Raw genomic sequence first — 72,089 nt, forward strand, 5'->3', positions numbered from 1 at the left:
CACTTCGAGGTTCGAGCTTGTCGTGAGTATCTTGTCTTACGAAAGCCTCGCAAACCCAAACCTTGATATGTGCCAACGAGGGAGCTTTCCCTGTCCACATCTCGTGACGTGTTTTGGCAACCTTCTTAGTAGGGACTCGGTTAAGGATATGGGCGGCAGTCTCGAAGGCATACCCCCAAAAAGAGATAGGTAGTGAAGCACGACTCATCATAGAGCGAACCATATCCAATAAGGTTCGATTACGCCTTTCTGCCACACCATTCAACTGCGGTGTCCTAGGAGGCATCAATTGCGAAACTATTCCACACTCCTTGAGATAATCGTGGAATTCAAGACTTAGGTACTCTCCTCCTCGATCGGATCGAAGCATCTTGATTTTCCTACCTAATTGATTCTCCACTTCATTCTTGAACTCTTTGAACTTTTCAAAGTTTTCTGACTTTTGCTTGATTAAATAGATATACCCATATCTACTATAATCATCGATAAAAGTCACGTTGAAGCGGTTCCCATCCTTCGTGGTTGATCTAAACGGTCCACATACATCGGTATGTACTAAGTCCAATAGACCCTCACCCCTTTCACACGTACTTGTGAAGGGTGACTTAGTCATCTTTCCATGTAAACAAGACTCGCATGTGTCATCTTACCTAAGGTCGAATGACTCCAACACTCCATCCTTTTGGAGTTGGGCTATGCGTTTCTTGTTGACATGTCCAAGATGACAATGCCACAAGGATGCTTTATCCATACTAGTGGAAGAATCTACGTTCAAAACATCATTTCCTAAGTTATCAACAATCATGACAGTTTCATAAATTCCATTACATGGTATAGCTTCAAAGTAAAAGACACCATTTAGATAAGCCAAAATAGAACCATTCTCATTATTAAAAGAAAATCTAAAACCTTGTCTATATAAACCATGAAATGAAATGATGTTTCTAGCCATTTCTGGCGAATAGCAACAATTGTTCAAATCTAAACATAAATTATTCCTAAGCACTAAAGAATACACTCCAATCTTGGTCACAGGCGACGATCTTCTGTTCCCCATGATTAGATTGATCCTTCCTTGCTCCACATCCCTACTTCTTCTTAGTCCCTGCACATTAGAACAAATGTGGTAACCACAACCGGTATCAAGAACCCAAGAAATAGCATGATTAGAATCGTTAGATTTAATTGTGTATATACCTGCGAAAGATGGCTTGATCTTTCCTTCCTTGATGGCTTGCAGGTACTCTGGGCAGCTTCTCTTCCAATGTCCTATCTTGTGGCAGTGGTGGCATTCTGCCTCCTTCGGGTTAGGGCAGGGCTTAGCGGGATCAACTTTGGTCCCACTAGAAGAGGCACCATCTTGGGCTTTAACCTTGCGATCGTTCTTAGACGAAGCCTTCCTCTTCTTTCCCTTTCCTTGACCAATAGCCATGACAGGAGCAGCGGGTGGATTGGGAGTTGGTGCAACAGACTTGTCTTTGAAGTTGCTCTCAGCGACCCTCAAGAGACCTTGGAGTTTGCTTAGGGTGACATCCTCTTTGTTCATGTGGTAGGTCATCCTAAATTGATTGTACATTGGAGGCAAAGAGTGAAGCACCATGTTGATCGCCAAGTCTTCCCCAAAATCAACATTTAACTTGCGAAGGCGGTCGACATACCTTTGCATCTTTTGCAGGTGCAGGGTAAGAGATTCTCCATGACCCATCTTAGCGGAAATCATGTTAGTGAAAATCTCATAACGCTCTTGTCTCGCGTTCTGATGGTATCTCTCCAATAAGTCTTGATGCATCTCGTATGGGTACATGTCCTCGTAGGACATTTGGAATTCGGAGTTCATGGTGGTTATCATGATGCAATGTACCTTCATTGCATCTCGCTCATGAGTTTCAAAAGCGGTAATTTCAGTCGGAGTAGCGATTTCAGGTTTGATCTTCTCGAGCTTCTCATCGAGGACATACTCCTTATCCTCATAGCGAGCAATGGTGCGAATGTATCTTATCCATTCGCTAAAGTTCGTTCCATCGAAGGTGACCTTTTGGCAAAGGCTCATCAACGTGAAAGAACTAGCAGCAACGTTGTTTGCGTTCGACATCTACATAAGGAAAAAGGACAAAGATACATTAGAATAAGAATCCCTAATTATCACCCAATAAGAAAATTAGGGCTAGGATCCAATAACAACATTTACATATTAGAAAAGGGATGCCGTAATCTAACATGCAAATAAATTGAAGGTAAGTGAATGACGATTCACTAATTCTCCACCATAAAAACTAACTATAAGTCCTAAATGTAATGAGAATTCCTAGGTTCGGATGAGATTCATTGAAACTATTCAATGGCATGTTTAAATCTCGATATGCCCCTCTTGTTTGTCACTGGGATACCGAGGATCACAAAGCGGGTGTGAATTACCATGCAAATTCACATGGTGCCTTCATTGTAACGATCACCTATTCGATGTGCCGGTAAACCACACACGCTCCATCGAACTATGATAAACAATGAATCACCCTTTGCCACCTTTTCTGAGAACCAATTAGTGTGCCGGTAAACCACACACGCTCCACTAACTTCTTAGCAAGGGTGCAAAGTGTAATTTCATGGGATTGCATCAATTCACTTTTCCTAAAGTAACTAAGATTGGGAAATTTAAAAAAATGTGTAGTTACTTTGTATTACTTATTATACTTTTAATGAGAGGATGAGGTTTCCCTATCCTACCCGTTCGGCTAACGACCCTCTACCGATCAAGCAAGCGGTGGGTGTGAGTGTACACCCATTAAGCGCCATTTTATAGGCCGCAACCTTATACCCACCTTATAGATCGACTTCGTGAATGAGGTCTACTAACGGTAAGACTAGCATTTTAGTTATACATATATATATATATATATATATATATATATATATATATATATATATAATTCTTGTAATATTATACTAGTATAGGGTTGTATTTTAAACCTTTTAAAATCTAGGGTTTGAAATTTAAGTTGTCTAAATTAAAACTTTTAATCACAAAATATAAATTTCAAAACTTGAGGACAAGTTTTAAACATTTAAAACATGGAGGATCAAATAACAAATAATTTTAATTAACAATTAATTTCCTAATTATCTATATTTGATTTATTCAAGATTTCTTTAAGATAATTACCAAAATAATCAAAATAATTAATTAATTATCATATAAGGAAATTAAATATTTTATTAGTTGATAAATATCATTAATTAGATCAAGATTATAGTCATATATATCAAAAAATCGGATTAGGGTTGATCTAATATCATTAAGGTAAGTTTCCATAATATAAATATCAAGAAATCCCGATTTTTGCCCTTCCTGACACTAGAACTCATAGAGTTCCCAACTGGACTCGTCGAGTCAGGCCAACTCGTCGAGTCCACCATGGGACTCGTCGAGTTCAAGACACAGAAACACAAAATCAAATTTTGCAGTTTAGTTTCAAACAAACAAGCAACAATTTAATGAAAACCAAGCTAGGCTCTGATACCACTGATGGGTTTTAGCCATAAGAACTATCCTATGTGCGCATGCAAAGCCCTAATGCTTGGATCTAGGATTTCTAATTAAACATGCTTTGAATCCAAGACTTCTAATGACTATTTAGGAGAAATAACAACATTGAAACAGATCTAGAATCATACCTTTGAATTCCTTGTTGATCTTGTTGTCTTGGAGCTTCTAGAGTCACAATTATCACTCCTCTGTTGACTTACAAACACCAAATAGCAAGGAGGATGATTTGGGAGAGAGGAGAGGGGAGGAATTCGGCCAGGGCTTCTCTACTTTAGGTGAAGTACCGATTTCCTTATGCCATAGGGTCTATTTATACTTGTAGACTCCTTAAGGGTTACAACCTAAACCCTAATTGGATAATCTTCTCTTAAAGCTATCCAAATCCATTCCTTAGATAACCCCTTGGACGATTTGAAGCAATCCCTAGCTTCTAGAATCCGTCCCATGCATATCTATATGGATTTACAGTCTAAAGTTTAACTATCAAACAATTGACAGTTTATACCCTTTTATTTAATTAATCTCTTTAAGTCACCAAATTAATTCCAATTAATTCTATGACTTATATTAATCAAACAACAATATATTATTCATTATATTATTCTCATTATATACTAATAATATTTACTCTCTCTTAATAAATCATCCTATCAAGTTGCTATGGTGAAGGCAACCCAAAAGGACCATGCACAACCGGGTCAAATACTTGCCTAATATAGTTGTAGCCTTAGACACTATTCCAACAAGAAGGTCGTCAGTTGAGTAAGTTGTGTTTCCAGGATGGTCAGGGTTAGGGTAAACCCGAGAATATTATCTGCAAGGATTAAAGATAGTCGGAATAATCGGGCGAAAGGCCAACGAAGGTAGTAAGCAAGTGTTAGGTTTTCCCAAGCAGAGTGTTGAAGGCAGATTGTAGGGCGGTTGGCCGCAGAGAAACTTCGAGGACGAAGTTTAGTTTAAGTGGGGGAGAGTTGTAACACCTAGAATCAGAAAGGCTAAGAAAGGAAAGGAAACCTTAAGTCTAGGAGGGGTCAAATCGTTGAGTCCATAGGTGAACTCGACGAGTCGAAGCGAGATCTTGATCGGAGAGTAAGTGACCGAATCGACGAGTCGGAGAGTGGACTCGGCGAGTCCGGTCTGGGTTGGGAAACCCTAAATTCAAGACTTGGTGCCCTATTTAAACGTCTCATTCTCCTCCCTAGGGTTCCTTTACAGTCTCTCTCACCCAGAATATCGAACCCTAGCCACCATATCCATTTTTGAGCAAGATCTAGCCTTGGTGAAGTGATTGGAAGCTTGGAAGAAAAGGAGGTTCATAGTGGTGCAAGAGGAAGCCTTGGATACACAGTTGGTGTGGCTTTTCAGATCCTTTGAGGTAATAAGCTGACCCTATTGCATTTAGATCTATCTTATGGTTGAGTTTTGGGCATTTTGAGTATGGAGGAGGTTTATTCTGTGTTTGGAGTAGATCTGAGGTTGCTACTTCAGATCAAGGCTATTAAGGATCCAGAAAGCCATAAAGTTTATGCCAATAAGTTGTTGGTGAAGCCCTTGGTCACAAAACCTAGTCCTAGAGTGTTTTAAGCCCATATCTCTTTGGTTTCATGTAAAGTTTGCAACTTTACATGGGGAATAGACTTGGGAAGAGTGGATCTATGAGTTGGAGCCCCTGCATGGCTCGAAAAGCCACTGTATGGATTAAGGACTGAAGCGACTCGGCGAGTCACATGGGTGGACTCGACGAGTTGGATAAAGATGGGCATGGACTCGACGAGTGGGAAGAACAACTCGATGAGTCTGTTGAAGATTGTCATGGACTCGACGAGTCTGTTCTTGGACTCGGCGAGTCAGGTCGCGAAGCACTAACCTTTCAAGGTTAAGACTTAGATTGGTGAGTTGAGTGGGGGCTCAGTGAGTTGGTCAGGATAGGACTCGGAAATCGGGGAACTCGATGAGTCGTCGGGGTGACTCGACGAGTTGAGGCATATTGGGTGAGTTCCTGAGTATAAGGACTCGACGAGTCAACAGGCTGACTCGGCGAGTAGGGTCAGTCAGGAAGGTTGACTTTGACCAGGAATTTGACTTTGTCAAGAATGGACTTAGTTGACTTCTAGGGTTCTTTTTGGATCTAAGTGTTATATGTATTGATATTGGTAGCTCGGGGAGCTAGTGGAACAGCGGTTCAGAGAATTGTCGGTCAGCAGCAAGAGGGTTATCAGCAAGTTCAGCAGTGCATGTGAGTTTCCCTTTGTGTGGATGGATCTAAGGCCACAATGCCGGCCCATGTAGTTACGAGTAGAAAGACTCGGGGGTTAGCCCTAGGCACTGTATGCTAGTATGTTATTTGGGACCAAGGTCCATTGATAGTGGGCGGGTGCGCAGGAATGGTTTGCATGATAGAGTATACTTGTTGTTTGTGTGATACTTGTATGATCCTGGTAGGGAGGTGAGTACGAGCGAGGTCCCGTATCTCATCAACATCAGAGTTTGGACGGGGTTCCATATCTCATTAGTAGCAGAGCAGGGGCGAGGCCCAAGTTAGGAAAAGAGTGAGTGTGGGCCGGGCCCGTATTTCACTATCAGTAGGATCGTGGACGAGGTTCCATGACTCATCAGTAGTAGGACAGGGGCGAGGCCCAAGATAGGCGAGGCCTTAGAGCAGGATTCAGTAGTGTTGTTTAGCTTATGTGTTGTGATAAGTTTATGTGTTAGTATAAGTTAGCGTGGGAGGCCCACTGACAGGCGAGGCCTAAGTGAACAGATTTGTATCCGAGCGGGGCTCGAAGCCATGCGGGGCCGTTGTAGCGGGCGAGGCCCAGAGTAGCGGGCGTGGCCCAACATGTGCAATATGTGTTTATGCAGGGTATGTGGTAGGTTGGGGGAACTCACTAAGCTTCATGCTTACGGTTTTCAGTTTTGGGTTTCAGGTACTTCCGGTAGCGGAGGGAAGAGCTCGGGGTGATCGCATGACACACACCATTGGCTAGTCAGCCTGGGATGTTTTAATCTGATAATGAAAATATGTTTTGGAAATGATACTCTGAATTCATGTTATGACTTATAATATGTTTTATGAATATGGCTTTTGTGATGATTTAAAGAAAAATTTTGGTACAGATTTTATGGATGTTACAGAACTGGGGAGTCTCCTCGTTGTTGTGATTCAGACTCACTTTCAGAGTCTGAAAGGAAAAAGAGAGTGGTTTTGAATGGATGTTCAGCCATCGCAAGGTCTACCGGAGCTTGTAGAGAGGCTGAGGTATCGGTCCGGTCATGCATTTGGCTAGTAAGATCAGTTTTTCGTTTCTTGAGGATAGATATGGGTTGGTTATCCTCTTCAGAATCACTGCTGGAGTCATGATGACTTGGTTCAACAGTTGTGATTACGGGTGGTGTTTTTCTTTTCTTTGAGGGTTTGGAAGATTTAGGAGCATCCTTTTTAGGAGTTCCAGATTTCTTTGAGTTGCGGGGGCCATGAAGGGCAGGAACCTTGATTTTTCGTCTTTGGGAGTGAGAGACATTTGAGAGAGTTGTAGAAGAAGGGACTGCGGTACCTTCAGGGTTTATAACTGCAGATGAAAGAGGCGGGGTAGGAAGGTATGGGTTTATACCTTCCGTAGCCTCAATGTGGTCTGAGACAGCAGCAGTCTCAAGACCAAGAGTAGAAAGAATATAGGTAGGGAGTCTGCGGATTGGACCAAAGATTGTTTAGTCAGAGGAAGGGTTGTACCTTTTTAGATCCTTGGTTGCAAAGAAGTTGACAAAGAAACACAACTTTGTTTTCTTGGGGACCAGCTGAAGAGTCTACCTCCCAAAAATTGACATCCACCAGATGTACTTTTTCGATCAAGTTTGCATCCGGCATGATCCGCATCGGTAAAAGCTTGCAGACTGAAATCATTTCCTGCGGGGTACCAAAGACCAAGATTTTTGCTTCCTTTTAGGTATCGGAGAATTTTTTTGGTTGCGGTCATGTGTGACACTTTTGGGTCTGCCTGATACCTTGCACATACACCAGTAGCAAATACAATGTCTGGTCGGCTTTGCGGTGAGGTACATAAAAGAGCCTATGATACCTCTATAAGTCATATGATCCGCTGATTCGCCATAGTGATCAGCAGAGATCATATATCCGAAGGCCATAGGGACCTTAGCCGATGAGCAGTTGTCCATAGAGTATTTCTTTAATAGTTCAGTGGTGTACTTCTCTTAATGAATGAATATCCCTTGCTGATTTTGTTTGACTTGAAGACCTATAAAGAAATTAATTTCTCTATTCATTCTCATTTGAAATTTGTTTGTCATGAGCTTAGCAAAATCATCCACCATTTCTTGACCAGTCGATCCGAAGATGATATCATCCACGTATATTTGTACAAGCATAAGGTGGTCACCGTTTACTTTTTTAAACAACATGGGATCAATCACTCCTCTTTTGTAGCCTGAAGAGACTAGAAATTCAGAAAGATTCTCGTACCAAGCTCTTGGTGCTTGCTTTAGACCGTAGACTGCCTTTTGAAGCTTGTAGCAATAGTCAGGGAACTCAATATTTTCAAAACCGGGAGGTTGTTGCAAATAAACCTCTTCTTTCAATTCCCCATTGAGAAAAGCACTCTTAACATCCATTTGGTGTACCTTGATGTTTTTGTGGGCAACATATGCTAAAAAGATCCGAATTGTTTCCATTCTTGCCACCGGAGCATATGTTCCGTCGTAGTCAACACCTTCCAGTTGATTGTACCCTTTTGCAACTAGTCTTGCCTTATTTCTGATAACCGCACCAGATTCATCTAACTTGTTCTTGAACACCCATCTTGTTCCAACAATAGTATGGCCTTGCGGTATGGGAACAAGTTGCCACACTTTGTTTCTTTCGAATTCTTCCAGTTCTTCTTGCATTGCAGAAATCCAATCAGGTTCCAATAATGCTTCTTTGATCGATCGTGACTCGACTGCGGACATGAATGCTGCGTAGTGAAAATGGTCAGATAAGTCCTTGGCAGATCGAGTCTGGATACCTGCAGATGGATTGCCAATGATTTGACCTGGTGGGTGGTCCTTCGTCCATACGTGTAGACGAGGCATCAAATGGTCAGTGGCTGCAGTAGACGAAATGTCTTCAATATCAGAGGTTTCTTCAGATGAGGATGGCAGTTCCCCTGGATTTGAGAACATCCTGAAGAGTTATCTTGGCTTGTTGGAGCGAGAATGAAATTTTCTTGAGTAGCTTAGAGAGGTTCCCCCTGGATTGCTGATGGGAGTTCCTCTGGAACCTGAGAAGGTTCCCCCTGGACTGCTGATGGGAGAGTAATGATTCTTGAATTGGTTCGAGTATCAATGGTCTCTATGATTTCATCATCCGAATCTAAAGATATGTTTGATGGTAGTGATCTTTTGAGAAGAGGAGCTTGAGCATCATCAAGTACTGGAACCTCGATGGTTGTTGCTTGATCCAGAGTAGAGCTTTCCCCCTCAACCGGAGAGGTGAAAGTATTGAGAGATGCTACTTCGGATAGAGATGGACCAGAAACATCAACGTGTTGTTGTTGAGCAGTTGGTGACACAAGATTCAAACGTACAATTTCAGTTTCATTAAATAATTTTCTGATTAAAAGATTCAAACGTACAATTTCAGTTTGTGCTAAATCTCTCTGATTCAAAGCTATCTCTAATTGGGTTTCACTCAACATTCTTTCATCTTTTTCTAACTCTAAATCTCTTTCTAACATAGCCATTTTGAGTCTTTTGTTATCCAGTCGTCCTCACACATGGAACATCTCCTGGGACGAAATGTTCTTCTCATCTAAGGGTTTGTTATAGTCTGTAAGGACGGCAACACATGTGTCTTTAAGATTATCTATGTAAGGTTGACAATCATGCATGCTATAATTTAGAGTTTGGATCATGAGTTTTACCTGTTCAACGATGCTTAGAGTTCCATCCTTTTCCATGTAGCAGTAGTTTTTGTTCATCTTTATAGACCCATCATCATCTGCAGTTGCCAACATGCAGATCATTCCTTTGCCATTAACACTGCTGATGGCTTCATCTTCATCTTCGGATGACCAGACTTGATGGTCTCTTTTGACATGGGCTACGTATGCCCTTGCTTTCCTTTTCTTCCAGCTCTTGAGCCATTCTAAGGTAGAATGCTCTGTCTTTAACTACATTGGCCTTACAATCTCTTGCAAAGTGATTCTCTTTGTTGCATTTGTGACAAACGACAACTTCAGTCTTGTCTTCTGAGGGAGTACCGGAGTTAGAGGTTTGAGTAGGCTGTGGTGCTTCCTTAGCTTGAGTATTGTGAGATTGCGGTGGTGGATGAGAACTTTGAAGATAATGTGAGTGATTTGTTTATGGGTTGAAGTTACGATTGAAGGGTGGTTTGTTGAATTGTTGATTTTTGCGAAAGGAGTGAGGTGGTAGTCGATTGAATTGTTTGCTGACAAGAGCGATTTCCTATTGAAATTCTTCTTCATCATCATACTCTGTATTAGCTTCATAAGATTGTGGTGAAGTATCATACGAGAGTGTGTAAGATTGGTTTTGTGCTATAAGAGCCAGAGGTCGTCCGAAGTCAGCACAATCTTTGAGTACGGTGGATTCCTGTGCTTGGAATTCCCCATAGAGTTTGTAGAGTGATAAGGAATGAATCTTTCTATCACCTTGGACTATCATTTTGGCCATAGTCCAATGTCTTCCCAAGCCATTAAGGAATTGAAGGTTTGTTTCATGGTTACTGCGGATGGTGCCCACATTGGATAATTTGGTGACAATCAGGTTGAATCTTTTGAAGGAGTCTTCCAAACTTTTGCCAGTGTGAGCTTTGAAGTTGTTGAACTCATTGAGTGCAGTTGTGAGCTTTTTGTCTTGAGCTTGCTCTGAGCCTTCGTACAAATTCTTGAGAACATCCCAGATCTCTTTTGCTGATTTGCAATTTATGATAATATCGAAGTTGTCAGAAGCAACTCCATAGGAAATTTCATAAAAAGCAACATCATCATTTTCCATTTTATCAAGATCATCCTTGGTGGGACGACTCATAGCTGGTTGACCTCCCCCTAGTCTTGTTGTAGCTTCGTCAGTTTGGACTGGTGTAAGGACTGGAACATGTGGTCCTTCTTCTATGGATCGCCATTGTAACATCTGGATTCCCAGGTATAATATTTTATTCTTTTATTTTTTGGAAGTTGTGAGGAGATTCGACGAGTTGGTGTTTAAACTCGTTAAGTATGGTCGCGGATTCGTATCCGGGTTCACAGTCGGACTCGGCGAGTTCATGAGTGGACTCGGCGAGTCCACACTGTTTAATGAAACCCTAATTTCCAGGGTTTGGGACCTATTTAAAGGCCCTTAAGGGTGTCATTTGCGGCTTCCAAACCCCAGAGAGAAACCCTAAGAGATCTAGAGCGCTTGTGAGGAAAGAGAGGCCATTCTTGACCTTTTTGTGGGTGTTTTTGCAAGAAGGAGGTGACCAAGGCAAGAGGAGGCTGAAGGGGGTGCGATTGTGGTGACTTCAGAGTTCATAAAGTCCATATTGAGGTATTTATTCGGACCTTCTTCAGTTTTGGTGTTGATTCTTATAGATAGGGTTTTCTAACCTCCTTTAGAGGATGGATAAGTGGAGCAATTGGTCCCTTCTCGAGTCTATGCTTTGGATCTGGACCCAAAAAGGTCCAAAGACCTTAACCCTTGGAGCTTTATGAGTTGTTTTGGGAGCCATGAGCTTAGGATGTCATTTTTGGGGCTAAATCACCAAGTTAGACCATTTAGGTGATATGTGAGTGTCAAGGTCTGAACTTTACATGATTATCATGCTTGGGAAGGCCAGATCTATGAATTAAAGGAACAGATCTGACCTCAGGAGGTCTATGGAGTTTGTGCATGGCATGAACTCGCCGAGTCCGAAGATCAGACTCGACGAGTAGGATCAGGGTTTCGCGTAAATCACTCAGTGAGTAGACTTGTCGAGTTGGGGAAATAACTCGGTGAGTCAGGAAGAGTTAAGGACTAGAGTTCAAGGCGGAACTCGTCGAGTTGTTCTTGAGACTCGGCGAGTTGAGTCGGGGTAGCCCCGCGATTCATGCCAGGTGTGACTCGTCGAGTAAGGGGAAAGACTCGACGTGCCAAGAGGGACTAAGAGAGTCAGTGGACACGTGTAGAGTCGCCGAGTTGCCCAAGTGCACTCGATGAGTCGGGTCAAAGTTTGACCGTTGACTTTTAGGGTTTTGTCAACAGTGAGGCCTTTAAGCCAAGAGAGGGGTAAAATGGTCTTTTACCCTTCTGAGGCTTTTAAGAAAGGTTTGAGTATAGTTATATTTATGAGAGTATTTACTTTATGTGATTAGGCGGATGCTAAATCACATTTCTACCGAGTCAGAGACTTACCAAGACACCTGAGGTGAGTCTTCTCACTATACATTACCTTGAGTGGTATTATGTGTTGACTAGAGGGTCTTATGTGTTATGTGTGAGATTATGTGCTATGTGATCTATGTATGTTGTATGATGTTATAGACCGGACCGGAGGGTCCAACGAGCTATGACTGGACCAGAGGGTCCAACGAGCTACGGGACTGGAGGGTCCCACTAAGACACATCGACCAGAGGTTCGTATTATAGCCTTGAGTGGCATATGTGTTTTATGCGGTATTTTGGGGAACTCACTAAGCATTTATGCTTACAGTTGTTGTGTTATGTGTTTCAGGTAGTAGCGAGGACCGTGGGAAGGCGCCGGCGTGACTCGTACACACTAGAGAGAGAGTTTGATATTATGATCTTGGGATATGTTATGTTTCAAAAACTAAAATTGGATATATTTGAGAATGTTTTATATGAACTTGGTGGATGAAAAATGAATTTTTTTTTGACATTTACGTTGTTACAACCATACATCTCTACCAAGAGAGGGGTAAAATGGTCTTTTACCCTTCTGAGGGTGTTAAGAAAGGTTTGACTATAGTTATATTTATGAGAGTATTTACTTTATGTGATTAGGCGGAGGCTAGATCACATTTCTACCGAATCAGAGACTTACCGAGACACCTGAGGTGAGTCTTCTCACTATACGTTACCTAGAGTGGTATTATGTGTTGACCAGAGGGTCTTATGTGTTACGTGTGAGATTATGTGCTATGTGATATATGTATGTTGTATGATGTTATAGACCGGACCGGAGGATCCAACGAGCTATGACCGGACCAGAGGGTCCAACGAGCTACGGGACTGGAGGGTCCCACTGAGACACATCGACCGGAGGGTCGTATTATAGCCTTGAGTGGCATATGTGTTGTATGCGGTATTTTGGGGAACTCACTAAGCATTTATGCTTACAGTTGTTGTGTTATGTGTTTCAGGTAATAGCGAGGACCGTGGGAAGGCGTCGGCGTGACTCGTACACACTAGAGAGAGAGTTTGATTTTATGATCTTGGGATATGTTGTTTCAAAAACTAAAATTGGAAATATTTGAGAATGTTTTATATGAACTTGGTGGATGAAAAATGAAAAATTTGTTTTGAAATTTAAGTTGTTACAAGTTGGTATAAGAGCCTTGGTTTGAGGGATTCGGATGCATCTTCGGGCGTATCTGAACTCAAACTGAGGATTTGAGGAAAAATTTTTGATAATGAAGATTTTTTTTTTGAAAAGAGTAAAAAGAGTTTTGAGACAAACAGAGCAGAGTCGTGTGTACGATCAGCCAGCGCCCGAACGGTGAATCCCCAAAAGTACCCTTACATTATGTGTTATGAAATACGCTATGTTACATTATGCATGCTAGAGTAGGCTAGGTATTCATATTAGGTATAGAGTGGCTTGATTTATGATGCCTTAGCCTAGGAGATTTCTGCTGCTGAGATGCTTTGAGAGCGAGTAGGTAGTAGTTAGGAGCTCATGAGAGGAATATCGGAGGGTAGCCAATGCATAATGAGAGTAGAGTACTTGTAATCTAGGATCCAAGGAGGAGGACTTGGAGTGAATGCTGATGCGGTGTGGTCAATAGTATTGGGCCCGTACTACTGAAGACACCGGATCAGTGGGCATTCCAAGTAAGAATCTTTTGGACAGCGGAGGACGAGTAGGGTTGCGTCATCGAGTATGAGTATGCTCGATCGAGTATCTGATATTTATTGTTGTATTTCAGAGGCATCATGGTTGGGACTCAACACACACCTGAGAGCAGTGGTGTCAGCGACGAGGAGATCCGTCGACTGATTCATGAAGAGGTGGCTGCTGCCATCCGGGCTGAGATTCCTGAGATGTTTGGGGATATCAAGACCACATTGATCGAGACCTTTGATGAGTGGTATGCAGCACTGAATGAGACTGCGACAGCTGCAGCTACTGTTTCTGTTGCTGCTGTCAGACCTCAGGGAGGTGACTCGTTGTTATTTCGGGAGTTCAGCAACACGAAGCCACCAGAGTTCGATGGGACGAAGGACCCGATTGTTGCGATGAGATCGATCTCTGACATCGAGGGATGTTTCTATTCGTGTTCTTGTCCAGAGCACTTGGGGGTACGGTTCGCTCTGAACCAGCTCCGCTTGGGAGCGAAGGATTGGTGGAAGTTCGTGACGGCGAACTTCACTTTGGCAGAGATTTCTAAGGTGACCTGGGAGAGGTTCACCGCTATGTTCAGAGACGAGTATGTTCCCCTGGTGGAGAGGGAACAGTTGATTCATGAGTTCTTGACTCTCAAGCAGGGTACTGATTATGTGGCAGTGATCACTAGGATGTTTCATGAGAGGGCGATGTTTTGCCCTGAGCAGGTGTCCTCTAAGCAGGCTCGTATGAGCCGTTATTTGAGTGTTCTAAGGAGAGATATTCGGTTTTTTGTGGCGAACTCGACTTACCGGACATTTGTTGAGCTCCAGGCAAATGCCCGAAAGAGGGAGATTGAGTTGGAGACTCAGGCCAGGGAGGAGGCCGAGTCACAGAGGGCGGATCGGCGACCGGCTCAGTCTCAGCCGGCAGCCAAGCGGGCTAGACCCGCTGATTCGAGATCTGGAGGCGTGAAGGGTTGCGCTTGTGAGAAGTGTGGAAAGAGTCACGAGGGGTTGTACAGGGCTGGAGTATGTTACAAGTGCGGGAAGGAGAGGCATATCGCGAGGGATTGCCCCAAGAGATTTTCGGTTTGCTTTCATTGGAACCAGACCGGCCATCGGAAGGCCGAGTGCCCTCAGCTACTTCAAGGATCAGTGCAGGGATCTGCACCTGTTGCTAGGGCTACCGAGGTTTGGCCGGTGAAGGCCGAGGCACCAAAGGCTCATGGGAGAGCTTTCCAGTTGACTGCGGGGGAGGTCCGCGCGACGCTCGATGTTGTGGCTGGTATGTATTCTATATTCATCTTTTATTTGAGTTGAGTTATTATGCTTATATGATGATGCGAGTAGGTACTTTTCTTGTGAATTATGTGCCTGCTTTGGTATTATTTGACTCGGGTGCGAGTCGGTCGTTTGTTTCCGTAGCATTTAGTCAGCACATTAGTATCCGGCGAGAGGTGTTGGATCGACCTCTGCGGGTTTCCATAGCTGATGAGCGAGCAATGTATGCTTCATATGTGATTCGAGGATGCGTCCTTGAGATCTCCGGTGTGGAGTTTCCGATAAATCTGGTCCCGATTGCGATGGGGGATGTGTGTGTTATAGTGGGTATGGATTGGTTGAGCCGATATGGAGCGGTGATAGACTGCTTAGTCAATTGGTGACGATTCGAGACCCTAGTGGGGGAGTTCTTACGGTCTACGGCGAGGGTACACGTGCTGGGTCAGCATTTTGTTCGGCCGCCAGAGTGAGACAGAGTCTAAAGCAGGGATGTAAGGGATTTGTGGCATATGTGATGGATGCGAGGGTTGATTCAGAGAGACCGAAGTCGGTTGATGAGGCCCCGATAGTGCGTGAGTTTCAGGATGTGTTTCCAGAGGAGTTGCCGGGTGTGCCTCCGGAGAGGCAGGTAGAGTTCAGTATCGATTTGGTTCCGGGAGCTGCGCCTATCGCCAAGCCGCCTTATCGCCTTGCACCTCCAGAGATACATGAGTTATCCTCGCAGCTCCAGGAGCTGTTGGGGAAGGGGTTTATTCGGCCGAGCAGTTCGCCCCTTGGGGCACCTATCCTTTTTGTCAAGATGAAGGATGGTTCACACCGGATGTGCATTGATTACTAGGAGTTGAACAAGCTAACGGTCAAGAACCATTACCCCTTGCCGAGGATCAACGATTTGTTTGATCAGTTGCAGGGAGCATCTTGGTTCTCCAAGATCGATTTGAGGTCTGGGTATCATCAGGTGAGGGTGCGAGATGAGAATGTCCAGAAGACAGCATTCCAGACTTGTTATGGGCATTACGAGTTCGTGGTGATGCCTTTCGGACTCACCAACGCACTGGTGGTGTTCATGGATCTCATGAATAGAGTGTGCAGACCAATGTTGGATCGCTCGGTGATCGTGTTCATTGACGACATATTGGTGTATTCGAGATCTAGAGATCAGCATGTGGAGCATTTGAGGGAGATCCTCGGAGTTCTGAGATCGGAGAGGCTTTATGCCATGTTCTCCAAATGTGAGTTCTGTTTACATGAGGTTTAGTTTTTGGGGCATCTCGTCAACCAGAATGGGATATTGGTTGATCCGGCCATGATTGAGGCGGTCATGAGGTGGGAGGTCCCGAGATCACCCACCGAGATCAGGAGCTTTCTAGGTTTGGCCGGCTATTATCGGAGATTTATTAAGGATTTCTCCAAGATCGCCGTGCCACTCACCAAGTTGACCTGGAAGGGTGCTGTATTTTCTTGGGGTTCGGAGCAGCAGACCTCGTTCGAGACACTTTGCCAGAAATTATGCGAAGCCCCAGTATTGGCCCTTCCGGAAGGGATGGAGAATTTTGTGGTATATTATGATGCATCGATATCCGGATTGGGAGCGGTGCTTAGGCAGAGGGGGCATGTGATAGCATATGCATCAAGGCAGCTTAAGCCTCATGAGTCGAGGTATCCCACTCATGATCTGGAATTGGGAGCGGTAGTGTTCTCCCTCAAGATCTGGCGACATTATTTGTATGGGGTTCAGTGTACGATATACACGGACCATAAGAGCTTGAAGTATTTGATGGATCAGCCCAACCTTAATATGCGCCAGAGGAGGTGGTTGGATGTGGTCAAGGATTATGATTGCGAGATCCTGTACCAACCGAGCAAGGCTAATGTTGTAGCCGATGCACTGAGCCGTAGGGCGGAGGGCTCCCCGATGCAAGATGTTTGTTTGAGATTGACAGTGATGACCCCGGTGTTGGATGCTATTCGTGGGGCCCAGGCTGAGGCCGTGAGGCCAGGAAGCCAGAAGAGAGAACGAGTTGTTGGGCTAGTATCAGAATTCGTTACCGATAGCCGGGGGCTTATGACATTTCAGGGTCGGATATGGGTACCGTCGGTGGGCGGAACGCGTACCATTTTGATGGAAGAGGCTCATCGATCGAAGTTCTCGATCCATCCCGGGGCCACTAAGATGTATTTGGACCTGAAAAGGGAGTATTGGTGGCCCTGTATGAAGAGGGATGTCACATGGTTTGTAGAGAGATGCTTGACCTGTCGCAAGGTTAAGGCCGAGCACCAGCGTCCACATGGTAAGCTGTAGCCGTTAGAGATTCCCGAGTGAAAATGGGAACAGATTACCAGGGATTTCATCACCAAATTGCCAAGGACTACGAGGGGTGTCGATGCAATTTGGGTGATTGTGGACAGGTTGACGAAGAGCACTCACTTCCTGGCTTTCAGTGAGAGTTCTTCCGCGGAGAGGTTGGAAGAGATGTACGTGAGAGAGGTGGTATCGCGGCATGGAGTGCCGATCTCGATTGTCTCAGATTAAGATGTACGTTTCACTTCCAGTTTCTGGAAGAAGTTTCATGAGGAATTGGGTATGAAACTGCATTTTAGTATCACATACCACCCACAGACTGACGGGCAGAGTGAGCGGACGATTTAGACGCTCGAGGACATGCTCCGAGCATGTGTGTTGGATTTCGGCCAGAGTTGGGACACGTATTTTCCCTTGGCAGAGTTTTCCTACAACAACAACCATCATTCGAGCATTGGTATGCCGACCTTTGAGCTGTTGTATGGGAGGAGGTGTCGGACCCCCATTTGTTGGGGAGAAGTAGGGCAGCGTGTGATGGGTAGTACCGAGATCGTGCTTCAGACGACATAGTAGATTCAGCAGGTCAGACAGAGGTTGTTGACCGCTCAGAGTCGTCAGAAGAGTTATGCGGACAGACGCCGGTTAGAGCTCGAGTTTCAGGTCGGCGACTTCGTGCTCCTAAAGGTCTCTCCTTGGAAAGGAGTGATTCGATTCAAGAAGAGGGGCAAGTTGGGGCCCCGATATATTGGTCCTTTCAGGGTGATCACGAGGGTAGGCACGGTAGCCTACCGTTTGGAGCTACCTGCGGAGTTGGGTCAGATTCTTGACACATTCCACGTGTCGTAGCTGCGAAAGTGTATTGCCGATGAGTCGGCAGTGGTGCCAGTAGAAGATATTCAGGTGGATGCGAGCCTGAATTATGTTGAGAGACAGGTGGTGATTAGGGATCGGAAGATCAAGGTTTTGAGAAACAAGGAGGTGCCTCTGGTGTAGGTACAGTGGCAGCATCGGAAAGGGTCAGAGTTAACTTGGGAGCCAGAACGTGAGATGCGGGAGTAGCATCCAGAGTTGTTTGCAGAGTGAGACATCGAGGGCGAAGTCTAATTCTAGTGGGGGAGAATTGTAACATCCGGATTCCCAGGTATAATATTTTATTCTTTTATTTTTTGGAAGTTGTGAGGAGACTCGGCGAGTTGGTGTTTAAACTCGCCGAGTATGGTCGCGGATTCGTATCCGGGTTCACAGCCGGACTCGGCGAGTTCATGAGTGGACTCGGCGAGTCCACGCTATTTAATGAAACCCTAATTTCCGAGGTTTAGGACCTATTTAAGGGCCCTTAAGGGCTTCATTTGCGGCTACCAAACCCCAGAGAGAAACCCTAAGAGATCTAGAGCGCTTGTAAGGAAGGAGAGGCCATTCTTGACCTTTTTGTGGGTGTTTTTGCAAGAAGGAGGTGACCAAGGCAAGAGGAGGCTGATGGAGGTGCGATTGTGGTGACTTCAGAGTTCATAGAGTCCATATTGAGATATTTATTCGGACCTTCTTCAGTTTTGGTGTTGATTCTTAGAGATAGGGTTTTCTAACCTCCTTTAGAGGATGGATAAGTGGAGCAATTGGTCCCTTCTCGAGTCTATGCTTTGGATCTAGACCCAAAGAGGTCCAGATACCTTAACCCATTGGAGCTTTATGAGTTCTTTTGGGATCCATGAGCTTAGGATGTCATTTTTGGGGCTAAATCACCAAGTTAGACCATTTAGGTGATACGTGAGTGTCAAGGTCTGAACTTTACATGATTATCATGCTTGGGAAGGCCAGATCTATGAATTAAAGGAATAGATCTAACCTCAGGAGGTCTATGGATTTTATGCATGACATGAACTCGCCGAGTCCGAAGATCAGACTCGGCGAGTAGGATGAGGGTTTCCCGTAAATCACTCAGTGAGTAGACTTGTCGAGTTAGGGAAATAACTCGATGAGTTAGGAGAGTTAGGGACTGGATTTCAAGGCAGAATTCATCGAGTTGTTCTTGAGACTCGGCGAGTTGAGTCGGGGTGGCCCCGCGATTCATGCCAGGTGTGACTCATTGTAACGCCCGTAGATCCGGTCTACTCAATTTAGAGATAATAGGGGTCGAAAACGATATTTTGACAAAAGATTATTTAGAATAAATAATCTTAACCAAGTTGTAGAATATGTCTCAAGGGTTCTGTACATATAAAGAGCGCCGAAATCTGAGTTATAACGAAGAAGTTATGGCCCGTCAAAGTTTTACGGCAAAGCCGGCAAAACACCGGGAGACGTAAATAGTGAATTTACGATGGAGGAATTTTTAAACAAAAGTCGTAAAATATGTTAAATTGAGAGCGTTCATAAAAAGAACGCCCAAATCTGACTTCTTATGAGGAAGTTATGAATTTTCTAAGATTTAGCATAGTAGTGCACAACCCGAAAATTCGAATTTTAGATCGGTCAATTTTCAGCCAAAATAATCTAAATGAGAAATGAAGATATCATTAATAGGAGTTAAACGATAAAAAGATAGCAAAAAACGGAGCTCATATGCGAAAGTTATGGACGAAGCATAGTCTCTACTTTTCGAGCGCGACAAATTCGATACAGTTTTGTAAATCTGAGATAGAATGAGAATTAGCCAACGAGGTCTAAATGAAAGTTGTAGTACTCGTAAATACCAACGCGTGGATATAAATATCGACAAAAACAGAGATTGTATGTGAAAGTTATGGACGAAGCTTAGTCTCTACTTTTCGGGCGCGGCGAATTCGATACAGTTTTTGTAAATATGAGATAGAAGGAGAATTAGCCGACGGGGTCTAAATGAAAGTTGTAGTACTCATAAATACCAACGCGTGGATATAAATAACGTGGAAAATGGAGCTCTTACGCGGATGATACGGACGAAGCTTAGAGATTACTGTACTATAAAACTCGTATAAATAAAGGGTGAACTCCTCATATTTTCTTCACACCATAAGCCTCTCTTTCTCTCTCTAACTTCTCTCTAGACTCCCTAAACCCCTCCGAAGTCTAGGGAACCTCCCTAGCACGAGAAGAAAGCCCCGGAGCGCCTGACGGCTTCGAGAAGAAAAGCTTTCGGCTCGGAAACGCTGCTCCAGCGAAGCCCGATTTCTAATAAAAACCCGCTGTAAGTGAACTACGCCTATACTATATTTAATATAGCTTTTATTTAATTATAGTAACATTATTAGGACCTTAAAATAATTATTTGGGCTATTATTATGAGTTATATTAAGTGTTATTTAACGCTTATATAATAGTAATAATAATTAGACTATTAATTAGTCGCGGTTAACGTTATAAACTAAACCCTAGAGGTATTGATACTAGGTTTTGTCGAGGAAAATTGTTTTGAGATAACGAAGCGCTGTCTGAGTTCGGAATCACCACCTAATCAAGTGAGTGCATAGTTACTTTCATTTTACACATAGATATGAAGTATTTTATATAAATTACGTGCTATGTGCGCATATTATCCGAGTACTTGTTGTCTATGCTGGATGAACGTTTTTATACATGTTTTAAATGATTTAAATTGTATACGTATTTTATATATACAAATATGTTGGGGATGACATGGGCAGATGAATGATGAGAGAGAAAAGATGATGTGAGTAAACATAATCAGCTATAGACTTAGTGCCTAATAAATAACACTGGCAGCTATGGACTTAGTGCCTATTGGACAAACACTGGTAGCTATGGACTTAGTACCTATTAGGAATTGGTAGCTATGGACTTAGTACCTACTAGATAAACACTGGTAGCTATGGACTTAGTACCTGTTAGGAATTGGTAGCTATGGACTTAGTACCTACTAGATAAACAATGGTAGCTATGGACTTAGTACCTGTTAGGAAATGGTAGTTATGGACTTAGTACCTATTAGATAAACACTGGTAGCTATGGATTTAGTACCCGATGAATAAACTATAGCAGTTATGGAATTAGTGCTTTACGAACAAGTATTGGCAGCTATGGATTTAGTGCCAGTCCCATAACCCTGGAAGCAAGGGACCTCGGAATAAACGAATGCAGGATAGATGACTCTTAGGATAGATCCTTAAGAGTAAAGAAGATAATGGGGATGAGTAATTGGGTTGATTGCTTAAATGTTTAAACATAATAATTATATTATTGTGGGTTGAAAACCCTATGTACTCACCAGGTTTCCCAACCTGACCCACTCAACTTATTTATATCACAGGTGTTGATATGAAGTCACATTACACCGAGAGATTAAGGAGATATAAATCACTAGTGATAATGAATGTAAGTTCTGTTTATGCTTATGTTTCTGTATTGACAATGACATCCCAAATGTTTTAAAATGAATTAAAATAAATTTCTTCGGAAATGCTTTGATAATGTATTTATAAAGCATAAACAAAATCAGTCTTTTCTGGCCGTGAAAATGGGGATGTCACACTCGTTGAGTAAGGGGAAAGACTCGACGTGCCAAGAGGGACTAAGAGAGTCAGTGGACATGTGTAGACTCGCCGAGTCGCCCAAGTGCACTCGACGAGTCGGGTCAAAGTTTGACCGTTGACTTTTGTTGACTTTTAGGGTTTGGTCAACAGTGAGGGATTTAAGCCAAGAGAGGGGTAAAATGGTCTTTTACCCTTCTGAGGCTTTTAAGAAAGGTTTGAGTATAGTTATATTTATGAGAGTATTTACTTTATGTGATTAGGCGGATGCTAGATCACATTTCTACCGAGTCAGAGACTTACCAAGACACCTGAGGTGAGTCTTCTCACTATACATTACCTTGAGTGGTATTATGTGTTGACTAGAGGGTCTTATGTGTTATGTGTGAGATTATGTGCTATGTGATCTATGTATGTTGTATGATGTTATAGACCGGACCGGAGGGTCCAACGAGCTATGACTGGACCAGAGGGTCCAACGAGCTACGGGACTGGAGGGTCCCACTAAGACACATCGACCAGAGGTTCGTATTATAGCCTTGAGTGGCATATGTGTTTTATGCGGTATTTTGGGGAACTCACTAAGCATTTATGCTTACAGTTGTTGTGTTATGTGTTTCAGGTAGTAGCGAGGACCGTGGGAAGGCGTCGGCGTGACTCGTACGCACTAGAGAGAGAGTTTGATATTATGATCTTGGGATATGTTATGTTTCAAAAACTAAAATTGGAAATATTTGAGAATGTTTTATATGAACTTGGTGGATGAAAAATGATTTTTTTTTTGACATTTACGTTGTTACAACCATACATCTCTACCAAGTCTTCTTAAGTATCTTTCCATTCTTTGTGACCAGTGATGATATTTATTTGCAACCAGTATTGGGGTTGGATTTGAACCACAAACACTGTTGGAAACATTCAGAGATAACGGTTGTGCCATGTTTTGAAGTTTTTTTTTGTTTTAGAAGTGAGCTTCAGTGGTATAGAAGGCTCTTCGAAAAATTAGAGTTCCGATTTTCAAAAAGCAACCAGTATGGCTCTGATACCAATTGTTGAGAGAAAAACTTTGAGACACACTTGAAGAAACGTTAGAACAAGTATATAGCGGAATAGTTAATCTCGAAGGATCTAAAAGCTCAAAAATAATATTAAGAGTTAGAAGTTAGAAAGTTAGTTACGGAAAAGTAAAGAAATGTAAATGATAACAATTGTTATATAAAGTATACACATAAGCTGATTCATAATGAGGAGTGCATTCAAACCAAGTTAATAAGAGAGATCAAACTTAGTGATTAAGTCACAGAGGACTTGCTCCGAGGAGAGAGTGTGATTGATAAGAGAGTAAAAAGATTGAATAAGTAAGATAGAAAGAGAACTTTGAGATGTGTATTAGAGTTGGATGCGATACTCTTTGAATACATGAAAATGAGCTCTATTTATAGAGGCTCATAAAGATAATAGATTTGCAACTCTAAGAGTAGCCATGCAAGGAATACTGGAAAATAGAGTGTTTCATAGAAAAGACATAGTAATTTAAAGTAGATAGTGACTGCGGTACTGGAGACTTCAGTTGATGATTGCTGATGAAGCTTGCTTGACTGCGGTGGCTTGTAGGCTGCGGTAGCTGAAGTTTAAGAGGATCACTTTTTGCTTCAACAGATGTACTCAGTGAGTGTTCCTCTAATGTTGGTTAACCTAACTACCACCCAATTTCCATACCTCACATGATAAAACAACCATAAGCTAACACACATCTATCAAATATGAAAAAGTGAATCGTGAATGATAGTTTATATGGAAAAAAGTGTTGGGTGATTATCTATTTAAATTGTCATTCAAAGTTTATTTTTCACTATGTTTATAATTTGATGGGTGTTACCGAATAATGTATGGAGGTTAGGTGGTATTTACGTTAAAGAACACAATGAAAGATATATATGTTCAAGAATCATTATGTAATGATATTTTATAATAATATGTGATACTATAGCATCACATCTAATAGAAAGTAGACATTTATTGATTGTGTGTTAATAAATATTATCAACTCTTGTATTTAATTGAAGAAACGTATAGAGTACATCTCACTATGACACTCACAACGATACATAGGAGGAACATAAGGAGTTTGAAGTGTTCAACAAACAGTAGACCTAATCGACCATTCTATTCCTAGAAATTAGAAACAAATGTATTTCTTTTGTTTATAACAAATTTTTTTTGTTATGTTTATAAATGATTTGTTAATAATAATATCCATTAATTACATAATAATTTTCAAAAAGTCCTAGATTTTGGTTATCGAGTAATTTTCAAAAAAATCCTAATATTTTGAGCAAACTAACGAAAAAGGACAGAATACCGACTAAATCTACGAAACCGGCCAAAAAGGGTTTTTTCGAAGTTTTAGCCGGTAGTTTGTGCTTTTCTATAAACAAAATTTAGTTTGGGACTTTTTCATAAATTGGACTAAAATTTTAGGATTTTTCTGGAGATTTCCCTATGTGTATATATATATATATATATATATATATATATATATAGAGAGAGAGAGAGAGAGAGAGAGAGAGGGAGAGAACTAGGTTCAGGTGTTTTAACTAAGTATTGTGTTAATGTATGCATCAATGTTGGCCAATCAAAATTTAAAATGAAAATAAATAATTTAATAAATCAATGAGGGTTATTTAGTAATTTGATAAATGAATTTTATAAATAGTCCCTTTATTTTAGGGATCCGTTTATTATTAACCCTATTAAAATCCACCTCCACCGTAATAGGATCACACCGGTGAACTAAATCCTAAATCCGCTTCTTTCTTCCTCTCTGGGTCGTAGGTCACTTTCCTCATTGTCTCCATCACCAATTAATCGTCCTCCTCCCCACTGATTCTTCTGCCTAATACCATTTACAGTTTCTGATGAAAATCAATAGTAGTGGCTCAATCTTCGTCGATCAATGAAGCGTAATCGCCTCTCCCCTATCTTTACTTGACTTTCACGTCTATCTGGCTCGTTTTCACTTCTGTCGACCGGAGGGAGGAGGTGCGAAAAAGAGAAGGTGGGATTTTGGGATGTGTCGATCAAATTTGAGAAGTGAAGAAGGAAAAAACAATGTTAGATGATCAGCACTTACATAAATTGCCGTTTTCAGGTTATGTCTACATTCAACTAGTTGATTACTATCAGTTGGTGTTGGCATTCTCATAGAATATCATTCTAATAGAAATATGTATCCTGAAATTCGTAGAGAATATGATTTTAACAAAATAAAATCTGTTTTAATTATAAAAATTACGTTATAATTAAAATTAAAGTAATTAAAAAAATTAGAATTTTAAAATCAAGAGATTTAATTGTCCCAAAAATGTGGAATTTTCCTTTTTTGAATTTATCTCAATATGAAATTAAATGATATTTTTCAATTATCTTTAATTTAATAATATATTTTAATCACTTTCTTAAATTAAGTAAAATGATTGGTCCACATTTATGCATACAATAACACAATAATTAGTTTAAATAGATTAACCTAAGCCTATATATATATATATATATATATATATATATATATATATATATATATATATATATATATATATATATATATATATATATGGAAAGGATCAAATGAGAACACCTAAAAGATTAAGAACGCGAGAACACATATGGACTAATCATATTATAAGGTATTATAAGGGTATATTACTAACTGTTTATTTATTTTAAATCAAATCAAATTAAATTCAAATCTTAATTTCCTAAAATTTAGCGATAATGATTATCTACCTAAAATAAAATGTTAACCGATTTTTTTATTTCTTTTATTAATAGATGTTAAAGATAATTTATATTATTTTTTTTGTCAAATAAAAAAATCCTTTTTTTCCTAATTTATTATTCATCAAAATAATTTCAATCATATATGAATAAAACATTTGTAATTATAAAAATATATGTTTGTAATCCTAAATAATAAATCATAATTTAGAGATAACATTTATAAATGAATAAAAATAAATTACTAATCTTACATGAATATTCTAACAAATAAAAAAAAATCAACACATTAAAATTATATTCATAAAATTAAATTTTCAAAGATTGATTTTATACATTTATATATTTATATTCATAAAAGAATATCCCAAGACTAGTTTGATACATTTATACATAATTATATTCAATAATGATTAAACCGCTTCAAATGAAAAAAAAATTGCAAAATTCATCCCTATATCAACCATTTTCTTGAATTGGTCACAACCCCTTCCTTCTCTTTGAATCAAATGGCCCGCGAGCTTGTGTAATGAGCAGGATCAGGCACAAAATCTAAAAAATTCTAGCATTCCTTTTTCTTTGATTAATATCTACAAAAATAACAATAACCTGTAAAGACAATAAAAATAGCAACAAAATATTAAAATGAATGATTAGTAGAAAAACATATGTTGTTATAATCAGAAATGATTGTTATCAGTGTCTTTTAATCATATGTACAACCATTTTTATAATCATAAGTGATTATAATGAACACAACTGACTATGTTGATTGAATTTATTCACCACTTTAGTGAAGGATATCTGATTGCTAGAATTTGACCTACGAACACAATAGAAGGAAGAATCAATACTTACCAATTGTTGATTTATAGGAAATCCTGTCAAATTTCCCCCTCTTCCCGTCACTTCCTTTCTCTCGCTCGTCTCTATTCCCTTCCTCCTAATGCACGATGCAAAGCACACAATCCCAAAATACGATTCATATGGATCGACTCTTAATTGTAATTAATGGGCATGGGAAGAAAATTCATGAACGCAGCCTCGTGAGACCCGATCGATGCATTCATGGGCTGTCCGAGTGCCAATCTGGAAACAATATCTTGTTCGCAAAAGAAAGGATACCCGATTGCGATCTGAACCAGATAAACACCTCCCTCTCAGTTTTTCATGAATCGGGTTGTAGGAGACCGATTAGAGATCGAGTTGCAGGAGGCCAATTGGAAATCTACTTCAGGTATGATTAGGGCTACGAAAATGGAAGATGTAGATGATGGATATGAGACGGTAAGATGATGAAGGTGTCGATTGTATGCTGTATGAAATTAGGTGAACGAAATAGAGAGGCAGAGAGTAATTATAGGAGTTTACAAAATTAGGGTAATGTTTATTTACCTTAATAACCTTTATAATTTTCTTTAATTTGAAATTTAATTTTTCAATGTATTAATAATTAGAAAAATAACAATTAATTGTAGCCACACATCTTAAAAATTAGATGGTCTAGATCTGTTCTCGTGTTCTCAACCTATTAGGTGTTCTCATTTGATCCTACTCCTATATATATATATATATATATATATATATATATATATATATATATATATATATATATATATATATATAGAGAGAGAGAGAGAGAGAGAGAGAGGGAGAGAGAGAGAGAGAGGGAGAATAAAGAACGTCCTTCAAGTCATTTACCCTTTTGTTTTTTGCTGTTTTTTTAAATTATGGATAATAAAAATTAAAAAAGAAAACAAAAAAGAAATTAATTAGGGAAAATTCTTCATTTCATGAGTGAAAGAGATCAAAGACGCAACAAAATCAAAATATGGGGATCGTCCGAGTTAAAAAAATGAGTTATGGATTAAACACACAAACAACCTTAAACCATAATGGCCATTCATGTAATTTACCCATCATATTATAAAGATTCAATAAATTCGAATACATTTTCAACTTGCTAATTTGTTTAGCAAACCTCTGCCAAGATGAAAGATTTTACCACTTATGTCCAAGATGTCACTTGCAAAAAATTAGTCAGATCATCTTGAAGGGGCATATTAGTAACTTAATCATAGTTTAGTTAGTTAAATATAATAAGTTAGTTAATGTGTTGAGTTGTTAGGTGTATTGTGTTTTTGGTTAAAGTTTAATTTGTATATAGGGGCTGTTTGTTTGGCCTCTTAATGGTCCTATAAAGAGGATGACTCTGGATCGTTTAGATTCAGAGCGTTTTCAGAGCATTTGGTGGAAGCTATTTTAGCCTCTTAACAGACCAGACATTAAAAAAAAGGCTCTTATTCGGTCAGATAGAATATGGAGCCTGGATGAAAAAATTCTTTTGATGCCCTTGCCCTCAAAAACAGATATCAAGTCAACCTCTTTTTTCTTCCCCATTCTAATTCCAGTGGGTACCCATCCTTCTCAGCTACACCACCGATTTCAAGTTGCAGTCTGACCACTTACAACGCCGGTCCACCTTCGCCGTCGCCGCCTCCCTCCTCGTCGCCTCCGCCTTCGCTGATATGTTTTTGTACTTTCTTCCATGGGTTGGTTTTTCAAGCATACCTCCCATAAATCTATTTCTGAACACAAAATCAATAAATTGTTGTGTTCTTGTGTTTGGCATATCGATTTTTGTGAAATCGATTTTTTCAAGCCTAAAACTTGTTATCTTGTGTTTGAACTCCAAAAATATTTGTTCACTTTGTTTTTGTTGTTGAATTCTGTTGATTTTGTTGATGTATCTTGTGATTGAACTCCCAAATCTGCTATGCTCTTACTCGATTTTTGCTGCTATGTTGTTGTTGGATTTTGTTGCTATGAATAAAAAGTTCAAAATTGATGAAACCTCTTCATTGGATGTTGTATGATGTTTATTCTGTATTTAGAAAATAATTTAGAAGGTTAAAATGGTCATTTTTCTCATTAAGATGCACACATTTAGATGCCTAACCAAACATCAATTTATGTTTAGATATAAATTCCTAAAGAGCCTATGCATCATCCAGACATCTATATCATTCAGATATGATTCATCCAGATGCTACCAAACAGCCCCATAGTCTATTACATTTAGAACGGGTCCAGGGGTAGCTTGCCCCCCTGTGCCATTGCTCAGGGCACAAACGGACGAGGGAGAATCAACTTTTTACCGTATCTTATAGGTATCCATACTATATTTGTGAAAAAAATAGTCGTCAATTAATTATTTTGAGCCCATGAGGTCAAGAGCAGGAGAAAAAGGTGGCTGACAAAATGAAACACACGCCTAATTGCCTAAATTGAAGGAGGGAAGCTGGCAGCTAGTTAGTTTGAAATCAAGGAGTCGCACACCTAAATTTAATCGAGGAGTCGAGGAGTCGAGGAATCTTCAAGTATAAAGGCCAGGAGCAATATAAATATATAATTGGTTAATCACCCTTAATGATTAAGTATTTCACATTTTCTGATCTCGCCGACTTCTAATTTCCATATCAGACTTCTAACTCTGTGATCGGATGAAGTTTTTCAAGTTTAGTTCTCAGAGAAATATAAGATGTTAAGCTTTTCGAGTTCAGTTCTTTCTCATCTGCGACCGACAAAGAGATCTTAAACACATCGAAGTTAAAACACATTAACAACATATTAACTTATTTAGTTTACCACACCATTATGCAAGTATATAACTAATAAATTTAGATATACATTGATCAAATCAGCACTATGATCTAGTAATAAATTTAATTATTAAAAATACAAACAAACAAAGTATAAATATCTTTATATTATAATATTCGTAAAATAATGTAATATGATATTGAACATCAAGATAATCTCATATTAATTATTACGTACTCGATTCAAAATAAAATTAATATAATATGAAAAGTAAAGGAAATCACATGTGAGTAATGGAAAATGATAAGTACTTATGTACAAATATCTATTTTAATAAATGATTTTTTTGTGTCATATGTCACACTTTTATTGATTTGGCTACATGTTCTTTTGTGGTTATTTTGAGTTAAATTTTTCCACAAGACAATTTGTGTTTTTTTTCTTTTTCCATTTTATTAATTTCAATAGTATTATATGTCATATGGACTGTAATTTCTTGATTTAATAAATGAGTTTTAAGTTATGAATGCAATAATTGAATCATTTGTAAATTGTAATGCAATTTCAAAATTTCCATATTTAATTTCCAATTTAATATAATTAATCTATTAGGTTAAAATATATTATTAAATGTAAAACATTCTCTTATATTGGTAGAATTTTAAATTTATAATTACAATATACTTATTTTTATTTTAAATATTAGGTGTGAGATCCGTGTAAGTTAAATATAAGGTCTAAACATTAAATAAATTTTAAAAGTAAAATGATGAAATAAATATATATACAATGATGAAAAAGTAAGTAATTAAATATATACTAATAAAAAAACAAATGATATATGTTAAACAATTGTGTTTAATATCAAGGTGTAAATATTAAGTATTTTATAAAGTATACTTTCAAAATAAATACAAGAAAAACATCTATAAATGGGTAATTGAATCTATACTGATAAAAAAAACAATTGATGTATTGTAAACAATTATTATGAATCTTAACTTTCCAAAAACTTCTTTGAATACAACATTAGATGTCATATTGCTAACTTTATCGTCGTAGTCTAAAATTAATAGTTTTAATCTATATCTGTTTTTAACTCAGGACAATTGAACATATAACTACCTATGAGTGAATATTGGTTGTCTAAAAAACAGCCCCACCTTCAATAACAACTGTTTTTTACTCTTGTTTATTCTCATCGCAAAATATATATGTAATGGATATTGCCTTCTTTGAAATGTAAAAGGAATCCTTTTATCCGAAGGCGTCAAAGACAATCTTAGAAGAACAAGTTGACTGTAAACATACAAAATAATTCAAATGGAATCACTATCAACATACAAAACAATTCGAATGGAATCACGATAAAAATACCTTTGAAATGTGAAAGGAATCATTCCATCATTTAACCCAAAAAAATCAGAAACACATAAAACAATTCAAATGGAATCACACTAAACATAACTTGTTTAAATATTTATTAGAATCAGAGATTGATTTTGGGGAATTGTTGAATGTGTGCACATAAAATGACTCAACAAAGATACTATAAGTGATGATATGGGAGAGGGAGAGAAAGTGACCATCAATGAAATGAGAAAAATGTGAGCATTTACAAGGAACACGAGCCTGTTAACAGTACACTCAAACGAACATCGATAATAAGGACCATTTGTGTGCAAAGTTTACTTCGTAGGGACCATTCTTGGAAAATAAATGTTTTATAAGGACCATTTTAGGGACAAAGTGAAGATCATACAAACCATTTGTGAAATTTTGACTAAAATTAATTAATATGAATTCACAAATGGAAGGTTAGAATCCACATTAATATACATTAATTATTATATTAATAAAAATAGAAATTCACAAATGGAAAGTTATTATGTATATAAATATACATTAGTTAATATATTAATAAAATTAACTAATATGATGTGACATTTAATAAGTGGAATTTGAATAAAAAAGAAAATATATAAAAATGACAAGTGAAAAAATATATTTCTAAAATTCCCAAAAAGTGACATGTGTCAAATTCAATGAGAAACTGATATTTGGCAAAAATGGTCATTATTTATTAGGGTAGATTTTGAAATTTATTATTACAATATACCTATTTATTATTTTAAATATTAGGTATGAGATCTGTATACTACACGTGTTGAGTAAAAAATTTAAATATAAGGTGTAAATGTTAAATAAAATTTAAATTAAAATGATGAAATAAATATAAACACAATGATGAAAAAGTAAGTAATTTAATATATACTAATAAAAACCAGTAATGATATGTGTTAATAACTTTGGTGAATATCAAGGTGTAAATATTAAGCATTTTTTAAAGGAAAATTTCAATATAAATACAAGAAAAACATTTATAAGTGGGTAATTGAATCTATACTGATAAAAAAATTTTGACGTATTGTAAACAATTGTTATGAACCTTGAGTTTCCAAAAACTTCTTGGAATACAACATTAGATGACATATCGCTAAGTTTATCGTCATTGTTTAAAATTAATACTTTTAATCTATGTCTGCTTTTAACTCTGGACATTGCAACATACAACTGCCCATTAGTGAATATTGGTTGTCAAAAACACAACCCCACCTTCGATAGCAATTGTCTTTGACACTTGTTTATTGTCATCGCAAAATATATATGTAGTGGAAATTACTTTCTTTGAAATGTAAAAGGAATCCTTTTATCTAAAGGCGGCAAAGACATTCTTGGAAGAACAAGTTGACTGTAAACATACAAAACAATTCAAATGAAATAATTGTAAAAATACCTTTGAAATGTGAAAGGAATCCTTTCATCATTTAACCCAACAAAATCAAAAACACATAAAACAATTCAAATAGAATCACTGTAAACACACCTTGTTCGAATATTAACAAAAACAGAGATTGATTTTGGGGAATTTTTGAATGTGTGCACATGAAATGACTCAACAAAGATACTATAAGTGATGATATAGGTGAGAGAGAGGGAGGGGAGAGAGAGAGAGAGAGAGAGAGAGAGAGAGAAAGAGAGAGAGATACTATCGATGAAATGACAAAAATGTGAACATATGCAAGGCACATGGGGCATGTTAATAGTGCACTCAAACGAACATCGACAATCAAGACCATTTGTATGCAAGTTTGGCTTCGTAGTGTACCACTTTTGAAAAAAAAACATTTTATAAGGACTATTTTATGGACAAAATGAATATCATACGGACCATTTGTGAAATTTGACTAAAATTAATTAATATGATTTCACAAATGCAAGGTTAGAATGTACATTAATATGCATTAATTATTATATAAATAAAAATAGGAATTCACAAATGGAAAGTTATTATGTAGATAAATATGCATTAGTTAATATATTAATAAAATTAACTAATACGATGTGACATTTAATAAGAGGGTGACATTAATAAAAATAGGAATTCACAAATGAAAAGTTATTATGTACATAAATATACATTAATTAATATATTAATAAAATTAACTAATATTGTGTCAAATTTAATGTGAAATTGACATATTGCAAAACGATCTTTATTAATAGGGTAAATTATGTTTAATCCAAAAAGATGAATTATATTATTAAATTAATTTATTAAAAATATATTTAAATACTATTTTGAAAATAATTAAAAAGGTTTAAATGTTGTAAATGTAGAACAACATGTCAAATTAAATAAAAATATCAAAACTATTTTTATTATAATTCAATTTTTCCAAAGAAGTCGTCTTTAATTAATTAATATAAAAAATGATATTGTACTAACTTACAAACAATGCTTTATATATCAATTAACCATCATTATCAAAATTAAAAAGAAAAATCAATAGATAAGCAATTTTCAAATAAATAGTTACAACATTAAATTTTAATAGTAAATCGTAGACCATGTTTAGTTTTATTTAAACATAAATCGAGAGCAGATGCTATTGACTTATACGAGTATATTATCTATCTATAATTGTATGTTATATTATAACAATTTTTCTCTAATTACTTAATTGAAGTACTTACTTGATTATCATTTTGATCGTATTTATTTCAAAATTTTATTTTAAAAATATTTAATGTTTAGACTTTCATATATAACTTTTTGTTTTAATCAATATGTGTAATACACATCTCTCACACCTAGCAGTTATATAAAGAGAGAGAACTTATGTGAATAAAAGATATAGAAAGTGACAAACTCTTGAGAAACATGAGGTATTCTACAATATACATGTTGTTCTTCTTTTCCATCTCAACATTCTCAATTACTTCAATAGCTCATTTCTGTATTACTCCAAAATGGAATGTTTATGTTATTAATACTATCTCTGGTGATATTGTTGCTCATATCAAATCCGGAGACGATGATCTTGGGAATCATACCATTCCATTCAATGGAAATTACAATTGGTCTTTTTGTGATAAACTTGGTGGGTCCACTCTTTTTTACGGTGACTTCTGGTGGGGTTCAAGGTTTCAAACCTTAACATTGTTTGATGAAGAAATAGAAATGAATGTTTGCTATTTAGAGATGGAGCATAATACAAATTGATATTGGTTTGTAAAACCTGATGGGTTTTATATATCTGCATATCCAAATCCAAGTGGAGATAAGGTTTATATTATGAAACATTGGAATTAAAAAAATATATGAAATATTTTTCTTATTGTAGCTTGATATATTATAAGATAAAACTTGATTGATGACATTAGTATGCTTTAAACATGTTTATTTCTCGTGCCAACAAATGATATGTACTTGTTTATTTCTTTAGTAATGAATGTATGAGTATTTAAAAATTCACCTAAAGAAATTTATCAAATACACATTGGCTACTGTACGTTCCATGTAGTTATTAGAAAAAAAATCAAAGAGATGGACTAAACAACTCGTCGAGACTATGATACCTAAAAAAGGCGAAGGTATAGCCTTGCGAGGAGGTAAAAAAGGAATTAAGAAAACTAACCTAAGTAAAGACTACTGACAAAATAATTTCCTTGATAAATTTCTTATATGTTTTTATTTGTTAATCAACTAGGTGTAAAACTAATGTACTACAATGGTTGATTAAAAAAGTTAAATACCAAGGTGTAAACTTTAAACATTTTTTTTAAAAGTATAGCTTAGAAATTAATACAGCTGAAATGATGAATAAGTAAGCAATTTATATATAATAATAAAAACATAGAGACTATAAAAATCGTAATTTTCAATCATAAATTTGCAAACAGTTACTTTTAAACAACATTGGTTGTTTTTTTGTAAGTCAGTCATTGTTATTTCTATTTAATATGTAAAATGATTTTAAAACATTCAATGTTTTTTTTTAACTCAAGATTAATGCTGATATAATCAATTGTATGATGAATATAAAATTTAATATACTAAAGAAAATCATAAATGACAATATTATTGTTTTATTTAAAATTAGAAAGTAAGATAAGGTAAAAATTTACATATAAACAAATTTATCCAAATGTTTGAAAATACATTGCTTATATTTAATGTACCATTCATGATACATTAATTCTTTTTATAAATGGCAGCCGATAAACTTAAACTATAGAAATGGTCCATGTGGCACTTACATTTGTAGAAAAATTACACAAATAGGATTTGTTCTAAAAAAATACAGGTTTTGTCCCAATTACAATAAATAGATATTAAATGTAAATAAATGGTGACAGATTAAGTTCATTTGCATAATTGCTATGTAAAAAAGGGGTAAACTTGTTGTGTATAACACTTTCAATTTAGGAAGATAAACTTAGAAAAAACATGTAGACATCTTAAATATAATTAGTATTATTAGGTGACATTTAAATAAGTAATTCAAATAAACCAGAAAATAACAAGTGTTCAATTACATGAGAAGATCACATGTGACAAAAATGATAGGGTAAATGGCACAAAAAACACTTTATTTACACATAAATTCGATTTTGACACCGTGTTTTTTTTTGTGTCAATTTTGACATTGTGTTATTAATTTTTTACTAAATGTAACCATATGACTGGTTGCCTTCAGGTCAACCGGTTTGAATTTTTCCGAGCGGGCCATTTGCTTATGTGGCATCCACATAAGATCCTACATGGCAGTTGAGCCTTTATAAATGATCCCTAACGGCTTCAACCCTTTAGAACCCTAGATCGATCTTCACTTTTTCTTCAATTTTTCATCTCAGTTCTTCACCAGGATTGTGCAATGGTGTCTTCGTCTCGATCAGCTGGATCAACGAGTGGGGTAAACAAGTCAAACAATGGTCCCTCTAGGACATGCTACTGTGGAGTAATTTCCCCCTTGAAGATATCAACGAGTGAGAAGAATCATGGAAGAAGATACTTTGGGTGCAGGTACTGGCCCGATGAAGTTGAAGATTATGGCTACTTTGAATGGTATGACGGTGAAGTAAGTCCATGGTACAAGGAACTTCTGTTTGAAGTTATGGCAAAGAAGAAAAAAGCAGAAAAGGGAACCCTCATCATGGTGAAATAAGTTTGATGGATCTTGTTAGGGTTGTGATTGGTTTTCTTTTTATTTTAGTAGTCATGGTAGGGATTTTGACGTGGATGGTATATAAGGGTTAAGTAGGAAGAGGTTGTGGTAGGTCTTTAAGTATGAATTAATGCCGATTAAGGTCCAATGTTGACCATTTTTGTGTCTGTATGTATTGATGTACTACCTTTAGGTTTGTATGTTCCAATGTTGACCAATATTGATATATATGGTGAAGTGTATATGTTTGTGATTGTGAAATGGAAGTCTGATGCTATATGTTGCTAGTGGACCAAACTACCCTTTACTTATTGAACAAACCAGTAACCAAAAAAGAAAGGACCTAAATACCCTTACCTTATGAAACAATTGGGATTATAAAAGATAAAAATGATTGACCATAAACACTATACCAACATTACACATATTTTGACCAAAATGCTATGAAAAATACCAGAAAATAACCAAGTGAATTGGAAGTATGATGCTATATGTTGCTAGTGGACCAAATTACCCTTTACTTATTTAACAAACTAGTAACCAAAAAAGAAAGGACCTAAATACCCTTACCTTATGAAATAATTGGGATTATAAAAGATAAAAATGATTGACCATAAACACTATACCAACACTACTATTTACTTATGTAAAAAAATTATCATAAACACCATACCAAGGATAACATTTACAAATGATAATTGATCATTTTGGCAATATTTACCCATCCCATTTACAAAAAGGGTAGTAATGTTTGGGTATACCATATACAAAAGATAATTATAGTCAACGAGATTACTTAAGGGTCCAATACTTAATACAAAAAAGGATAACATAAACCATGCACATCAACCCCTAACCTTCTGCACCCTAATCTACTCCAAAGAAACAGGGTCCAACCTACTTCGACCTGGTCCAACAACCTTCTTTCCAACAACCTTCATTCTAGTCTGAATTTTAGCAATTCTCTCTAAAGGCCTCCTTGTTCTCATCAACCATTGGGATGGTGGTGTCTCAGTAATGCCTTCATCCTTTGTTTCTTGTACAATGTCAACTTGAGACACATGTGGAACTTTTTCAACCTTTAGAACTTCTTCATGCACAGTTTCAAGAACATGTGGAACTTCAGCGAAAACTTCAACATCTAAATCTTGTTCATATAGTACATGATACACCTCATCCTCTGAGTATCATGATGCAAGCAACTTTGTAGCATGTGCATCCCCCTTCAAATCCTGTACCAACATAACATCTTGCAGCCCTTCATCTTCAAAGTCCTTGCTACTACCTTCATGTATCCCTTTAACAGATTGATGTGCCTTTGCTTTACCCTGTTAATAAAACAGTAATTTTGTTAACAATAGTAGACACTAAAGATTTGATAAAAATAGTAAAGCTTACTTTTTTTGACTGTTACACCTTGCCTGTCCATCCATTTGCCCATCCATTTCCTGAGTGTGTTGACTATTTTAACTCTTTTGACTTGTGGGTGCTTTTGTTTCTTTCATTGGCACATCCCTAGTCACTGGCCTACCCTTTATTTTCTTTTCCTTTGGAGGTTGGGGCTTAGTTGGATTCTTGCAGGTTCTTTTGTTATGCCCGTCCTCCCAACAGTTCTGGCATATCTTTGTACCTCCAACAAACTTTATCTTCCTGTACTCTCCATCCTTCTCTGAGACATTTTTCCTTCTTCTGGTTTCAGGTCTTCCTGGCATCCTCCTTGCAGGTGGTGGCATTGGATTGGTATATGGTGTCCTGGCCCACATTTTACTACCATTTAGAGGCCTGATATTGCCTTTGTAAGTCTTTACAAAATTCTCTTTGGAAAACCATGAACTGATCAGTGTTCCAGGTTGTTGTTGTGTGTGGTTCGTAGCTGCACATGCATGGTTACATGGAATCCCAGATATTTCCCATAATCTACAAGTGCAGAATTGTTCTCCTAAGTCCACCGTAAAAGACTCAAATCCTAGTCTCACTTCAAATACATTTGTGTCACTAGCTACAACACTCCACAACCTGTAATTCATGCAATACATGTTAGTGAATAATCTTACTGAATATTGAATAATGTTAGTCAATAATGTTACCTCATATCTTTACACCAGTCATCCAACTTTGTCAATATTGTAGGGTATACATCTCCCCTCCATGTTAAGTGTATTGTAGACATCCTATAAAACCTCTCCATAACATACATTATGAGCTCCTCCAACATAGTAAGAAGTGGTTTAGTCCTTTCCTCCATAATTACTGAATTGAAGCTCTATGATATACCATTTTCTACTGCTTCACATGCTTTACCTTCCTTATAAAATGATCCGCTCCAACTCTACGATCGTAAACTCATGGGGATATGGTCTTAGGGCCGTAAACTCTATAAAGAGTTTACTCTTGAAGAGTAAACTCCCTATCTAGGCCATACACTCCCTTATTTGCAACCCAATAGCCTCCTAGCACTTGACCAAAGTGTTTTCCGCACATTAGGATGCGTTTACGTGTTTAATTAGTATTATAATTACTAATTGTATGTAAACATATGTCATCATATCTTAATAGGTCACTAAGTGTGTTCAATTCTTTAATTGACACCGAGCACCCAACCGACACCTCCGCCCGATCCACTTACAACAGGTGTGTTCATACCCCTGAATTAACCTTTTAAATGTTTTTACATGCTTTTATAGGGGGGGGGGGGGAATACAGGTTAAAACATGCTAGTTATCATATCAATTATATGTGATTAATAACCTGCATGCACAAGGATTTATCACACTTTCAGTTGTTTTACCAAGTATAATACCATAGATGGTTTTTCCAAAACGTTTTTACTTGTTTAAATCTTTTCTCAACTTATCTCTCGTGCGGTATGTTTTACTTCTAAACCAGTTACAGCAGGGTTTTTAAACAGAGGTTTTCTTTACTTATATTGTGTTATCAAATTATATTCAAAACGTGTTTATGAACGGTTTTCAAAGCTTGTTTTACATAACTATATCAAGTCGTAATATTCTTATTTTTAAAGGTTTTCCAAAAGTTTTACCAAAGTTTTCTTCTATACTTCTATACTTCTGCTTCATTAAATGCATGCCTGTACTTGTATAGTTATATAAATAATGTTTAAAAGACTTAGGAAGGCTAGTTCGCCCTATTTCCTTTTCCTCGTTTGGATGTCGTCTGGTGGGTATCGGATATCCGTCCGAAGGTCGTTTAATCATTAATTATATATCATGTATACATGTATAGACATTAAGGTTTCCATCGACCAGTTCATGTTCCTTGGGTAGCAAGGGCATCCTCCCACTCGTCACTCATAGATCAGGGACACTAGTAACTATTATAGGAATAGTTAGGAAGCTCTATTTACTCTTTCTAGTACGCGAATTCCAAAGGAGCCAGTTCAGTTGTGAGTCTCTATCGTTAGTCCAACACTTACATCAGAATTCACTATACAAGATGCATCTTCAAGACACGGATCTCCCCGTTGTCGAGTTGGTAACCAGATTCTCCTGTAGGGAGAGTGGGCATTGTGTGTATAGATCTATACGGGACTGACACTCCCACACCCTGACTGCTAGCTACAGTCCACGGCCTACCAAGCCAAGGGGTGACAAATGTCACATTTATTCTGACGTTTGCAGGGCGTCAAGTACTCTAGTGTCAATCAGTATGGTTACGGGTATCTCCATGTGTACCTTATAATTCATGGCCTTAAGGTAACGAGAATTTAACACTGTATTCTTGAAACAACCCATTTAAGATTTCACTTTGTTTCAGACCTTGCTAGTTGTATCTTTCATTTGATACTGTCTGGGGTCTGTGTTTCTTTGTTGTAGACCTTGCTAGCTGTATCTTTCATTTGATACTGTCTGGGGTTTGTGTTTCTTTGTTTTAGACCTTGCTAGCTGTATCTTTCATTTGATACTGTCTGGGGTCTGTGTTTCTTTGTTTTAGACCTTGCTAGCTGTATCGTACATTTGATACCGTCTGGGGTCTATGTTTTCTTTTGTTAGACTGAGCCAGGCGTATCATTCATTCGATACTCTCCTGGAGTCTATGATTTCTTTTGCCTTAGTCAGCAGTATTTTCTGCTGAGGCATATGTTATTTTCCCCTAGTATTTTTACTAGTGATATCCTCCCACTTTCATTAAAAATCAAATACTGTATTTTGGTAATGATAGTATTTCGGGGAAAATTACTCTTTAAAACATAACTCTGTCGAGTCTTGGTAGAAGACTGCTTTTATTTAGAAAATATAGGATTTTCTGGATAGGACTCTAATACACCGTAGATTCTAAACTACTACTTTTTATAAAGTTATTTTGAATAAAATGCTTACTTACACAAATGACACTGAATACTTATGAACTCACCAGCATTTATAAAAATGATGATACTCGCATTTAAAATAACTTGTATTCTCAGGTCAGCAATAAACAGGTAGACCCCAGGAGCTTTTGGCAAAGTCAACCTAGTACCAAGCTGCACCTATATTATTACTTGTATTACTTTGATGTTGCTATGAAATGTAACTTATGTAAAACTATTACTATTAATGCAATGGTTGTTGTACTTTGATTACTATACTGCATATGTTGTGATACTTGACATGACGTCATCCACCCCAGAACGTTTCCGCCGTTCCGGTTTTGGGGTTGTGACAGAAACGGACCTAAGACGAGGGAGTTATGGAAGTTTGAATAATTGGCAAATATGGCCTATATTAGAAAAGTTTTTCTAGTTGGTCCCATGCATGCAAGGAAATTAGGCACGTGTTTGGTCGCATACGCCCAACATAACTGGTAGAGTGCCAAACCCTAATTTTTAGGGCTTATGCACTATTTAAACATCCTTGTAAGGTCAACGTTGTCTCATTTCTAAGCCTCCACTGACCTCTAGCCTCATTTCAAAAACCCTAACCTCTCGTTGAGTGTTGTGAGATCTAAGTGTGCATTTTGGTGTGCTTTTGCTCATTTACAAGGAAAAGGTGTTTGGTGCTAGCTTGGGGTTCAAAGGAAGACTTAGATCCAAACTCTTGGCTTTTATTTCTAGCTCATTTAAGGTATCAAGTTCATACCTTGGCTTCTTGTTATGCTTTATGGGTTTAAGACTAGATTTATGCTTATTTTGGAGTTTTGAGTCCTCCTTATGAGTTTGAGCCACTTTAGGAGATAGGATTGCTAGATCTTGCCCTTTCTAAGTTTATAAGTTCGTAAAAACGCTTGCTTGATGTTTAAGAATGGACTATGCATGTGTTAAGGTGCTTAATGTGGGTCTTAATGGTTATATTTGGAAGTTGGCTCCCATTAAGATATGCAAACTGATAAAGTTGCCAACTTTATCAGTTAAGAACTTATACTGAAGGCTTTATGAGGTTTGGTTGCAAAGGACTTAAGGGATTATGTCATGGTTAATGTTTTGGAAAAGTTGCAAGTACGCCCAACGTAAATGCAAGTACGCCTCGCGTACTGGTCTGAGACCCCATCAAAAATCATCGAGTATTACCTAGGGGGTACGCACTACATATGTTCAGTTGTGGACTTTTGGTCTTGTTCATTCTTTGGGATTTAGACTTGGGTTTGGTTTTGTCTGTTGGGTTTATTGGGCAGAGGAATCTTAGAGTCTTGGACTCTTGTTTGGGCTTTCCTTTCTTGGCCTAGGATTGATGGACTTGGGCCTTAGTGGGCCCAATAGTTTGGGCCTTAGTAGGCCCAATGGGCTTGAGCTATTAGTAGGCCTGATTAGTTGGACTGTTTGTGGATTTATGGATATGGTTTGAAACTCATGTGTTAATTAGGTGTTGTTTGTTTGATAGCGTGGGGTTTCTAGCGGATCTACAGTCAAAGATTATTCGTGGGTTCAACTATCGAGGTGAGTTGTCCTCATTGTACTTGCGGGTCGAAAGAAGCAATGCCGACCCATTGGATTGATATACTATTATGCATGCTACTGTACTGTTATGATCTGTTAGATCAATATCCTAGTAGATAGGATGTTGTTGTGCTGTTATGATCTGTTAGATCGGTAACTTGGTAGATAAAATGTTGCTATGCTTAGTGATCTGTAAATCTGTTTGACTGGCTGTAGACTGTTATATGATAATCTGTTATATGTGCACATGTTTGATTGGTGGCTGGGGGTTCTTTGCTTTGTACGTAAGCCAACAAGCCGGGGCATCCCAACCCGATGGTTGAATGGGCCTGAGGGTATTCCATCCCAAGGATTACTGGACCCATTGTATATTGGCATTCCAACCTGATGGCTGATTAGGCCTGGGGTATTCAAACCTGATGGTTGATTGGACTCATAGTGTGTTGGCATTCTGTGACATCCCCAAATTCATGGTCATTTTAAAATTTTTATTTATGTATATTTGAAAATCGGAGTATTCATTTTAAAGAATGTTATTGCGGAATTTGTTCCCAGAAATCATGATAAATATATTGTCAAAGCATTTTCAAAGAAATGTATTTTATATATATTAAAAACAATTGGGATGTCATCGTCAATAGAGAACCATAAGCAGAAACAGACCTTACGTTCTTTTATACTAATGATCTACATCTCCGTTAATATCTCCGTGTAATGTAGCTTCGTATCGACACCTATGATACAAATAAATTGAGTCGGTGAGGTTGGAGAACCTGGTAAGTACATAGGGTTTCCAACCCACAATAATAAAGTTATTAAGTTTCACCATCAAACAATTAACCCAATTACTCATCCCCATTATCTTCTTTTTTCTTAAGTATCTTCCCTAAGAATCATCTATTCCTCAATATTTATTTCTAAGGATTGTCCTAAGAATAGGCATGAAGTCCATCGCCGCCACGATTTATATAACAGGCACTACGCCCGTAGATGTTGATGTTATTTGTTAGGCACTAAGTCCATAGCTGTCAAGGTTCATCTATAGGGCACTAAATCCATAGCTGCCAACGTTTATTTGTATGGAACTAAATCCATAACTGCCAATATTCATCTATAGGGCACTAAATCCATAGTTTCGAATGTTCATTTGTAAGGCACTAAGTCCATAACTGTCAGGGTTTTCAGAGTACATTTGGTGAACATATCATTCACAACACCTACAGGTTGCGATCCTGCTAGTGTTCCACTGGACTGTCTAGAATATCCCGTGGTTTTCATCTATACTCTGCTAGATGATTGGGCCATCGTTTGGGTCAAGGCTTCTCATCATCTTTCACCTTTCATCATCTATATCATCTTTCATTTCTCATTGTTAATCATTCATCTCATCTTTCATCTCTCATCTCATATTTCATCTACCGATCTTTACCTATTAAAATTATAGGTATAAAATATGTATACATTTTAAATCAAATAAAACATGTATATTTTGTTCATCCAACATAGATATCAAGAACACAGATAATATGCACACATAGCACGTAATTTATATCAAATACTTCATATATATGTGTAAGATAAAAGTAACTATGCGCTCACTTATTAATGTGATGATTCCAAACTTGGGCAGCGATACGTTTCTAATAATTTTTTTTCCTTCGACGAAACCTAGTATTATTACTATTAGATTTTAGTCTAGTATTTATTGCGAATAATTACAAGTGATATTGTTTTATAAGTGTTAAACAATGCTTTTCAACCACTATGTATTGACAGGGGGCAAAACATGAAACACCGGAGGGCAGGACGATTTTAGGATTATATCACTTCTGAAATCCAACAACCTAGGTGGGCCTTCAAACCAGATTCTCTGTACTGCGAGTAGTTAAAAGATCTTATAATAACACTTTGTATATTATATTTTATAAGATATATTTTTTATACGTTCATAATAATGATATTGAACTTAAACTTAAGCTATACTTAATGTAGGGTAAGCATATCTCACTTACAGATGGGTTTGGCTAGGAATCGGGCTCTGTGAGGCAGAACTTCCGAGCCGAAAAGCTCTTCTTCATCCGATGTCCATTTTAGTCTGTCTTTTTTATCATTGAGCTCCTATTAACTACATCTTCGATTCTCGTTTAGGTTGTGTCGGCTAAAAATCGGTCGATCTAAAATTTGAATTTCGGGTTGCATACTATTATGCCAAATCTTAGAAAAATCATAACTTCCTCATACAAAGTCAGATTTGGGTGTTCTTTTTATGCATGCTCTGAGTTTAATGTATAGTAAGACTTTCTTTTAGATCGCTAAGGCTAAAAAGTATTTTAACACAAACGTACTTTTCACATAACACAACGTCGTGCCAGTTTTGTCGCGAAACTTCGACATGTCATAACTTCTTCGTTATAACTCGGATTTCAGTGTTCTTTATATATACGGAACTCTTGTGACATATACTACAACCTAGTTAAGATTATTTATTCTAAATAATCTTCTATCAAAAATTCGTTTTTGACACTTATTATCTCTAAATTGACTAGCCTGAATCTGCTGGCGTTACAATTATCTCCCCCTTAGGATGATTACGTCTTGGAATCATCAACGCAACAGGGCTTGTATAATGACTCCATACATTATCTCTTCATCCTAGGTAATAAACGTAACTCTTTTGTTCCTTCATATGAGTATTTAACTCTTGGACTTCTTGACTGCAGGTGATGCTTAATCTTACACCCGGTCTTTATCCAATTTTGGAATTCCAATCGTAACCTTCGATTTAGAAAATTGATCCTTTATGGAGACTCCTACTTCATCTTAAACAAAATTAACTTAAGAGAAGTTCTTTACTTTGATTATCATGACAAATCGATGGGTCATGTTCCAATGACCTCATGTCGTAATGATTCAATGCTTAGACTTAGGTCTCTTAGAGTCAAATTCCATAATGGAATATACCTTCCTTGATGTTCTAATGTGATTTAATCACATTCTAGCATGTAGCACTTTTAGCTACAAGCTTCTTACTTGAACAACAATCATGATACTTCTACTGATTGCTTCGATTATTTTTCTTTTCGTTCTTCTGGCTTAAATCAGATGCTACAACGATCTTGGTTCTTTGAACCGCGTAACATACTCGTCTTAGTCGGAATCGATATGATATGTGATATGGGCATATTTAGTTATAAAATTCATGCATTATCTTAATACTTTATGCTGATTTTATCTCATTTAATGAACAAAAGGTGCTTAATTAGTTTATAATTTCATTTTTCAGCAACAATTACATGCTCGGATGGAAAAGGAAGCGGAACTAGCGATTGGAAGCTTGGATCTTGGATTTTGAAGAATGAAGGATGTTGCTGGACAGCTTGAACCCTCGTCAGTGTTTTGGCCATATCTCATGAACCATAACTCCGACTGACGAGATTCAAAATGTTCTGAAAACTATACACAATTTCGGACGACTTTCGTGTTATGAGTGAATGCTGATTCAAAACAGACTCAACGAGTAGGCCATAAACTTGACGAGTCACTTCGAACTTTCGCGATTCTGGACGCGCTGACTTGCCGTACATGGGTTTTAAGTGACGGACTCGCCGAGTAGGTCACTGGACTCGCCGAGTAGCCTCTATTTTGTGAAAATCTATATAAAGGGACTTTCAAATCGATACCCTTGCATATAGATGAACCCTTGGAGGCCAATTGTCGACTAAAGGTGCTGCTGGAGCGTGGGAAGCAAGGGAATCAACCCTACATTCAATTTTAAGGAGAATCAAGGCAAAATCAAGTTTACTCTTTACCTAATCTCTTGTTTGAACTATGTTTTTACCAATTGATTTCGTTTTTGAGCTTGTTTATGCTGTAATCATGAGCTAAAACTCATAACTTCTGTTTAGGTAGATGAATTTGTGAACATGGATTGATTATTTGATTAGGATTAATTTTAATTGGTGATTATGTTTTATTAAGCTTGTTAAAGAACCTTATGTGTTAACAATAACTATTCTTCTGTTAATAAATTAGTAATTAAGTTGTATGAACATCTCTTAGTTATTAATTTCATATGATTTATTGTGACCACATAGTTGTATGTCTAGGAATAACGAATGTGAAACTAGAATTAACTAGAAGATAGTTAAGTTAATGTGTGAGCTTGTTTGATGAACATCAACAAGAGGTTAATTGTAGGGCCAATTTAATTAACCATTACAAGTCTTGTTTAACCCGAATCAATAACTAGGAAATCCATTAATTTAGACAACTGGCCACTGCTTGAGTTAATTTGTTTCCTAAGGATTAGTAATTGCGAACATGAAACTAATCATCTTAGTCGGTAGCCAATGAAGAATTAATCCGATACATTGAAATCATCCATGGGAACAAATGAGTCGAACCTAAACAAAAGTCCTTTTTTATTATTGAATTTAGTTGATTTTTATTTGCTTAGCTCTTAGTTTCTTAGTTTAAGTTTTAATTAATTGTTTAAGTGTCTAGTCTTGCATAACTAGAGAAACCCCCTTTCTATTACTTGTTTTATTTAGATAATATTAGCATTTCTTTAAGTTGTTTACCGTTCCCTGTGTTCGATACCCTACTTAGCTGAACTAAACTGCTAATCGATAGGTACACTGCCTTTCGTGTGTTTGTCTTTGTGTTTAAGTTAGTAGGATTAAAAATAGTTGGTTTTACACACATCAAGTTTTTGGCGCCGTTGCCGGGGAACGGTTCAAATATTTAATTTTATTTGCTAATTGTTATTGTTTTTATTTTATTGATTAATTTTTTTATATAATTTAATTTTAATTTTAAATTTTATATATTATGTATTTTCCAAATCTTGATGCTTTTGATGCTTTTCTTGAGGATGTAGTACAGGAAATTGAGCAAGAAGATGAGGAGTATGACTCAGATGAAGATTTGAAGAAATTTGGAAGATGGTTAAATAACATCTTGCCCAACACAGAAGGGACATCTGAGTTACAAGATGAAGAATTTAATCCAGAAAGAGACTTGGATGGGCTGGAAAGATTGCTAGCAGAGAGTTCAGAAGAAGAACAAGAACAAGCTGAATTGCAGGAACCAACTCGTGGTTTGACCATTACCACGACATGGTCCCCTGTTCTTCCGGTTTGTGTTTCGAAGCATGGGGTGACGATTCCAACTTTGGAAAAAGTTCTAAATCACGATCCATTTATGATTAGTATCCAACCGGTTCCAACCCTTGTCAAGTTTCTTGGGTTACATGAATTAAAGCTCGTTTGGCCAATTTTTGAAGCAAAGAGCCAAATTTTACAATTTGGTCCAAAAAAATATTTAATGCAATGGATGGATTGGCATTGAGTTTATTGAATGTTTATTAAGTTGGGAGTCCAGCTCAAGACTCGCACAAAAAGAAGCGCTTGCGGGAGGCAACCCGTCATTAGAGTTTGCTTTTCTTTTTCTTTCTAAACTTCTAGTTTATTATGGTAATTTAGGAATTTAATTTTGATGTTTGATTTCATTTTTCTATTACTTGTGTGTTGTTTTGATCTTTTCAGTTTGAAGCTTAGGATTACGTGTGAGGGTCTAGAGTCAAGGCTGACGAAGCGAGAAATCGAGTCTAGGCGAGAGAGGAAACGAAGTTTTGAGTCAAGCTATAAGTCCAATTAATAGAAGCGTCATAGAGTGTTTATTCCCTGAAAAAAATGAGGGAAATTATTAGTTTATATAACCCCCATACATCAGAAACGGACTTGGGCAGAATAAAATTTTTGTCACACAGCGTTCTACTCGCCGAGTGCATCTTATCGACTCGCCGAGTCCATGTGAAAATTCACGATTCTTCTGCCATTTACGCTTCAACTCGGCGAGTCTACATACTTACTCGACGAGTCGCTCATTCTTCTTACTTTTGAGTTGAAGATTTGATGACAGTGGATATGGGCATTGGTTCTATTCTTTGAAGATCGTTTTCCGAGCATTTCCAAGAGTTTGTCCCTTATAATTGGAGCTGCACCACACGAGATTTTGACACCCAAGGCATGGATGAGCAGTTCCCATGTCTAAAGTCAATTGAAGATGGAGTTGAAGAGAATAGATATCAACATCGCCACTACTATCCCAGGGGAGTTTGTTCCAATTCTCTCCTTATTTTTATTGTTCTTTATCATGCATGATATGTAATGGGGACATTGCATAAATTAAGTGTGGGGTAGGGGGTTGGTTGGTTACACTAGTTAAATTTTAAAATTTTGCATAAAATTTGCTAGGATTAATTTAGAAAATTTTGGTAAAAGTAATTAGGGTTCATGCAAGTATTAAGTTCGATGATTCTTTGAGGACCTAAATGTTTAGTTGAGCCTATACACGTTATAATGCATTTGTGGCTTCCCTTATTCTATTGAAATCATGGGACAAAAACACAACCTCGCTTAGTTTGAGGGACGCAATATGTTTAGCATCGTGTACCAGAAATGTATCCAGGAAAGCTTAAGTAGTCATTCCACACTAGACTAATGCCTTTAACCAATAAAGGATGAAGTTAAATTCCCTTGCTTAAGCATATGTTTTTCTAGGTTTTTATTTTGAATGGAAAAAGTGTGTTGAAAAAAAAAGAAAAAAAAAGAGAAAAAAAGAAGAAAAAAAAGAAAAAAAAGTTGAAAAAAAGAGTGATGAAATGTTTGAATAAAGAATCTACAAAGCTATGAAGACAAAGAAGAATATCATGAAGAAAAGCTACAAAGTATAAAAGATTCAATCAAAAGTTCTATTTGTAATTTTCTTTTCTAGGTTATTTTATCGTATGTATGCTTGGGGATTTAACCAAAAATGACTTGAGGTTAAGAAAGTTTTCTGGGGATGGATTCGGAGGGATGCATAAAATGAGCGTTGTTCAAAAGAAGTGGGCGAGTGTTTATGAGGATTATAAGTATTTAGAATTGAGGGGGGGGGGGGGGGTTCCTTAGGAAAAATTTTAGACACAAATGCATGTGTTGCGGTCTTGGCATAATGACTGGGTTCGATTGGGATTGTCTTATGTAATATTATTGTACTAAAATTCAGTTTTGCTTGGGGGCAAGCAAAAGTCAAGTGTGGGGTATTTTGATATGAGCATATTTAGTTATAAAATTCATGCATTATCTTAATACTTTATGTTGATTTTATCTCATTTAATGAACAAAAGGTGTTTAATTAGTTTATAATTTCATTTTTCAGCAACAATTACATGCTCGGATGGAGAAGGAAGCGGAACTAGCGATTGGAAGCTTGGATCTTGGATTTTGAAGAAAGAAGGATGTTGATGGACAACTTGACCCCTCGTCAGTTTTTTGGCCATATCTCATGAACCGTAACTACGACTGACGAGATTCAAATTTTTTTGAAAACTATACACAATTTCGGACGACTTTCGTGTTATGAGTGAATGCTGATTCCAAACAGACTCAACGAGTAGGCCATAAACTCGACGAGTCACTTCGAACTTTCGCGATTCTGGACGCGCTGACTTGCCGTACACGGGTTTTAAGTGACGGACTCGCCGAGTAGGTCACTGGACTCGCCGAGTAGCCTCTATTTTGTGAAAATCTATATAAAGGGACTTTCAAATCGATACCCTTGCATATAGATGAACCCTTGGAGGCCAATTGTCGACTAAAGGTGCTGCTGGAGCGTGGGAAGCAACGGAATCAACCCTACATTCAATTTTAAGGAGAATCAAGGCAAAATCAAGTTTACTCTTTATCTAATCTCTTGTTTGAACTATGTTTTACCAATTGATTTCGTTTTTGAGCTTGTTTCTGCTGTAATCATGAGCCAAAACTCATAACTTCTTTTTAGGTAGATGAATTTGTGAACATGGATTGATTATTTGATTAGGATTAATTTTAATTGGTGATTATGTTTTATTAAGCTTGTTAAAGAACCTTATATGTTAACAATAACTATTCTTTTATTAATAAATTAGTAATTAAGTAGTATGAACATCTCTTAGTTATTAATTTCATATGATTTATTGTGACCACATAGTTGTATGTCTAGGAATAACGAATGTGAAACTAGAATTAACTAGAAGATAGGTAAGTTAATGTGTGAGCTTGTTTGATGAACATCAACAAGAGGTTAAGTGAAGGGCCAATTTAATTAACCATTACAAGTCTTATTTAACCCGAATCAATAACTAGGAAATCCGTTAATTTAGACAACTGGCCATTGCTTGAGTTAATTTGTTTCCTAAGGATTAGTAATAGCGAACATGAAACTAATCATCTTAGTTGGTAGCCAATGAAGAATTAATCTGATACATTGAAATCATCCATGGGAACAAATGAGTCGAACCTAAACAAAAGACCTTTTTTATTATTGAATTTAGTTGATTTTTATTTGCTTAGCTCTTAGTTTCTTAGTTTAAGTTTTAATTAATTGTTTAAGTTTCTAGTCTTGCAAAACTAGAGAAACCCCCTTTCTATTACTTGTTTTATTTAGATAATATTAGCATTTCTTTAAATTTTTTACCGTTCCCTGTGTTCGATACCCTACTTCCTTGAACTAAACTGCTAATCGATAGGTACACTGCCCTTCGTGTGTTCGTCTTTGTGTTTAAGTTAGTAGGATTAAAACTAGTTGGTTTTACACACATCAATATGACCTCTAGGGTTGGAATGATAATCATCATCTTCTTAGTCATTACCGAAATGATGGTAACAACATACATGAAAAAAACGGAATCAATTATCAGTGCCTTGTTAACCTTGTGACTTTCCCTGATCCAAGTGTGAGTCATGTGCTTCTGGTAGTATAGGCCTCTACTACCATTCACACCTACTCATACTCGTCCCAAGTATTGTCTCGCAGTTCACAAAGTCACCATACAAGAATTTCTCATAGCCATTTAACACATTGGATAAAATTACCAAGCTTTATATTATTTCTTGAAACATTTACATAGATGTTCAAGTTCAACCTATACTATGCCTCTAATAGGCTGCACCACATGATACTATCCGCATGGCTACTTTATATCTTGATCTTCGGATATAAAGTCCTCATTCGTAATTCCTCGTATTGTCACATGCTTCGTCAAGGATCATTTGGAATACTCTTGATTTCAGCGCTAGCGGTGTATTTGTCCTTGCTGCTTCATTTTTCTTCGGGCAAACTTTGGACATGTGCCCCTTGTCTCCACTGTTGCATTAGTGTCTAAGTCCATAACTATAATTGGTATGTACTTGACCCGATTTGGCATGGTCCATTTGGGTTGCATGGCATCGGAACAATTTGGATAGACTTTGTGAGAAAAGGATATTTATGATTTGTTAATATATTATAAGTTCTAATATATTAATACGAAATCATCTTATTTAAATAGTATTGATCAATAATTAATTTGGTCATCAAAAGGAGACTAATTAAATATATGGGGATTCTTTGTGTAAATCATTCATTCTTATATATGTGGGCTTATGATCCATAGTTGTTTATGTTGGGCTAAACCCATGGAGTAACCCATGGATAATCCATAGAGGTTTTAAACCATGGAGCATGAAAATATGGAAAGACATGAGTTACATAGTGTAACCCTAATAGCCACAATATATAAGGACCCCATGGCTCAAGAAATCGGACCTAAGGTTTTCATATGAGAGGGCTAAGTGATTTGAGCATAAGGAATTTTCTCTCAAGTTAATCCAAGTTATTGTTGGTGTTATGTGAACCATTTGAGGTATCACACTTGAGGCACTCGGCTCTTAAGCTCCATGGAACCAAGCTACAACACAAAAGGTATGTTACTCTAATTAGTATCTTATTTGGTATATGAGAATGCATGCTAGTTATAGGTTTAATGCCTTGGAAACCATTTACATGTATAATTAGTGAAAACATAGATCCAAGGTATTTAGGGTTGTATGTGCACCATAGGATGTTGTAGTATACTAAAACCGTTCAGTGGTATCAGAGCCAAGGCTTGTTTTCAAGTTATACTTGCTGAAATAACTTAAAAATCAAAAATTCTGGCTTTTTGGGCACTGGACTCGCTGAGTCCCTTGATGGACTCGCCGAGTCCACTAATGGACTCGCTGAGTAGGTTCCTACACTCGACGAGTAGGAGTCCCTGACAACATATTTTCGACTTTTAAGGATGGAATGGGTCTATAATCATTACCTTAAACTATTTTGGACTTATAAAACCTATTTTTGATGTGGTAATGGTTATGGTAAACCAATTTCAAGGTTATCAAAATTTCAAGTTTTATGTGTGTTTATGTAATTCTTGAAATTTTTTATATGATTGTTCATACACTTAAGAGTTTTGGTAGATTATAGGAATTATTTGCAAATTGGTTGTTAGTTAGTTCTTGATCTAAATGTATTTTAATGGACTCCATAATTTTTGCTCAAGTTATGGATTACCAAAAGTCATTTCTTTTAAAGATTCATTAAAATGCATAGGTTACACAATTAAAGAGTCTTTTTGTTTTATGAACTCCATAACTTGTGCTCAAGTTATGGATGTTCAAGAGTCTCTTCACTAAAGTTTTTAGAACCTTAATTAAACTCCTAAGTTATGAAAATCCAAAAGTTTTTGAATAGTTCAAAACTTGCCCTCAAGTTTTTGAATTTGTAAAGTTTCCCCTCATGAATACTTTAATTCCAAGTTAAACCCTTAGAATTTTAAAAGTTAAAATTCAACCCTTATACTTTATAGTATTATATGTTAATTATATATATATATATATATATATATATATATATATATATATATATATATATAAACAAAGTCAGTCTTACCGTTAGTAGGCATCATTCACGAAGCCGGTCTATAAGGGGGGTATAAGGTTAGTGCCTATAAAATGACAGTTTAATGGGTGTCCACTCTCACCTACCGCTTCCTTGACTGGTGGAGGGTCGTTAGCCGATCGGGCAGGACAAGGACTATAATTCTCACTTCATTATAAGTATAATGATAAATATAAAGTAACTAAACCTTTTATAAATTCCGAATCTTAGTTACTTTAGGAAAATGTGAATTTGGTGCTAACCCATGAAATTACACTTTGCACTTTGGTTAAATCGTTAGTGGAGCGTGTGTGGTTAACCGGCACACTAACCTGGATTTAACAAGTTAGGAAAAGGGTAACTTAATGTTTATCATAGGATCGGTGGATCGCGTGTGGTTAACCGACACATCGATTAAGTGATTTATATTAAGGGTACCAAGTATATTTGCATGGTTATTCACACCTTGTTTTGTGATCCTCGACATCCCAATCACAAAACTTGAGAGCGTACAGTCGATATTGAAACATGCCATTGAAAAGTTCAATGTATCTCAAAAGATCTAGAATTTTCAAATCCAATTAAAACCTAATAAATTATTTCGTTTTTCATGGTGGAAATTGGTGAATCGTCATTTGCCTACCTTCAAATATTTTATAGCTTGGATTACGGCATCCCACTTCCATGTTATAAAATATTGTGTTGGGTACTAGCCTTAATATTTCATATTGGGTGTTATATTAAGGACATAAATCAACTAACTTGATTTTCTCCCATTGTAGATGTCTGGTTCAGACAACTATGATCTTCCCAAATCTCATGGAAATCATACTTCTCTTCCTCCACCTCCTCCAATTATTCTCGTTAACCCCAAGTTCAAGGTCACTCAAGCCCTATTGGCAAGCAAGGTCTATGTGTGCTCATATCTTGAAGATGAAGTCACATATTGACAAGCCGGGAGAGTTGGGTGTCAAAGTCTTGAGGAAGTTGGATGTTGACTAGCTTCTTCAATCACTTCCTAACTCACATAGTGAGTTATTTAAGGACTACTATGTAACATACTATGACATGACCCTTAATGATCTTATTTATTTGCTTGGTGTTGCTAAATTAACAATGATTTGGAGCACCGGTAAACCAAACTTGATTAGAAGATCAACTTCCCAAACTACCATGGTCATTGACAATGGTAACATTCGATATCCAGAAAAGCTTTCTCTTCCCAATGGAAAGGGATCGGCCATAGTCAACTCGGTTGACCAAATAGTAAAGAGAAAGGCTAAGTCTGAGATAGTCCTGTGTACCATTCCCAAAGGGTCCATATGTTTCTATTGCCAAAAGAAGGGGCATTGGTTGCGATGTTTCCCTAACTACCTGAAAGATCTAAGAGAAGGTCAAGTCAAAAAGTTTGACTCTGCTTCAGGTAAGTCCACTATCTAACTCTATTAAGTTCCTATTTGGAGATTCTTAATACATTTTGATGTATGGTAGGATCAAGCAAAGGGAAGGAAACTTAAAGGAAGAGTATGCTGAATTTGATCGCGAAGATGGATTTCAATCACATGGTTCGAAGATCGGATTCTTGAGCTACTACTTAGGAGTTATGATAGATTTCTAGAAAATATGTAATAGCATAGTTTTCATTGAAAGTTTCATTGTAAGGAAAAAGTTTTTTCCGCATTTTACATGTATATGTGAGTAAAGTGAAGGACTAAGGGATCGAGTACACATTCTTGTGCACTAGTCAAATCCATTACAAAGATCGATAAGACTATTCGTCATGATTTACTAAAGTTTAGTAAATATGGTTACACTTAAAAGTTTAACTATAATTCTGAAACATTGGAAAAGTTTCGATGTATGGCAGAACGAATGGGAATAATCAAATGAGGCAGAAAGATAAAAGTTTCTCAAATCATAAAACATGGAAGAGTACTTTAGTATCATGTTTTGTGATCATCTTAATGATTAAGAAACCATATCACAATTGGTCCTCTAAGGACATCTTAATGCATTCCTATGGATAAGAAGAGGAATCGTGAATTGTTGAAATGGTTAAATCAAGAAGACGAGTCATACTTCGTTCCAAAACAAGTCTTAGAGTCATACTCCAAGATTGTAATTTGAGTGACACATCTTAAAGAAGGTTTATTAACACTTGTCAAATGTAAGAGTAAAATGTGTCCTACTCTTGTACATTTGAAATTGGTAAGTTGTGATGTTTTGGATAAAACATAGACCAACTTAGGCCAATTTTGTGAAGTGTTTGTCTTGATAAGAATCCGCACTATCTATTGAATATTTGTTTTTCAAGGAATGAGTCTTGGCAAGAGAGTCTTATATGTTAAGAGGAAAGTGGGAGTCTAAAAGACCCTGAAAGAATTTCAAGATCTAATCAAGAATAAAACCTGTAGTTTCTCACTAGCTCACAACTTGAGGTTTATAACCTATCGTGTTGACATATTCCTATTTTTGTGCCCATTTCAATTAAAGTTGGCTTTACATATGAGTTCTAAGAGTTCTCAATTGGTTGCATAACAACTTGGAAGCAATGGCAGGCCCTTGTGCTGCCAGGTGGCAAGAAGTTAAGACTGCACAAGTTCAGTCCGTATGAGTTTGGATTTGTCATTAATCGTGTCTTGTGATTATGGTTTTCACAAATTCACATGGATAGGAACACATACACCATAAAATCTAAGTGTCATAAGGTTTCTCTCCGATTCATGAAAATGATGGTGAGGAAACGCTTTCACTAAGTGGTTTTAAGTAGATTGCAATTGTAATATTTTCATTCTCAAAGTCGTTAGTGGAGCATGTGTGGTTAACCCGCACACTAACATGGACTTGTGAGGAATGGAAAAGGTCTAAACAATTGAGACTATGATTACGGAATCCCTTTTCACAGTTCAGAAATTGTTTATACACACACGTGTGCTATTTAAGGAAAGGTGTATGATTTTGATAAAGTTTTATCAAAGCATCTCGTATCAGAAGTCTGAACTTTGGTAAGAAAGTCAATAAAGTATTGATTTCTAGAAGTCCAGCTGATTTCTGAGTACATGTCAAAGATAGTGGGAGCATAAGTGTTATGCTGATAATTATCATGTTAGTGGGAGCATGATAATTATGATAAGTATTGAAAGTTAGCAATGTTAATTATAGAAAACAAAAGTTTCAATTGGGAAAAGTTGTTTTGCTGTAATTAAGGGAGAGGAAATTATACTTCATTTAAAATCTAAAAGCATAGATCGTGAGATTTTAATCAAACTTAGTCAAGTATATATATATATATATATATATATATATATATATATATATATATATATATATATATATATATATGAATGTTATGTTGGAATGGTTCAACAAAAGGAAATTCTATATATGGGAATATTATTTGCGTTCTAAAATTCGATTATGATTACAACATCTATTTTCATAATCTAAATTATGAGAACATGGAAAATAGAAATAGAAATATTATAGCAAAAGACTGGTCTAGTATCATGTCTTTATGTGAGACATCATGAATCGTGTCCCATATGCTTTGGATATAGGATCGATCGTGTCCCATATGCTTCGGATATAGGATCGATTACATGTGCTATAATATTCATCTGTTCTAAATTCTTCCAAATGCCTATGGCATTAAGAGGGAAAAAGTACTAGAACTGGATATGACAAAAGTGATTAAGCAATTGTCGAGGACAATCTAAGGTTTACCAAAGATTGGTTACTCATGGACAGTTGGAAGTATAGTGTTAATTTGGAAGGACCATATTGACATATTCTGAAAGGAGGCAACTCTTATAAGAAGTGATAGTCAAAATGTGAATATGGAAATGTCTCCATAGGTGGAAGTTATTCAATCTATGTAAGATTAGGAAACTTAATGCAAGAAGGATGTTCAAAGCATTGTACTTTGAATTTGAGACTTCGTTTCCATGGAGTTGATATGCATTGGAATACTCTGTAATGATTGTTGACAAGTCTTTGTGACTTTGTGCATAATCATTACAAGAGGATCAGTGTATATATGTTTAAAATCTAACAAATTTTGTCAAATGGTAGGAATTTGGAATTCTTACATTTAGGATACGGATTTGGGATTGTGAAATGAGAATCATTGGAATTATGTTCAATCGATCTATTTCACAAAGTAAAGACCATAGAAAAACTTAGTGTGCATACTTGGTGTATGGCATAACTAATTTTTGGACAACAATAGTGTGTATACTTGGTGTATGGCATGACTATTGTTTGGATAAACATAGTGTGCATGCTTTGAGCATGGCATGACTAGTGTTTTGATTCAAGTATAAAGTTGATTAGTTGAAACATTATACAATGAATAATGTGTAATCAATACGGTGATAAATAAAAGGTGTTCTATTTATATTCATAAGTTTTGAGACCATATTGGATTCGATTATTTTTGTGTTTCACTTTGCATGTTTTGACTTCCAGAACAACTAGGTCATTTTTCCCAAATGACTAAGTTATTCAAACCATCCACAGCCGGTCATATGTTGGAAGTACATATGAATCAAGACTGTCATGAACTTGGCTTGTAGATGTCTAAGATGTTGGACATAAAAACAGTTGCTACAACACTCATGAGTGCTCATAAGTTCTGAGCATTGGATTCAACTCACGCTCATTTGAATCACTTCATGGATTTTATCACGAGTGATCATGAGACGATAATATCTTATATTCTTCAAACCTAGAGATATGAGTTGTTGACTCTGAGTTGGTTATACATTGATTGCACGAAAACGCATTGGTAACTCGATGTTATAAAACATGCCTTTGTGTATGATTCAGCAAGTGGTAGAACAAGCATATAAGTCGATGTTTATCAATTCCTTTTACCCTTGGTGGGATAAAAGCGATATATGTGGGGCCCTCGATGATTTAGTGATGACACCCCTAAGTGCTTGGCCAAGCCTAGACTAATTTGATTTGTTCAACTAGTCAGTCGTCATAAATCGGAAATCGGGAAACAACAAATGGACAGAGAGAATGATTATAATCCATCTCTCAGTCCATATGATATCTAGAATGGAGCAATATATGATCCCTTATCTAATGGACGTGTCATTGATTTGTTCAGAGTTCAACAGCGGCTTTAAGAGCTACAATTGCTAGTCGGGTTTTAGAGTCATACGCAATAATAGTTTTAAACTTATCCAAGTGGGAGACTGTTGTATTAGTGTCTATGTCCATAACTATAATTAGTATGTACTTGACCCGATTTGGCATGGTCCATTTGGGTTGCATGGCATCAGAACAATTTGGATAGAATTTGTGAGAAAAGGATATTTATGATTTGTTAATGTATTATAAGTTCCAATATATTAATATGAAATCATATTATTTAATTAGTATTGATCAAGAATTAATTTGGATTTAATATTGTGATCAAAAGGAGACCAATTAAATATATGGGGATTGATTGTGTAAATCATTCATTCTTATATATGTGGGCTTATGATCCATAGTTCTTCATGTTGGGCTAAACCCATGGAGTAACCCATGGATACTCCATGGAGGTTTTAACCCATGGAGCATGAAGAATATGGAAAGACATGAGTTACGTAGTGTAACCCTAATAGCAACAATATATAAGGACCCCATGGCTCAAGAAATCGGACCTAAGGGTTTCATATGAGAGGGCTAACCGATTTGAGCATAAGGACTTTTCTCTGAAGTTACTCTAAGTTGTTGTTGGTGTTGTGTGAACCATTTGAGGTGTCACACTTGAGGCACTCGGCTCTTAAGCTCCATGGAATCAAGCTACAACACAAAAGGTATGTTACTTTCATTAGCATCTTATTTGGTATATGAGAATGCATGCTAGTTATAGGTTTAATGCCTTGGAAACCATTTGTATATATAATTAGTAAAAACATAGATCCAAGGTATTTAGGGGTGTATGTGCACCATAGGATGTTGTAGTATACTAATAACCAACAGTGGTATCAGAGCCATGGGTTGTTTTCTATTATACTTGATGTTTTATAAGTTTTCAAAGCAAGAAAATCAAAAATTTTGCGTTCGCCCCAGTGAACTCGCCGAGTCTATTGGGTGACTCGCCGAGTAGGTTGAATATGGCCTTGAACTCGTTGAGTGCGGTAAGCAACTCGACGAGTTTGCTGTCCAGACGGCAAAATTTTTGACTTTTTGGTCTGTTTTGGATTAGAATCATTACCACAAAATGTTTTTGTTTATAAAATTTGATTTTGTTGTTATGATAATGTTGTTTCTCTTCCAATTATTAGATAATTGTCATAATTTAAAGTTTTGTATTAGTTTATATGAATATGCTAATTTCTTGAAGATTGATGGTATGAATTATCTTGTTCTTATGAGTTAGTTTAGATTAATAAAAAAATTATGTGATAATTGTTTTCGATCCAAATTGATCTAAAAGTTGTTTATAATATGAGTTTTGTAACTTGTCCTCAAGTTATATGAAAAGTCTCATTTATGAATTTTAAAACTCATAAAATTTCTGTAAGTTATGAAAATGAAGAGTCTTATTTTATTAATTGATTTTAAAGTCTTCTATAACTTGTCCTCAAGTTATGGAACTTGAAGAGTTTTTCATTAAACTACTTTAAACTAATAAGTTATGAAAACCAAAAGTTTTTGAATTGTTCAAAACTCGCCCTCAAGTTTTGGAATTTGTAAAGTTACCCTCCCCATGTATAATTTAATTCCAACCCCTAGAATTTTAAAAGTATAAAATTCAACCTGATACTATTATAATATTATAGGTTTAATAGTTATATATATATATATATATATATATATATATATATATATATATATATATATATATAAGAGTAAGTCAGTCTTACCGTTAGTAGGCCTCATTCACGAAGTCGGTCTATAAGGGGGTATAAGGTTACTGCCTATAAAATGGCAGTTTAATGTGTGTCCACTCTCACCCACCGCTTCCTTGACTGGTGGAGGGTCGTTAGCCGAATGGGTAGGACAAGACTTTAATTCTTCCCTCATTAAAAGTATAATGAAATACTAAGTAACTAAACACTTATAAATTCCCAATCTTGGTTACTTAGGAAAATGTGAATATGGTGCTAACCCATGGAATTGCACTTTTCACCTTGTTAAGTCGTTAGTGGAGCGTGTGTGGTAACCGGCACACTAATCTGGGACTGATAATGTGTGGCAAAGGGTAAATTGATGTTAATCATAGATCAATGGAGTGTATGTTGTTAACCGGCACATTGATTAGGTGGTTGTAACATTAAGTGTACCAAGTTAATTTGCATGGTTATTCGCTCCTTCTTTGTGATCTTCGGCATCCCAGTCACAAACTTGAAGGGCACAACTAGTATTTAAAAATGCCATTAAATAGTTCAATGAATCTCAAAAGGTCTAGGAGTTTCAATTCATTTAAAACCTAATGTTAAATTTCGTTTTTCATGGTGGAAATTGGTAAATCGTCATTTACCTACCTTCAAATATTTTGTATCTTGGATTACGACATCCCTCTTCCAAGTTTTAAAATGTTGTGTTGGGTCCTAGCCTTAATATTTCATATTGGGTGTTATATTAAGGACTTAAATCAACTAAACTTGAATTTCTCCCTCATATATGTCTAGTTATGACAATTATGGTCTTCCTTACCCTTTTGGATAAAGCTTTCTTAATAAAGATGATATCACAAATGGCAATCAAGGTGAAAGATTAATCCCTTTGTTGTGCATTAATGGGACTTGAAATCATACTTTACTTCCTCTACCTCCTCCAATTATTCTCCCTAAACCACAAGTTCTTAAAAAGTTCAAGGTCACTCAATCCCTATTGGAAAGCAATGCCAATATGTGCTCACATATTGGAGATGAAGTCACATATTGACAAGCTGGGAGAGTTGGGTGTTGAAGTCTCGAAGAAGTTGCTTGTTGATTGGGTTCTTTAGTCACTTCCTGATGACAGATCACGAAACGACCCTTATTGATCTTACCTATTTTCTTGTTGTTGCTGAATCAGCAATGCTTTGGAGCACTGGAAAAGCAAATTTGATTGGAAGATCTACTTCCCAAACTTACACGAATATTGACAATGGAAACATTGGAAGTCCAGAAATGTCTTCTTTTCCTAGTGGAAAGGGATCGACCATAGTTAACCCAGTTGACCAAATGGTAAAGAGAACGGCTAAGTTTGAGATAGTCTCGTGTACCATTCCTAAAGAGTCCATATGTTTCTATTGCCAAAAGAATGGGCATTGGTTACGAAGCTTCCCTATTTACCTGAAAGTTCACTTGGATGGTAAAAGTCAAAATTTGACTACGCTTCAAGTAAAGTCCCCTATCTAACTCTATTAAGTTCCTATTTTGAGATTCTTATTATATGATGTGACTGGGTCGCATTTTGATGTTTTGTAGAATCGAAAAAGGAGAGGAAGCTTAAAACAAGAGTATGCTGAATCTGATCGCGAAGATAGATTTAGATCGTATGATCTGAAGATCAGAATTTTGAGCTGCTACTATGACTATGATAGATTGCTTAGGAATAGATAACAACATAGTTTTGATATGTATTTGCATTGTAAGAATAAGTTTTTCCGCAATTTTAAAATAAAAGGAAAATTTTGATTTTATTTATTTTAATTATCCTTACAATGAGATTTGTGAAAATTGTTGTCTATATGATTCCCTTGATAGCGATATTGGAAATTGGATTTGATTCTTTCGTTTGTGGTAGTGTCATAATTTACCAAATAAGGAAAGATTCTCATCACCCAAGTTTTAGTTGGATAAAAACTTGGAATCATGAAACTTGTGTTGTATGATGAATGAGAATTTTCATCTTTGGGAAATCAAGACTAATTCCTTGTTCACATGTATATGTGAGTCAAGTGAAGGACTAGGAGATCAGGTACACTTGGTTGTGTGCTGATTAGGTCAACCATAAAGAACGATAAGGCTATTCGTCATGATTTACTAAAGTTTAGTAAATATGGTTGTACTTACAAGTTTAAGTATAATTCTAAAACATTGGAAAAGCTTCAATGTATGGCAGGACGAATGAGAAGAATCAAATTAGGCAGAAAGATAAAAGTTTCTCCAATCTGAAAAGATGGGAGAGTACTTGTAGTATCATGTTTTATGATTATCTTAGTGATTAAGAAACCATATCACAATTGATCCTCTAAGGACATCTTAGTGAATTTTTTTGACTAAGAAGAGGAATCGTGAATTGTTGAAATGGTTAAATCAAAAGATAAATCATACTTCGTTCCCAAAACAAGTCTTAGAGTCATACTCCAAGATTGTAACCTTGAGTGACATAATCTTACGAAAGTTTTATAACACTTGTCAAATGTAGGGTAAAATGCTTTCTACTCTTGTACATTTGAAATTGGTAAGTTGTGATGTTTTGGATAAAACAAAGACCAACTAACGCCAATAGTGTGAAGTGTTTTCTTAATAAGAATCCGCACTAACTCGTGAATATCTTTTTGTCAAGATATGGTTCTTGACATAGATAATCTTATATTTCAAGAAGTGAGTGGGAGTCTTAAAGATCTTGAAAGCTTCAAGAACTAATCAAGAGTAAACCTATTGTTAAGCACTAGCACACGACTTGAAGTTTGTAACCTATCGTGTTGACATATTTTTGTTTCTGTGCACATTCCAGTTAAAGTTGGCTATGCATGTGGGTTCTATGAGTTCTCAGTTGTTTGCATAACTACTTGGAAGCAATGGTAGTCCCTTGAGCTGCCAAGTGGCAAGAAATTAATATTGATCAAGTTCAGTCCATATGAGCTTCGATTTGTTATTAACCTTGTCTTATGATTAAGGTTATGACAAATTCACATGGATAGGAACACATACACCATAAAATCTAAGTGTCATAAGGTTTCTCTCCGATTCATGAAAAATGATGGTGAGGAAACTCTTTCACCAAGTAGATTTTAAATAGTTATCAATTGTGATATTTTCATTTTCAAATTCGTTTATGATTATGGTATCCCTCTTCATAGTTCGAATTGTGAGAAATGGAAAAATGGTCTAAACATTATGATTGCAGCATCCCTCTTCATAATTGTTTAGATACACATGTGAGCTATCTAAGGAAAGGTGTATGATTTTGATAAAGTCTTATCGAAGCCTCTCGCATTAGAAATATGGACTTTGGTAAGAAAGTCAATAAAGTATTGATTTCTAGAAGTCCATCTGATTTCTGAGTACACGTCAAAGCTAGTAGGAGCATAAGTGTTATGCAAGTATGGAAATAATTATTATGCTAGTGGGAGCATAATGAATTATGTTAACTGTTGCAAGTTAGCAATGTTAATTATAGAAAACAAAAGTTTCAATTCGCAAAGTTGCAGGGGTTGAAAAGTTGTTTTGCTATAATTAAGGGAGAGGAATTCATACTTAATTTCAATTCTACAAGCTTAGATTGAGATTTTAATCAAATTTAGTCAAGTTTATATATATGAATGTTATGTTGGAAAGGATCAACGTAAGGAAATTCTATATATGGAAATATTATTTTCGTTCTAAAATTCGGTTATGATTACGACATCCCTTTTCATAATTCGAATTATAAGAACATGGCAAATAGAAATAGAAATATTATAGCAAAAGACTAGTCTAGTATCATGTCTTCATGCGAGACATCATGAATCGAGTCCCATATGCTTCGGATGTAGGATTGATTATATGTGCTATAATATTCATTTGTTCTAAATTTTCCAAATGCCTAGGGCATTAAGAGGGAAAAGGACTAGAACTGGATATGACTAAAATTGTGACAACTCGAAATTTTCATTTGGTCAAACCCTAAAAGTCAATCACTTTGATTTATAGGTCAATTAAATTATTACTTATTTTTAGCAAAAATAAGTTCATTTGATTATTTTAATAATTAATCTTTAATCGAACGGGTGAACGGATGGGCCGTCTCGGGTCTCGAAATTTCTAAACCGCAAACACCTCGTGTCTTAGAAATTCACGGCCAAACTTTTATGTTTGGGTCAGAAAATCATCCAAAAACCGTGAACTCATGCATAAGCATGAGCTTACTCCCCAAACTAGTCATTTATGTTTACTCCCCAATTACCAAAAGAGTAAACTCAAAAACCCTCTCAGGTATCATCCTAGTTTTGTTCAATATCTTCAATCTAGTAAGTGTTCCTAGCCCTTTCAAGTTAGTATATCACCTAATCTAGTGATTGTACATCCTTTAATCCATCCATTTATGTGTTTTGACTAGTTTTCCAAAACACCAAGAACACACACTAGTGTTCTTAGGCCCTTAGCACCATTTCAAGCTTCTAACTAGTAAGTACTCCAACCCTAGTGTATTGATCAGCTTATTAACTTATCATGCATCAAGAAAATGTCCCAAATACACCAAGATCATGGAGTTTACGGTCCAAGAAGTTCTTGGACCGTGAACCCCAAAGAAAGGTGCTAAAGTGTGCTAAAGGGTGCCAAAGTGTGCTTTATCTCATCCTAAGCCTTGGGTATTAACTTAGAATCCTTCCCTGAGTTGTTTAGCACATGAAAACCACCAAAACCCCTTACTCATATGTGTTTACAGTTTGGGGATCTCCTAAAACCGTAAACACCCGTAAAGGTGTTTAAATGTCCCATATTTACTCCTTATGCCTAGAATCTAACCTAGACTATTACCTTGAAGTGTTTAGGACTTGAAAACATCAAAATACCTTAGTCCATGAGAGTTTACAGGAGTAAACTCATGGAGAAATGGTCCTTAGACCGTAAACTCCATTTAGGAGTGTTTTGTTGCCACACAACACTTCCTAAGGCTTAAACATGAAGTAGGAATGCATGGAATAGCTTAAAAGACTTCAAAACAACAAATGGTCAAAAGGTTAGGAGTTTACGACTGTAAACTCAAGGGTTGTTGGTCTTTAGGGAGTAAACTCATTTTAGGAGTGTTCCTTGAACCCCAAACACACTAGCCTTTCCCTACAACACTTAGATGCACTCCTTAACACTTATAACACTTCTACAAAGTGTTTGTCATGGCCTAGAGTGTCTGGACTTGTTTATTAATTGTTTAAAGACTATTTGTTTATGTACATATGTCTTTATATGTTATTAGGATCTTTGTGCGTGTCTAAGTCTTCACTTGAAACCAAGTAGTTATCCGACACTTCCTTCCGATCCACTTGCTACAGGTGAGTTCATACCCCTTAATCAATGTTTTAAATGATTTTAAATGCTTTAATGAGGGGGGGGGGGGGAATACAAGTAGAAAACAATATGTTATTAAATCACTCATATGTATTTTATAACTGTGTTTTCATCCAGCAGATTTCAGATACTTCAAAATGTGATGCATGAAATGGTTTTCTATCTTAAAATACCTTGGTAGCAAATGTATTTGTTTTGAAATGTTTATTAAAATGACATCAAGTCATTATTAATTATTGTTCAAAACTCTTAGATGTCTTACAAAACCATTTTTACCTTCTTGAACAAAACTATATCTATACACTTATGTTCTTATATATTTATTGATGTTATAGTTTTCATCCTTCATTCAGTTTCCCACACTCTTGTGTAGCAAGGGTGTATAAACCTGCTTGGACAACCAATTACCTTCCAGTTAACTATTATAGGGATAGTTAGAAGATACAAAACATTATTCCTATTACAAGGAATTACATCAGAGTCAGTTCATTCATGAGTCTATACTATACATTACATGTTACATGAATACGCTTACATGAATACCTTTACATAGATACATTTACCTGTATACACTTACATGGATACTTGTACCTCGATTCACTAGGATGATTTATTAGTACATTATGTGTAAATTGTCCTGCCTATCCCAGTTCAACGGGATATCTAGACGGGACTAACCATTTCAGAACCCACCTGTTAGCAACAGTGGTAGATGAACATCCACGGATGCCTACGGTTATTACTTATATTAGGGGTACCTTTACGGGACTAACCATTCCTTTGGCCTACTGTTCGCTACAGAGGTAAATGACCATCTATGGATGCCTACGGTTAATACTTATATTAGGAGTACCTTTACGGGACTAACCCTTCCTTAAACCTGCTGTAGCTATAGAGGAAAATTGAACAATCTACGGATGTTCAAAGGTTATACATTTCGCTAATCGCGATGTCGTGTTAATCCTAATACAAAAGGATAACACTTACATGTTTACATTTTCCTATTACTTTATTTTGTGATACATTCACATAAACGATGAGTTAGACTAAGTATTGTTAGTAATAGTCAAAAGAAAGGAAAACTATCATTTTTATAGCAAAACATTCGGGTCTTGGTAGAAGACTACATTTCATACTAGTAGGAAATATGGGATTTCTAGGGTTTTCATACTTATATCAACTGTTTCACATAAAAGATTTACATAGCATTCATAACAGCTTCCCAAAACAAGACAATGACACTTAAATACTTATGAATTCACCAGCTTTAGGCTGATACCCGCTTTCAAAATAACTGGTATTCTCAGGTCACCAGTAGACAAGTACGATGGCCAGGTTTTGAGAAGACGGAGCACGGACAAGACTCGTCTTTTATTTTGATTGTATATTTTGGTGTCTTATTACAATGAAAGAACACCCATGTATTAAAACTTTACTTTTAATGCAATGGATGATGTTGTTGCTTGTTTACTACTTTACACTGTTGTGATACTGTACCTGACGTCCTCCAGCCCGAAACGTTTCCGCCGTTCTCGGTTTTGGGGTGTGATAAAAATGATTAAGCAATTGTCGAGGAAAATATGAGGTTTACCGAATATTGGTTGCTCATGGACACTTGGAAGTATGGCGTAAATTTTGGAAAGGGCCATATTGACATATTCTGAAAAGAGGCAACTCTTGTTTAGAAGTGATAGTCAAAATGGGAATATGGAATTGTTTCCATAAGTGGAAGTCATTCTTCAAAATATGTGTAAGATTAGAAAACTTAATGCAAGAAGGATGTTCAAAGGAATGTACTTTGAATATGAGACTTCGTTTCCATGGAACTGCTCTCCATTGGAATACTTTGTAATGTCTGAAGCCAAGTCTTTGTAACTTTTTTGCATAGTCATTACAAGAGAATCAATGCATATAAGTTTAGAATCTAACAAATTTCGGTAAATGGTAAGAATTTGGTATTCTTACATTTATCATAAGGATTTGGAGTTGTGAAATGAGCATCATTAAAATGTTATCAATTGTTCTATTCGACAAAGAAAGGACCGTAGGTAAGCATAGTGTACATGCTTGTAGCATGAGACAACTATTGTTTTAGTTCAAGTATTAAGTTGATTATTCTAAACATTATACAATGAATAATGAGTAATCAATATGGTGATTAAATAAAAGGTGTTTTATTTACTCTCAAAAGTTTTGGGTCCATATAGGATTAATATTATTCTTGTGTTTCACTTTGCATGTTTTGACTTCATGAATAACTAGGTTATTCAAACCGTCCACAGTCGATTATACTTTGGAAGTAGGTATTGAGGCAAGATTGTCATGAATGGGTCTGTAGTTTGTCTAGGTGGCCTAGACATAGCCGCATTATTCATGAGTGCTCCTGGAATAAGTTTCGAGTATTGGATTAAACCCACACTCATTTGTATCACTTCTAGATTTTATCACTAGTGATTATGAGATGATAATATCTTATATTCTTAAAACGGGGAGATATGAGTTGCACTCTACAAGTCAGTTGCACATTGATAATGTGAAAACGCACCAGTAACTTGGTGTTATAAAATGCATTGTGGTGTGTGATTTGATGATTAAATAGACCAAGCATATGAGTCAAAGTTTATCTATTCCTTTTACCCTTGGAGGGATAAAAGCGATATATGTGGGCCCCTTGATGATTTAGTGATGACAAACGTAAGTGCTCGGCCGGGCCTGGACTGATTTGATTTGTTCAATTAGTCGGTCGTCATAAATCGGAAATCGGGAAACAACATATGGACAGAGAGTATGATTATAATCCATGTCTCAGTCCTTATGGTATCTATAATGGAGGAATATATGATCCCTTATCTAATGGACACGTCATTGACTAGGTCAGAGTTCGACAACGAATTTTAAAGAGCTACGATTGCTAGTCAGGATACTAAGTCAAGAACATACTGTCAATCATTTATTTCAGAATGATTGGGTTTTCATAACTAATATACATGTAACGTTTATATGCTTTTTATGAGACATTCAATTCAGGTTGTTTAGATTCAATTTAGACAACCAAAGTAAAGCCCTAACATTATAACCAGAATCTCCAGTCCGGGGATCAAAACAAGTTATGTGTAGATCTATATCGGGATTGAAAACCCCGCACTCAGGCTGTTAGCTACAGTCAGGCGTACACGCCAATGAGTGGCAATTGTTATCAACAGTTTAAGCGCTCATCAGGCGTTTGTTTCAGGCGTTCATGTCTTAGTATGGTTATAATAACTCATTGAAAAGATATTAACAACACGTTAGTGTATAAACAACTAAACATAAGTATATCTTCAAAGTACCAGTTTACAAAATGCAAAGTACAATGCTATACTATAGTTTTCAATAACAGCTGGTGAAGCCAGACACACTCTCAAATACAAGTTTTACAAATACAATGGTTTACAAATAAGACGGTTTTATGGGAATAAAACTACTTTTCACATACCACAGAAAATATGGGATTTTCTAGAAGTGTTTTCATATTCAAAATACAAATACACCCATTCAAACATAAAGACTTATGTACTCACTCAACTTATTGTTGATACTCTCTTTTCAAATTACTTGTATTATCAGGAAAATAATAATAGGTACTCCCTGAGCTTTTTGAGAAGATGGAGCCATTAGGAGTCTTATCTTCTTCCTTTGTATAACTATTTTGGTTTCAATATACAATGATTGAACACATGTAAATATTATACTTTTAAATACAATGGTTGTTTGTACTTTGATTACTATGATGCATGTGTTGTGATACTACAAATGAAGTCCTTCACCCCTGGACGTTTCCGCCGTCTGGTTTGGGGGTGTGACAGATTGGTATCAGCGCATTGTTTATAGTGAACTCAGTATATCAATCCATAAAAGATATACAAACTATAAATACATTAGGGCTGAGAGCTCTGACTACAGGTATACTTTTAATAATTCTAAGTATTTTTAAAAAGAAGTATACTAACCCTCGTACCTACAAGTACATAGTCATAAGAACTTAAAAGTATTTGGATGTTGAACATTACAGTTAAACCCGGGCAGTTATGCAATCATATCTAGAATTAATATAGCCTGATCAACTATATTGATTTCAGATATGACCAACATGTGTTTGGGAGTAATATTAGTGTTGTGACATGTCTAAAACTTACCAACTACCGAAGAAACTCTAAGAACAGAACATAAAATACTATAAGAACATTATAAACATCGATATGCTTTAGTTTTCTTTTCAGGCATTTCTCATAACCTTATTCTCGTACAGACACAATGGCAGGACATCATCTACCAGGGGACCCTTATTTTCCAAATCATGGCAATCAAGGATGGATAGTGGAAGATCCGGAGGAGGATCCAGAAGAAGACTCAGATGAAGAACCATTTGAGGACAGCGAATCAAGCGGTACAGATACAGAGCCACAAGTCTGCAACCTGGGGATACGTCCCCCGAGACAAGAGGAAGCAATGCCCATACCCGAGTGGGGCCAATACATAAACCATTGGAGTCGACAAGACGACCAACGCCCTCCCTACGGAATGGCACAGGGTTTCTATAACGTCTCAAAAGGAGGAACAGCCGACAGAGCTCTTCCAGTTATAGTGAACCAAATTGCCCGACAATTTGATCAATCAAGGATGTCAATCAATCGTATCCTAGAAGTGAATGCGGCTGCACAGGCTAACGCTGCCGATATCCTTCGTCTTGACGAGATGCAAGATGATACCCAACACCATACTGAAGCCCTTCAAAGGCAACTTAATGCTGCTGAATCAGAGATCAGAGGACTGAGGGAGCATCAAGCTGCCCAAGAAAGGCGCTGGAAATCACAAGACAGAGCGGAACCCAGTAACCGTCGTAGCAACCGCCGCAAGTAGTGTTACACTACTTTCTAGTTTAATATACTGAATGTATAGACTACTTTCAGGAGATGTATAAATCAAGTATCAATAAAATAATAAGCACTTTACTTCAACAAGAGTTATTACAAGTTACATAAACATTCCATTTCCAAAGTTTTGGGATATGGGATATGTTTCAGTGTTATTTTTCATACTTTTCACATACGACCGCAAAATTTTTTATTTTCGGTAGGCCGGTTTGATGTCGATACTTTTACAATATTGTGGTCTATTAAAGACCTACTTTAGGGTTAAGTATCCAAATTACATATAGTTAATATACCAATACAAGCGACATGTACTTTCATACTCTTTGAAAAATAACCACTTCATTTTAATCTATCTAGTTGCAAGTTGTACTTGCAATGGACATCCATTTTCAATTCTTTACAATATTCTTGTTGAATGAATTGTTTATGTTCAGAGATATCAAATTCATATTCATTCTTGATATCTCACTATCTTTTTATCTATTGACTCTTATAGAAAAAGATGCCTCCTCGTAGGAATCCAAGATGTAACAATGAAACGGAAGCACCGATCCCACCTCCACCACCACCCCCTCAATTCGATGCTGCCATGTTCCAAGCGGCAGTCACGGCAGCTGTAGCGGCTGCCTTATCTCATATCAATGCTGCCGGTACTATTGGGTCGGGAGCTGATCCACGTCCTTCTAACCTTGTCGAGGGTCATGAACAATCGAGGGAGTGCACTTATAAAGACTTATCGAATGCCAAACCCAGGACCTTTAATGGAACTGGAGGAGTGATGGTTTTAAGGCAGTGGATTGAGAAGATAGAAGCAGTCTTTGAAATCTGCTCCTGTCCAGAGGGTAGCAAGGTTAAATTTGCTGCGTTTACTTTCTTAGATAGGGCCCTAACATGGTGGAATGGCCATGTTAAGTCACTAACTTTGGTAGTGGCTAATACTATAAGCTGGGAGAACCTAAAAACCATGATGATGCGTGAATACTGCCTGCGAGGGGAAATTCAGAAACTGGAACAAGAACTCTGGAGTATTACTATGGTCGGTGCCGATGTAACGACTTACACGAATCAATTCGGTGACTTGGCGATTCTGTGTCCGGATATGGTTGCTCCAGAGAGCAAAAAGATTGAAAGGTATATTTGGGGACTGTCGCCCCAGATACAAGCAAATGTCATTGCATCTAAACCTGTCACCTTTGACAGTGCCAAGGAACTGGCACTGTCACTTATTGACCACGGAAACCGTCAAAACTCTGTGGTTACTGCCCCAGAACAACCTAGGGAGAACAACAACGACAACAAGAAGAAGGGTTGGAACAAAAGGAAGGGAAAATCTCCTATGGAACCTTCAAAGAAGCAACAAATAGTGGCAGTCCATGCTACTACTGTGCCTGCTACCATACCTACTACTACACCTGCTGTTGCCCCTAACTACTCAGCACCAACTAAGCCCTATGCCGGTAGCCTCCCTAAATGCAACAAGTGCAATTTTCACCACACCACAAATTGCCCTGAAATGCAGTGTCGTAACTGCAACAGGAAAGGGCATACTGCCCGATTCTGTAGAACACCACCTCAACCCCTTAACCAAGTACCTACCGCTGGAGTAAGTCGAGCATGCTAACAATGCGGTGATGTGGGGCATTTCAAGAAAGATTGTCCAAAAGCTGGAAATGCCGGTAGGGTTGGGAGAATTCTAGCACTAGGTCATGAAGAAGCGGTGGCAGACCCTGCTGTGGTCACGGGTACGTTCCTTCTCAACAATACTTATGCATGCAATCTTTTTGATTGTGGTGCCGAGAGGAGCTTCGTGAGCCATAACTTTAAACATCTACTAAATCAAAACTCCCAACCACTAAATAAAACCTTCACAGTAGAAATGGCTAATGGGAAATCCGAATCCACCAATGATATATACATAGGATGTACCCTTACGTTAAATGACTTGTCTTTCCCAATAGACCTTATGCCGGTCTCTATCAAAAGTTTTGACATCATAATAGATACGGATTGGTTGTGCCCCATCAAGAATCGATACCCTCTGCCTCGCATTGATGATCTGTTCGACCAACTTCAAGGGGCGAACTAGTTCTCGAAGATAGACTTAAGGTCTGGGTATCACCAGTTACGAATTTTGGAGGAAGACGTTCCCAAAACCGCGTTCAGAACTTGTTATGGTCATTACGAGTTTATAGTAATGCCATTCGGATTGACGAATGCACCTGCAGTGTTCATGGACCTAATGAACAGAGTGTGCCGTCCATTCTTGGACAAATTCGTTATAGTCTTCATTGACGATATCCTTATCTACTCAAAGAGCAAAGAGGAACATGGCCAACATCTTCGTCAAATATTACAAACTCTTAGATCAGAGAAGCTCTATGCGAAGTTTTCAAAGTGTGAATTTTGGATCAGGAAGGTAGATTTCCTAGGTCACGTGGTCAGTTCAGAAGGAATACACGTTGACCCTTCCAAAATAAAGGCAATTGAAAACTGGTCAGCACCTAAAACACCTACAGAAATCCGTCAATTCTTAGGTCTTGCTGGCTATTATCGCAGATTCATTCAAAATTTCTCTCGAATAGCTAAGCCTCTTACTACTCTGACCCAAAAGGGTCTAACTTTTAGTTGGGAAGAAAAGCAAGAAACAACGTTTCAAATGCTGAAGCGAGCCTTGTGTAGTGCACCGATCCTGTCTCTCCCTGAAGGGATAGAGGATTTCGTAGTGTACTGTGATGCTTCTAATCAAGGGCTTGGATGTGTTCTTATGCAAAGAGGAAAGGTTATATCATATGCCTCAAGACAGCTAAAGACACATGA

This window comes from Lactuca serriola, chromosome 2, assembly GCF_051521515.1.
Source record: "Lactuca serriola cultivar US96UC23 chromosome 2, Lser_US96UC23_V15, whole genome shotgun sequence".
Classification (NCBI taxonomy): Eukaryota; Viridiplantae; Streptophyta; class Magnoliopsida; order Asterales; family Asteraceae; genus Lactuca; species Lactuca serriola.